The sequence below is a fragment of the Uranotaenia lowii genome, unplaced genomic scaffold, assembly GCF_029784155.1.
Source record: "Uranotaenia lowii strain MFRU-FL unplaced genomic scaffold, ASM2978415v1 HiC_scaffold_158, whole genome shotgun sequence".
In the NCBI taxonomy this organism is placed as follows: Eukaryota; Metazoa; Arthropoda; class Insecta; order Diptera; family Culicidae; genus Uranotaenia; species Uranotaenia lowii.
The window spans coordinates 5,758-75,000 of record NW_026597610.1 but is presented as its reverse complement, the minus strand read 5'-3'; the positions used below and the strand labels follow the sequence as shown (position 1 = coordinate 75,000).

Sequence of the window (69,243 nt, the reverse complement as noted above, 5' to 3'; positions counted from 1 at the left end):
TCCATGGCAACCGTTCTCCAATTTCTCGTGCATCCCACGTTCGCCAGATCACGCTCCACTTGGTCTAACCATCTCGTTCGTTGCGCCCCCTCTCGTCTTGTTCCTACCGGATTCGTGACGAACACCTGTTTTGCAGGACAGTCGTCCGGCATTCTCGCAACATGTCCCGCCCAGCGTATCCGGCCAGCCTTCTCCACCTTCTGGATACTGGGTTCGCCGTAGAGTCGCGCGAGCTCGTGGTTCATCCTTCGCCTCCACACTCCGTTCTCCTGTACGCCGCCAAAGATGGTTCTTAACACTCGTCGCTCAAATACTCCGAGTGTACGCAGGTCCTCCTCGAGCAATATCCATGTCTCGTGGCCGTAGAGAACAACCGGTCTAATGAGCGTCGTATACAGGTTACACTTCGTGCTAGGGCTAAGTCTTCTCGACCGCAGTTGCTTGTGGAGTCCATAGTAGGCACGACTTCCGCTGATAGCTCGCCTCCGGATCTCACGGCTGGTGTCATTGTCTGCGGTCACCAGTGAGCCGAGATAGATTAGATAGATTTGGCATGAATATCACCACTTTAATGTTGACCTAAGACGTAGTCTTTTAAAATGGATGTCCGTGTTCCGGAAGTCCCCGTATAAATCGAAACTTTGATGAGGAATGAAGTTTAAAAAAAGTCATTGATGTACTAATTAATGAATAGATAGCTTGATGATAACGTGTCTTTAATAGAAAAGCTGTTTCGTACCGTGGTATACGATCTGTAATTTAAATTAACATCTATATAGTGTTTTCGTAAAACGTAATTTTTCGTAGAAAATCGGTATTAAATCACAACTATATTCTTCTCGCCGTTCAAATAGGATTCGGATTTATGTTTTTTACCTAAATTTTCTGATGATACATTTATACACATTGATTCATGAATAAAAAAATTGTTCCGAAACTGCCCAGCAAACATATTTGTAGGTATATTTCTCAACAAACTTTGTTATACGTTTCACAAGGTTGTTTTCTCATCGAAATCCCGCGCGGAAGAACAAACTTGCAAACAGGTCGAACTTTTTATTATATCCGACTTATAACGAGTTTAAGCAACCATTTTTGCGATCGTTTACATATGTGGTAGGAATTACGATTCGCATTAACATTGTTAACGATTTGAGCTATAATTTCTAATGCGATTTTATGTTTGCTGGGTGAGATTTCGACTGAATCGCGAATTCCGATTCCGAAACATGATTTCAAACGGAAAATAAATAATTCTTGAAGTGAAGTTTTCACGTTCGTCACGAAAATTGTGACGTATTACAAAAAGAATTGAATCAAATGTTATTATGACGAAGGGAGGGAAAATAACCATGATATTTTTTTTTTCAACTTATAATCAATTTTTGGTGCTAAACTTGGCACCGTAAAATGAGGTAAATAGCAAAAAAAAATTCAATAAATTAATTTTATTTTATTATACATTATTATGAAAAAATATGATACTTCATTGCTTCACTCATCATTTATTTAAAATTTTACTTTAAACCTGCGATAAAACTCAAAAATAAGTTACACATGAATGACATTAGATCTAATTCAACAATTAAGTCGAATTCATGAATTTGAAAATAAATATTGGCACAGTATTGGTCAAAGTCTACACTACACAACACGGAAAATAAATAAAAAGTTAAAATTTACCGAGAAGCACCGAGGTAATTTTTCACCCGTTTTTCGAGGTAAATTTTACCTTTTTTCCATTCACCTAGCAAAATGGTTAATTTTACCTTTTTTTCTTTCTACGAAAAGGGTGAATTGTATCTTTTTTTTATCGCTTCACCTGGAAAAATGTAAATTTTAAGTTTTCGAGATTCATTGAGCAAAAAGGTTGATTGTACCGTTTTTTCTTCAATTAAAAATCAAAAACAAAACGTATTCATAACTTGATAATTATTTAAGATAGACGGGGATTTTTACCTTATTGTTATTGTTTTGGGATCTATGATCATGTCCGAAAAATAGTCTTGTTGGGGCAAGACCAGTGCAACTTTCTAAGGTTGGTGGCAATTCGGCTCGGTGATTTACTTTTTGCTCCTTTAACGGATAAATACTCCTGGATTACTCTCGGTCACCTTCTTCGCATTCTTACACGACACCATGGTCACTGGATCCTCCTGTTTTAGCACACCCATGCCCAACTTGGTCTATATATGTAACATAAACAAGAATCATTAATAGAAGCTAGCAGAACACAATAAAATTTGAAGCTATTGTAATTTTATTTTGACTTTTTTGGTTTTGGATGTAGATAAAACAACGGTAGTTTTTTAAATACCCGACGTTTCGACCAGTTTTGTTGGTCTTTTTCAAGGAAACTAGAAGTTTTATTACAATTTATTGTTGTGAGTGTTGTTAAAACTGGTCGAAACGTCGGGTATTTTTAAAAACCACCATTGTTTGATCTACATCGAAGACCGAAAAAGGCAAAATAAAATTACTATAAATCAATCCCGGTCGAAAACATAAACCTAATTTGAAGCTATATTTACCATTTTGTTCCGATTCTTGCATTAAGCGCATAATTTTAAAACTTGTTCCTGGATGGAAAAAAATTCTTAACTGCCATAAGCAGCTCCAGCAAACAGGTAGAAGATGTTTTTATCTACCCTTTTTCTAGGTGAATCGCACCTTCTTTCAGCTCCATTTAGGCATAATTCACCGCGCTACACAGCAAAAATTAATTAATTTTATATAAAATTTATATAAAATAAAGTAATTTTACGTGATTTTTAATTTTTAGTGTACAACTTTTTTACAGGACATTTGCTGTAATAATAATTGAATCTTCGTTAACTTTTAAGGAAAACAAATTAAAATTACAGATTTTGTTAATTACAAGTTTATTTATTTTAAAGATTGCAGTTTCAGTGACACGTAATAGTCGAAAAAATTTTCTGTGTACGATATAAGCTTTAATCACCTGAAAGAGAAAGAAGTTTTTGGATTTACCTTTTTCTAGGTGAATTGTATCTTTTTATTTTGCTCAATTCAGGTAAACTTCATCTCGCTACGAGGTAAGATTTACCTTTTTCGGATTCACCTTTTTTGTCGGTGAATTGTACCTTTTTCCAGCTCGATTCAGGTAAACTTCACCTCGAAGAGGTAGAAGTTACCTTCTTCGGTTTCACGAGAGTTCACCTTTTTATCTTGGTAAATTTTACCTTTTTATTGTTTTTCGTGTACCTGAATTGTACCTTTTTATTCAGCTCAATTCAGGTAAACTTCACCTCGCTACGAGATAAGATTTACCGTTTTCGGATTCACCTGTTTTGTCTGTGAATTGTATCTTTTTTCCAGCTCGATTCAGGTAAACTTCACCTCGTTTAACGAGCGTTTACCTTTTCATCTCAGTCAATTTTACCTTTTTTATTATTTTTCGTGTATCTTAATCGAATCTTAATTGAACAATTTTTTTTTGAAAAGTCATTCGTAACAGTCAAGATGTACTGACATGTAGGGTAAATGTACCCGAACTTGGCCCCTAAGGCATGGTTGACTAGATTTCCCATGATTGTAGTCTTCCTGTAATGTGTACCTTCAAAAGTCCTTCGACAAATATGATTGCTTACTAGCCTGAAATGTAGTAAAAATATGTCCTTGCTTTAAAGCGGTAGATAATTTGATATAAACCTGATCAAACTATTGATTGAAATGCTCCTTATTGTGGCCCCCGTTCCGAATTGTGGCCCTTTATAAGTTCCTTAAATTGGCCGCCTCTAGAAGAAATTTGCCTCACTAATACAACAACAGCCCCCACGAATTCGTTGATAATATCCTGGAAGGAAGCACAACAATGTTCTGTGTTGTTTTCAAAAAGTCGAAAGTACGAAATGTCAACCAATTTTTAGAATCGATATTTGCGTGTAGAATTATAATCTTACGTAAAAAAGTTTCATTTGTTTGTTTCAGTTTTTGTTGTGTTAAATTTTCTATTATCAGAATGTCAATCTAGAACAAATAGGTTCGAAAATATTGCATTGGTTAACATAAATATGTTTATTAACCGAGCAAACAAATCGTTTGTTCATTTTTTTTAAATGAAATCATGACAGATCTGTTTCCATTGAAGTTAACATACGATAGTGAATGCTCATATTTTTTTAATTCCACTCCCATAAAAGGAGGAGAGACATTTTAAAAACCATTATGACCGAGGCAAGAAGCAAGCTAAAGTTATAACTCAAGTAAGCGAATAATTCTTTGAATCATACCTACATAAATATTTAAAATGTCGCCCTTAGGAATTTTCTAGCAATCGTTTGCGTACACCCGGATAGCAAAACAAGACAAACTATCGCTCACTCCAGCCAGCCTGATAGAAATAGATTGCATCTCACTCGTTCGTTTGGGGACTATAGCCAATGGAAGCGAACAACAAATTTACAAGCTTTGTGAAATTCAAGCTGCATCCCACTCGCACTCATACAAAATCATCATCCAAACTCGGCAGCGCTTCCTTCGCATATTCCTTTCCTACGGAAAACAAACGTCGTCACCTCTGCTGATGCACAGTGATCCATAATATAAAACAAACTTGGTCAAAATATTATTTTTGATTTCACATGAAATTGAAAACAATAAAATTTAGCTCTTAATAACATAATTTTTCAACATTGTAATGCAATTACTTTTTTTTAATAAACATAATATTTAGAATTTAATAATTTTAGCTTTGTAACCATTCCTTTCAAAGCGACACATAAACCGCAAATGTTCATCTCCAGCACAAATAAAATGAAATCAAAATACGTTGGACCTTATTTCCATTTGTAGATTTCTTTTTTGGGTATGGATAAAGTTACTTCAACGTTGTGATCCAAGATATCGATTCGGATCCGAATCCTGTTGATTTCGTGCTCAGAAGTTGAGAGGAAAAGTTCTAGAAATTTACCAAAAAAAAGGCAGCTAAACTTTTAGTATTATAATTCCAACTAAGATGCCAAATACGCTTGAGAGATAAATAAATTGATTATAGTCCAAAATACATTTATGGTATTTTCAAGTTATTTTAATTCAATCATTCTTTTTACTTTCGACCGGTTTTAAATTTCCAGACCACTGTGCACTAACGGCCGACGATTCGGCTGCCGGCTGCCGGCTACCGTGTGCCTGCTAATTTCGTTCTCACACATACATACAAACCTCAATTAGTGGAATTTCATGCCAAGATTAGGCGAAAAAAATGTTTATATTTTCTTCAATTTTAGATCAAATTTCGTACGTTGTTTGGAGTAGGTTATAATTTTATATTTTTTGCCACGTTTTGCTGTAACCAACGGTATTTTTTAGTGATTTTTTCATAAGCAAGTGTGTTTTTTAAATCGATCCGAAGGTGGCAGATGCACTAGCAAGGTAGGTTCATTTCAAATTTTTTCCAAAAATCGTAATTTTACTTCCAGTTCGTCATGTGAAAAAAAATTATCACGCAGTTATTTGGATTCAATTGCGGAAAACTGCTATGCAGAATGTAGACAAATGCGATTTTCTTTTATGTTTGATTTATTTTATGTTTTTAGGCATATGTTTGACATACAAATTACCAAAATGCATTTTGGCATGCCAAGATAAGGAGCATGCCAAGTTAAGGCTCACTTACCCTATACAGATTTAATTTTTTTTTTCATACACATGTAGCGAATTTATTTATTGATTTAAACAAATATCAACTACACTGGAAATAATTTTCACTTAAAATGTAAGTGACATCTGGAGTGAATTTGACTCATACGTAAATTCTTGTGCATGTGGGGTGATTGGAAATTCGTAGTGTATTGAACGAAACCAAAAGGTAATAGAAATTCGGATGAATCTTCCAAAAAACTAAATTCAAAATTCTTAAGTGGAAATGTGTATTTATTATTTCACTAGATCTTATCTTACTAGATTTGTTAGATCTACTGGAAATGATCGGTTCCCAAGATTGATCCAGCTAAATGGTTCCAGGATCGATCCACCTAAAAAATCTAAGCAAAAGGATCGATCTCGACCAGATCAATCTATTTTTTTGTGAAGTGTACTGCCTCAGGGCTGCTTTTAAGCTGAAGTAAAAAGTGAAAACGACAGGAACATTCGAATATCAAATGTATGAGCAATGAAAAATATACTTTCAAGTTCAAAATATAAGCGCGTTAGTTAGATATTAGTCTGAATATTGTGACTTAACTGAATAAAAGAATTCAACCATTTTATGTTAGCTTACTGGGAGAAATGCTAATTTTAAAAGGCTACAGCCAGGATTTTTATTCACGCTGGTATTTTTGTTACCAACAATTCAGCCATAGGTCAGGCATTCCCGATTGCCCGGTTTTAGTTCAGTTTAGGATTTTCAGAGAAAGGCCCAGCCATCTAGGTTGTTCGGATATTGAGGAAAATAGCTCGAATTTTGTCCGAATTTATCCACATTATTAGAGAAATCCAGACCAAAAACTGAAATTTTGCTACAAAATTCATGATTTTTGCGATCAATACCAATATTGTTTGTACTTAATTGATCTGGAATGTAAAATTCAAATGTAGATATAAAATTAACGCTTTATTTTTCTAGAAATTCTTCTATTGTGGTTTAATTTAAAAACTAAACAGCTTTCTACCGAGCTTGGACTATGAAACTTGAAATTCCCTTAAAATTTCCTTACGTTTACTCTCGCTACTTATGACTCAGACATTATGTAAGCGACTTGAAGGAGTTACTTCTAAAAAAGCATTTTTCATCTATTATTTTTGACTCGAAATGATAGTTCAAAACCTTAATCAGTATATCCCGTTACATGATTCTGCAACTTTTAGATGTTGCTAAATATGAATGTGGTTAACTGACGTCAAAGTTGGTTGAACGTTTTGATATTATTATGAACTGTTCCGTCTTGCAGAACATAGAACGATTTTTCCCGCTACTTACGACTCAGACATAGTATAAGCAATCCAAAGTTAAAATGATTCTCAGACTTCGGACATTTGTAGGTGTCGATTGATTACATCCAAACACATTTGAGTATGGTTAACTAAACTCAAAGTTGACCGAATAAGTTGAAAATTCGCATTGTGTCGTCTGGGAGTAAAAATTCGTCACTCAAATTCAAATTCATTCTAAAATTGTCAGTTTAATCTTCACGTAATGGGAACAATTCAAACAAATATTTATCGAGTGTTAGGAATGGGTTCTCAAGAAATTATTATTGCTTTCGAACTAAACTTTCATCTTACAATCCCACTGGGGCAAAAATGAGTGGGCACTGGAATTGTTGCGCTGTAATTCTGTTCTGAAATATTCCACCCTTGCTGCTCGTGAGTTCCCATGCATGTATATTATTTGGATAGTAGAAGCACTTCTGAGGCTGTGGGCACGCTGCTCGTATTTTCCAATGGAAAACAAGACACAAAGCTTCAGCAGCACTAAACCGCATGGCAGAGTTGGTGTTTTAATTTATGACCGATTGGTAGAGTTGTCCTAAGGTAGAAGAATCATCGGAAACTTTTTTAAGTTTAGTTTAGTAAAAAGTTGTATTTTTCAAGTATTTGCAAATTTAGGAAATAACAGGACTTATTCTGTGAGTCGAGTGACGTGACTCGTGATTTTTTTTCTCATCATTTTTACTCCAGGATTTTTTTTCGGAAAGAAAAGAAAGATCAGATAATTTCCGAAGGCCGATCGCAGCTCATCCCAGCATAGTCCCATTAATTCGATGTAATTCAAGTTTCCAATAGTATGTTATTTCAAGATTTAAATAAAAAAAAAACTATCCACATCCTCATGAAGAACGTTTACCCTAGCGCTCAACAGTTCTACTAGGAAGGTGTGAAATAAATCGATGCCGGGTTCTCGTAAGACGCCCCCTCCCGGACAGTACTAGAAGTAGGTGGCATAACTTAAGTCTTTGCGGATAGCTAGTGGTGGGAAATTGCGATTTGTCGTTCCCATCAGGCTGACCACCATGATGGTTTGTGGCTGCTAGTGGGTTTGCCATTATTTAGTAGTCCACATTTCTACGGTACTTTGCCCGGGCAAAAAGGTGTGATTTAGGGGTAGGTCCACAAAATTTCGTTGGTTGGGACGACCGCACCTTGCTCACACAATGAATGAAACCATAGCTCTAATTTGGCCAATTAACTGCTCGAAATTTGATGCCGCCCGGTCTATTCAGCTCTACAGCTGAAGCTTGCAGTTGTTGATATAAAATAACGTTTTGTGAGATGATACTTCGGAGTTGATTAACCCGTAACCCGAGATACTTGGGCTATGCGACTAATCGTTTTGATGAGCATTAAATTTATTTACAATTGGATCGTAAAGCTAGATGATACTTTCTAGCCGGCCGGCAGCAGCAGCATTCATCTGCAGTAATCTTGAAAATTGCTTACCATGCTCATCTTAAAGTGTTATCTTCTTTTTGTGGCATGGTGAATATGTTTATCAGTTCATTCAGATTCATCCCTCAATTCTGTGTGAGTGTTATAAATTCGTTGATTGATATTCCTTTAACAAGCATTCTCAAAATTAACCATCCCAGTCAGTCAGTGGGATGGTGGTTTTAGCATTTGTGATATTCTCGAAAGATGTACGTTTAATAATCGGAAACTCTTCGAGGAGACATAAAGTTTCATTGAGGTCAAGTTTGTGTTTGTGTTCGTTTTCGTTTATAAAAAAAACTATTTTATGATATCTTAAGCCAATACAAGGTTTTTCTAGTTTTTTATTTAAAATGTAATATTATTCTGAAAACCAAATGTTAATTTTGTCATATTGATGGTTTTTAGGATATCGTTTATTTTCAAGGACTCAGTTCGGCTGGTTATTAATGCTGACTATGACTGAGCAAATAGAGGTCCTAGAAGTTTTGGTGAGCACTCCGAAGTCAAACAAGATCCCAGAATTGTCTTATGATCAATCCATTATTTATACATGAACGGGAAACCTTCGGGACAGGAGTTTATTTTTATTTATTTAACAATCTTTGCATATGCCTCAAATTACCTAGCAAACATGAAATTGTATCAGAAATGATAACTTAAGTCGTATAAAATGTCGTCTGAAGTCAGTTTAGATCGGATATTATAGAAAGTCCGCCATGTTTGTAACTTCTGTATTGATTCTGCTCCTGCGCGGATTTCAAGTGAGAAAATCATCGTCATGTTCTCTCTGACCCTAGCAGTGCTGCCAGATGGCTAAAAATCAGATGGGAATCGAGTAATATTGACCCATGAGAGAACTGGAAAATATTGTCGCTGGCAACGATTTGAAGGCTATGAGAGCAAAATCTTGCGCTCTCTTGCATTCTTCTAATAGGTACGAATAAGGTGTCGGATAGCGCCTGATTAGTGTAGTTTTCATCGCTTTAGAAAGAAATGAAATTAATGTCTGTATGTTGCCTCCACTTTGGTAGGTAAATACTGTTTTTTTTTTCAACTTTCATACGATCATTCTATAAGGAGGCAGGAGTGGTAGCAGTTCGGGACATTCCACGTTATTCTGCATGATGTCAAAAATGATGAGCCGTTGTAGGAAAACGCGCCTTAATGCGGGAGCTCAAATCCGTTGTTCCATGGTAGCTGATATATAAATAATACGTATCTGACGAAGCATCATCGTTGTACTTTCTCGATTTTCTTTGGTTGTACCGCCTGATATCGTGCCCAAATTTGCACTCCAAATTCCAGAATTCTGCACACAAGAGCACAATACAACGATTTAAGACGTTAGAAGTCACTGAAATACTGGGTGTTCAGTCGTATGAAGCCAAGAACCGAAAAACCTTTGGCTACTGTCATGGAAATATGCTGAAAAAAACTGAGCTTGCTGTCCAAAGTAATACCAAGGTCATTGACGACCGATGTACGGTTCAGGATCGTCGTCGACATGTTGTACTCGAAACTAATAGGCCTTCATTGTTGAGGGAACGTTTTTGGTAGTACATTTGGTAATTTTGGGAGCCATACCGTTCTGATAACACCATGTGAGAAGACAGTTAATGTCCTTTTGGAGATCGTAGCAATCGACTAATGAAGAGCTTGTTCGGAAAATGTTGAGATCATCGGCGTACAGCAGTTTTTTCGACTCAAGAATAGCATTCAAATCATTGATGAAACGTAGAAATATCAGAGGTCCCAGATGACTTCCCTGAGGCACTCCCGAGGTAATCTGAGTTAACAGAGCCCAGTCGTACGAAAGCAGGTCGCCCTACGAGGTACAAGTGTATACAGTTGCAGAGCTAGTCCGGAAAGTCCAATCGCCGCATTTCATGTACAGCTGTTCATCTAGCCTGCCAACTATTTCATTGCAGTACTAGATCACACATGTTGAACAAAGTTCGGCGACAACAATTGCAACTTATTCGTTGATATTCATATAGGTTATCTCAGTCCTTAAAATTTGCGTTCCATCTTTCTGTATTTCGCTACCTACTTTCTCCCGAAGGATATAAACGCGCTACTCTAAAATGAAATGTTGGCGGATAGAGAACTGGCTATTCCTGAAACAGCCTTTTGGCTAAACATTCAACCTTTGATCGTTTGGACAAAGAATCCGCTAGAAAGATTTTCGCTAACCTTACAAACCGTGTATTGACAAAACCTGATTTTTCTCATTAACCTTTTTGAGGGGTTTTGGACGACCTTAAGTTCCCAAAAAAAAATCATTTCGATCAGTAGCGGGATTAGTTTCATTTCTATCTTGTCGTTAGCGACTTCCACTTCTTTTAGACCAAGACCGCTACATGTTTTTTTTTTATTTAGTTGGTAACCACAGGTAGTAAATCTCGATTTACGGAGTGTATTCCAAGTCACGGCGAGCCACCGCGCCCCCCCCCAGTTGTCCATTCTGGGTCCATGGGTACAATGGGAAAATTCATTATATACTCGGGGTATTCCGCCTACTTCCTGAACGCCACCTGGGGGAAAATATTTGATTCTCACCTCAAATTGTTTAACACACTATGCTTCAATAGTGGGAGGTCTATTCGCGCTAGTGCGCTTCAAGGAAATACTCATAGATGAGACCACTTTCAGCAATACCTCTCATCATTAAGACTCGAAGTCTGAACTCGTTAGAGAAAAGTTGACTTGAGAACCGACATTCCCTCGTAATGGCTCGAGATACCACATAATCCTCATATCTTCGCGACTCGAGGCCTGATCTCTCCTCTAGCGACTCGAGATCTGATCTCTCTTCGTAATTACTCGAGGTAACCACAGATACCCCTGCTCTTGTTGATTAAAGGCCTGATCTCCCTTCTTGCGACTCGAGATCCGACCTCTTATCGTAAAGAATTAGGGTTGACCACACGAACCTCTCCTCCTGAAGACTCGAGGCCTGGCCTCTCCTCTAACGAATCGAAGCCCGATTTCTTATCTCCATGATTCGGAGTTTGCCACCTTTATGCCCATCGTGTGCCGATCAAGAGCAGCTTATCCCAGGCTCGCGTCTGTCACACATAGCATACGCGCGGGACTTAACGTAACTACTCGGATGATTCCCGACGAAGACGTCATCCTACTCAGACTCGAATGGCTCATCCGGCGTCGAAAGCCACTCTACGCGTGGGTATTCTCCGATCGTGTAGTAATCCTTTTCCAACGATTTCCACTGCGAAGAAGGTCAAGTCTTATCCCCGCAGCTTTGGTCATTGCAAACCGCACTACTCGGATACTCCCCGAGGCTGGAGCATCCTACGCACGAAGGCAATTTCAAGTTATCGGACTTATCATCGTGAGTTGTGAAGTTCGATCATACCTTGATTTTGGGAACACCAACTAAGGGTGATGGAAAGTTTTTTCTGCTGCTCAGTTTCCGTAGAATTTGAAAACTTGTATTGACCTGCTCCGGATTGTCTCAAACTCATCTCGATTATAACGACTTTGATCCTTACGTTTCTACGAGAAGTATAAACGTGATACTCTGAAATAAATTGCTGACTGGTAGTAATACAGCTATTCTGTTCACTAACTATATCAATTAGTTCGAGATCAGGGCTACATTGGCTTACTTATGAAGATGTGCAATTTTTGTTAGGTTATGTTCAGTGAGCTCATAAGTGTTTCAGCAGTTTTGATGAAAAAGACCACAGATAATGGGTAATCTTTTTTTTTATTTGTCTGCGTTTACATGACTTTGCCTAGGGCAATGAATAATCTTACAAATCAATGGTTGCTTACTCTCAACATCTTAGAGCTCAAAGCGCGCTCAGACGGTTTGCTGATCTAGTACTTCATTTTTTTTTCTATTTGTTTATGTTCGGGTTCCAGAACTCTAAAAACTGCGTTTGTGTATAAGTTTTTGTTAGTAAAACTGTTTAATTAATGTAGCACGGAAGAGATAAAATTACTCAACGATTCGGATTCCCGATTATTATCACTTGTTATCATTGAGTATGATATTAATACATAACTCCAAATTCCTGTTAGAATGATTTAGGGAAGAATGACTGTTAAACTCCCTTGAAAAAAAAAACTGTTAGAATGACCTAACAATATATTTCCAATGAAAAATAATTACTTTAACCAATTGATCATTGTTGTTTGTTTGAAAAACTGACCTACACTTTGAATGACCATCACTCCACCGTACGTGCATTTACTGATGATCAATTCCCATTTCTGTTCCCACAACATCCGCTATTTCAGAGGAACTGCAAAAGGAGCGGGAGGAGCGAATAAAACAGATGAAAGAGCGACAGAATGAGGAACGGCAGCGGAAGCTGGAGGAACTGAAGGCACAAGCCCTGGCGGCGCAGAAATTCCGGGAACAGAAGGAAGAGGAACGGCGCCGGCGGATGGAGGACCTGCGGAAGCGGGAAAACGACCGACGTTCGCAGGTCGAGGAGCGACGCCGCGCGATACAGGAAGCCGACAACGAACGGCGCCAGTACATCCTGCAGAAGAACCAGGAACGGGACCAGCGGATGGAAGCGAAACGGCGCAACGAACGCAGCTCGATTGTGTTCGCCTTCGGCTCCTCGACACCGCGGATGCTCGAAACCGCAGACAGTGGCATGTGTAGCTCGTTCTGGGCTAACCGAAGGTATGATAAATAGTGTAATCTAGTACTACAAAATTTAACAAATTTCTCTATTTTCCAGAGCAACATCAATCACAAACGTGGCATACACGGGGGCACCGCTGACGCGTCGCAGTTCCGAGCGGGAACTGACCGACGGAAGCTCCAAGAAACGTGCCACCTCCGCCAGCGGTCTGGACAGATCGACGGACGGTAAGCGATACCCGGGGGCCAATTTCGATTGTTTTATCTTGTTCGCGGTGATTCTTCGTATTGTGCGAGCTTCGGTCGCTCGCTTCGTGTGTTTTACCTCCTGTTTTGATTCGTTTATTCTAGGTTTTACTAGGATTCCGTTGATGTGTATTTCATTTTTATGCGCAATTTTTAGTTTAATTATAATTTTTGAATTTTTTATGCGTACTCTAGGCACACATAGTGAGAATATTCAATTAGAATCCACGCCATTTGTCCATAGTTGTCGTCGTTTAATCGATTTACACTAGTACTTCCACCGTTTTTTTTAGTTGTTATTTAAAGCTTTTGTTGAGTTTAAGTTTTTTTTACGTATAATTATTGCAAAAGTCCCGTATAATTGTAGTGCAGTCCTGTTCAAGAGTGTGCTATATATATTTTAGTTCGGACGATTCTAGTTTATTGTATTTTAGCCTAGCTTGACCAAAATGTTATCAAAATAAGTTATAGAATGTTCCGATCCGAAGTTGTTGACAGTACTAGATAAGAATCTATTGATCGTTTTAGCTACGAATCCTAGGTTAGGTTACGAATCTGCCAACTACCGTATGAGTTTGAACTCTGCATTCGTGTTCTAATCGTTCATGGTAGACTGATTTGCGTCTATAACCCAATGCCGTCAAGGTTTTTCCCACTTTCCAAACAAAACAAACATTTATCTATTGTTATTCGTTTGCATCAACTCCTAACTTTCCCCCTGAATGCATCATTATCAAAAAAACTATTTTCTCATAAATTGGCTCTCTCTCTCTTCTTTTTCTCTTTCGCATATACGAATCTGCGTCTGTATGTGTGCTAATATTGTCGAAAATCAACCAAAAAACCTTGAATTTATAACCACCATCAATCTACTACCACATTTTTTACCTAAACACCAAACCATGTGGTTGTGGTTCGACTATTTTCGCGCACACACACACCGTCGTTAATTTCTGTGTGTGTTCTACCCTAACTTACGCACACACACACACAAACCTACACACTACCGCCACCTTGTGTCCCACAACAACAACAAAAAAGACATGAGACGCATGTCCAGTTCCATGTACGAGGTCTTCAACTGGGCCAGCACTAGCGAGTGCTCGAACAAGAAGTTTACCCTTTCACTGGCCGGTTCCAGCATCAACATCGACGAACCGCCCTCTAAAGCGGAACAGCGGGCCGCAGCCGCCGCCGCCGCTCGCATGGGTAATCTAGTACTGCTGCCAACCAAACTAAGCACGAGATTTTTCCGTTTTGTTTTTTCGTTTGTTTGTGTTTGCTCTCTGGTGACAAACAGAGGATACAAGTTCTTCGCTTCTTCGACGGATTGTCCTGTTCTTCAACATTGCTCTAATCTACTACCACATTGAAAAAAAAACTTGTCTATTGTGTTTTGTTTGAACTTCATATCAACATCCTGTTTATATTTGTTGTTACTTCCGTTGATGTGATCGTTGCCGTTGTAGGTTTTTGGATCCATTTTTGATTGTTGTTCTGTAATTTTGTTCATTCGAAATCTGCTCCCTATTGTGTATACAGTAGCATGTCCATACTTTTCACTCAACGAAGGATTGTCATGGAACGGTCTGGTTTTTGCTCTTGCTCTCTCTTTCTCTCGTTTTTTTTGCCGTGATTGAATCTGGCTACGCGAGCTCATTTGAATGGTTGCCAATTGTATTGATTTGTAATGCTTTTGAGTTGCTTGTTGTTTTTATTCTCTCTCTTTTCTATGAATGCTTTATCTTTCTTCTCTTTCCTGCTGCGCTTCTATTCTATACTGTAGAATTGGTACATACCTTTTTTGTTTTCAGTTTTGTTTTTCAAAATTTCCTTACTTTCCCATAATCTACATATTTTAAATTTTTAAACAAAACAATGATACTTTTGTAAATTTTGATAATTATTTTTAATTTAAACGGAGCACTAGAATTTTCAAAAATCTTAAAAATGGCAAAAACTGAAATTGAAGAAAACAGATTCAAGAATAATAAATTTCAGTTTCAGAAATAAGATTCAAAATTTTGATCTCGACTTCTCAACTACTCGAGTTCTTTACATTTTTGACATTTTTGACTTCTTGATTTTCGACTTTTTGAGTTCTCGTCTTTTCGACTTGAAGCCTTTCGACATTTTGACCTCCGACTTTCTAACTTTCGACCTTCTAACTTCTCCTGTTCTAGCCTTTTTGTCTTTTTAACTCCCCGATTGCTCGCTTTTCAACTTTCCGACATCCAACTTCTTAAATTTCTGAATGCTGGACTTCTCCACATTCAATTTTTCAACTACTCGATTTCCCAACTTTTAAACTTCTAGACTTTCCGAATTCTCGGCTGTTGGTCTTTTCGACTTTCCGACTGCTCAATTTCTCGACTTTTGAACTCCACAACTTCTGGATTTCTCAACTTCTTGATTTCTCAACTGTTCGACTTCTCGGCTTTTCAAAGTTTTGATTTCGACCTCTTAACTACTCGACTTTTCGACATCTCGACTCGTCAACTTATCGACTTTCTACTTTTAGACTTGTCGTCTTTTCGACTTCTAGCCTTTCGAATTTTTGACCTCCGACTTCTTGACTTTCGACCTTCTAACTTTTCCACTTTTGGGCTTTTTGTCATTTTGAGTTCCCGACTTCTCGCCATTCAATTTTCCGACTTTTTATTTTCTGACTGCTCGAATTCTCCACTTTCAATTTTTCAACTTCTCGAATTCACAACTTTTAGACTTTTAGACTTCCCGAACTCTCGGTTGTTTGTCTTTTCGACTTCCCGACTTCTAGTCTCAACTTTCCGACTGCTCAACTTCTCGACTTTTGGACTCCACGACTTATGGCTTTCTCAACTTCTCGATTTCTCAACTGTTCGACTTCTCGGCTTTTCAATTGTTCGACTTTCGATTTCTCTACTTAATGACTTTTTCACTTCTCGACTTTTCCACTTTTTGTTTTCATATGTTCGACTTTCGATTTCTTTTCTTCTAGACTTTTTCACTTCTGGATTTTTAGACTTTTCCGCTTTTTGTCTTATTTACTTGCTGATTTCACTTTCTGACTGCACGACTTCTTACCTTCCCATATTTTTTCCCTTCACAACTTTTAAAGCTCTCGACTTTTCAACATCGTGGGCTTTTTCCTTTTCAATTGGCCGTCTTCCCGCCTTTCGACTTTTAGACCACATCTTAACTTACCGACTGCTCGATTTATCGACTTTTCAGAATTTTCGACTTCACGAATTTTAGATTTCGCGACTTTTTTACTTTTCAACTTCGTGACTTAACTACTCCACTCCACTTTACAACTTCTTACAACTTCTTTACAACTTTCGATTCTTAAACTTCTCGATTACTCGACTTCTTGACTTTAAGAGTTCTCAACGTTTTTACTTCTCGGGTTTATGTCTTTTCGAATTCCCGACCTTGACTTTCGACTTCTTGACTTATCGACTGATCAACTTCTCGACTTCTTAACTTTTCGACCTCTTGGATTTTAACCTATTAACTTGCCGATTTCTCGCCTTTCGACTCCTTAAATTTCCAACTTTGCGACTTCATAACTTTTAAAATTCTCGTCTTCTTTACTTCTCGACGTCCTTACTTCTCGACTTTTCGGCTACTCTACTTCTCGGTTTTTCAACTGTTCGACTTCTTGACTTTCCAACTGGTCGACTTCTTAACTTCTCGACTTTACTGACTTTTTTATTCTCGACTTTTTCAACTTTTCGACTACTCTACTTTTCGTTTCTAAACTGTTTGACTTTATCGATTTCTCGTCTTCTGGACTTTTTCACTTCTCGTCTTCTTGACTCTCAGCTTCTTGGCCTCTCGATTTATCGACGTCCGTACTTATCGACTATCCGATTTCTCGATTTTTCGACTAGATTTCCCGACCTTTAGAATTTTTTACTTTTCAATCTCTCGACTTTTCGACTTTCTACTTTTGCCTTTGACTTCGAATTTTGACATTTGATTTTTGATTTATGATTTCAGAGTTTTGATTTTTCAAGATATTTTTCTATTTTTTTAATTCGAAAAAAGTTTTTTTTTCTAATTTTCTGTTATTTTCCACAGTTTTTTTAAATATTATTTTTGATTCATTCGACTTTTTGGCATTCTAGTGCTTTGTTTTGTAGATTTTTCTTATAATTTTACTTATTTATCTTCGAAGCGATTTAACTTTTCGCATGTTTTTCAACATGTTTTCTGTAAATTTCAACAATGGATTTGAACAACCCGACCTTTTTGGGTTAACAATATTATGATTTTTACCATCATTACGCCATTTTGTTATTCTTTGAGTGCAGTATGTATTGGTTTTTTTTTATTTCTAGACTCTCAGCATTTGAGTCTTAAGAAAAAAAATGCTCCGCGTCGCCTTTGACCATATTTTATATTTAGTCCGTTTTTTTCTCCTAACCACTACCATCAGTTTTGTTTTTGTTGGGAGTTTCAGTAAAAAAAATACTTGCTTTTGTCTTTGTTTGACTTCATTAATTTCTTCGCGTCCAAATCAATCCGATCGAATCTCTGTTTGTTTGTTGCTGGCTCTTCGTAAAATTAAGACAAAAATAATTACCATTCAAAAACTCTTCAAACCAGGCTTTGGATTCATTCAAATAAATACAACTTTCTTTCTTTTTTCTCTTTTTTCCAAAACAAAAACAAATCATTCTTTTGATCACAAAAACAAAATCATTGTGTAATCATTCGGCTCAAATTTTGGTTCCGGCGATTTGCTGTAAATTTCGGGTTTGGCGTACCAAAAAAACAACTGCGGAAAATCAAAACAAAAAAAAACCATTGGTCTCGAAAACTCACAAACACAACTATAAATGTTCGGCTGTTTTCGCCTCTCCCGGCGGCTGTTCGTGCAATCTCGCTCTCTGTCCGAAACCCTACTTGGAACAATTCTCTCACCATCGTGTGCGTATGTGTTCGGCTGTGGCGCGCAGATGATTCGGGCGATATGAGCTACCAGCGTACCGTCAATCGACGGAAAACCGATCTTATGCCTACCATTCCTAGTCCTCGCGATAGCTCTAGATCATCTCTCGGCACTCACACCCCCAGAACACCAGGTAGTATTTCTTTTGATTTGTTTCTTTTATGCATTTATTTTTCATTGTTCAGTCCTCTTAACACCAAAAATTTTTTTTATAAAAAATCCAATCTCGCCTAACCTTAACACAATAAAATTTAACATAAACTAGTCGTAAAAAAATCGGTTTAAACAATCACGTATAACAATAACCTGAATCATATTATCATTCACCGAATCGTCCGTTCAGTGTTTTTTTTTGGTTTTGAACTCATTCAGTAGATGATCAATTTAGCAGATCGTGAAAGTGATCGTTTTTATACCTACTACTTCATTCTCTAAGCTTTCATGTTTGTCTCTTGCGTTACATGCGATCGTTTAGTTCTATTGTTCATTTGAAACCTTTTTGGCAGTCGTTGTTATTGTTAGTGTTGTTGTCGACGTCGTTAAAGTTCGTTCGATTCAATGTAATGAAAAAAATGTCGGAAGTGAAACAAACGTTTTATTTACTAAGTTCAAAAATTTAGAGTAGCTTGACAGTGCATGATCATTCGGTCTTTTCATAGGTTAATAAACTTCTTTCTAGGTTAAGTAGAGAAATTTTGATGACAAACTGTGTGTGATCCTGTTTTTTGAGTCTATTTTTGGAACTTGCGATTTTAAAAGTGGAAATAGAAATTTTAAACATGGAACTTGGAGTTTAAAACTCGTCACTTGGATCTTGGAGCTAGGAACTTCAGGCTTAAAACTCGTATCCTACACTTGGATCTTGGAACTGGGACTTTGAATTGAAAATATGGAACTGGATGGAATTTGGATCTAGGAACTTGGAACGTGCAACATGAAACTTGGAACTAGGAACTAGGAACCTAGAACTTGGAACTTTGAACTTGGAACTTTGAACTTGGAACTTTGAACTTGGAACTTTGAACTTGGAAATTGGAACTTATAACTTGGAACAAGGAACTTTTAATAAGGAACTAGGTACTAGGAACTTGGATCTAGAAACTTAAATTTAGGAACTTGAAACTAGAAATTTGGAACTTTAAACTTAGAATTAGGAACCATGAACTTGGAACTTGGTTCTCGGATCTTTGAACTTGGAACTGGGCACTATAAACTTGGAACTGAAAACTGGGCCCTAAGAACTTGTACATTGAAACTAGGCATTTGGCATTTCGAACTAGGAACTTGCAATATATTTTTAGGAACATGAATCCAGGAATTTGCAACTTGAAACTTGGATCTTGGAACTTAGAATAAGGAATTTAAAGCTTGGAACTAAGAACTTGGAATTGAGAATTTAGAACTTGCTATTGAGAACTTAAAACTAAGCTACTAAGAACTTGGAAATATTAAGTTGAAACTAGGGACTTTGACCTTGGAATTGCTATCTTGAAGTTTAGAACTTGGAATTTTGAATTTTGCACTTGGAGACATTCAGAATTCGGAAAAACTGTTTTGGAATTTTTGATTTGAGGGAAGAACTATTTTAACTAACAATCAGACATTATTTTATTTATTTACATAGTATTCCGTCTCACGACATAACTTGACGTACATAATTCCTAAAATTCACTCGGTCCATGGCAACCGTTCTCAACAATCAGACATTTAACCTGTAAATATTCAAATGAAATTCGATTTAAATTTTATTTTTAAATCTACGTTGTTGAATTTTAATTAGTGTTTAACAAAAAAGAGAAAGTTAAAACTTAAATCCTTCATGAAATATGGAATTATTGATCAAAAAATAGAAACCAGGACTAAGAATTTTGACCACAAATTTCGTATTCTGAACCAGAAAATCAGTAGGTAATTGATAATCCACTACTTTAATTCATACTCAAAATCTCATAACTGTGAATTCTGAACCCAGAAATCATAAGCAGAATTCAAAACTCGGATTTCAAAACTGTTAACTTACTCAATAATCCTGCGTCGATTCCGGAGCCAGCGTCTTCGTTTGGTCCCAGTCTGAACTCTTGATCCTGAGCTCCAAATGTTAACTTACAGTCAGATTCAAATGCTCAGAAATCTAAACCCTGAGTTTTGACCATTGGACACTGAAGTCTAATGTCTGAGCTGTTGATTCTTTCCTCTGAGCTCTGAAAACTTAACTCTGAACGCTGAATTATGAACTCTGAACTGTACTCTGAACCCTTAACTCTCAACGCTGAATTTTGAACTATGAATTCTGAAATTTGAGCTCTGAACTCTTATCTTTGTTGCTAACTTTGTACTTTAACTTCTGAACTCAGAACTCTGAATCCTGGGCTTCGAACTCTGAACTGTGAACTTTAAGGTCTGGAGCCAGGAATCTGATGCTTTAGATTTTGAGCTTTGAACTTCGATCTCTAAGCCTTGATTCCTAAATTTTGAACTCTAAACTTCTAGCTCTGTATGTTGAACTCTGAACTCTGAACCCCTTCAATATAAAATGTGAGCTCTGAACTCTGAACTTTGAGCTTTGAATGCTTCGATCTGAACTATGAATTTAGCTCTGAATTCTGAACTTAGAACTTAGCTCTGAATTCGGAACTCTGAACCTTGAACTCTGATCGCTTAACTTTTAATTTAGAACTCGAATATCTGAACTCGAAACTCTAAGCTCATGACGCTGAATTCGTAACTCTGAACTCTGCTCTGACCCTGAACTGAGAAATCTGAAATTTGAACACCGATTTTTGAACTCTGAAATACGCCCGAACTCTGAACTTTAAGCTATGAACTCTAAACTCTGAATTCTTTGAACTTTGAATTTTGAACTGTGATGTTGAGGTCCGAAAGCTGAAATCTCAAATCTGCTCTGAATTCTGAACTCTGGACTATAGATTCTGAATTCTAAACATTCATCTCTGTGCTCTGAAATCTGAACTTTGAGCACTGTATTCGGAGCTATGCTGAACGCTGCATTCAAGATTGAAGACTATGATTCCTGAACCCTGAGCTGTGAACGCTACGCTGTGAACTTTAAACTTTGAACTTCGATCTCTGCACGCTGTGCTTTGAACTCTAATCTCTGAGCTATCAACTCCGAACTTTTTACTTTTATCTCTGATCACCTAACTCTGTACTTTAAACTCGAAACTCTGAGCTCATGACGCTGAATTCGTAACTCTGAGCTCTGCTCTAACCCTGAGCTATGGAATCTGAAATTTGAACGGCGAATGCTGAACTCTGAACTACGTCAAAACTCTGAACTTTAAGCTTTGAACTCTAAACTCTGAATTCTTGACTTTGAACTCTTGAATGTGACGATGAGGTCTGAAGTCTGAAGTCTCTTCTCTGCTCTGAACTCTGAGCTCTAGATTCTGAGCTATGAACATTGATCTCTGAGCTCAGTATGCTGAACTTTGAGCTCTGTACTCTGTGCTCAGTATGCTGAACTCTGAAGTCTGGAGTCTCATCACTGCTCTGAACTCTGAACTTCGAACTATAGATTCTGAACTATGAAAATTAACTCTGAACTCTCTGATCGCTTAACTCTGTGCTTTGAACTCGAATATTTGAACACGAAACTCTGAGCTCTGGGCGCTGAATTCGTAACTCTGAACTCTGCTCTGACCCTTGAGCTCTTAACGCTGATCTTTGAACTATGAAATCTGAAATTTGAACGCCGAATTCTGAACTATGAACATTGATCTCTGAGCTCTTAATTCTGAACTTTGAGCTCTGTACTCTGAGCTCAGTATGCTGAACTTTGAGCTCTGTACTCTGAGCTCAGTACGCTGAACTCTGAAGTCTGGAGTTCCACTACTGCTCTGAACTCTGAAATTCGAACTCTAGATTCTTAATTATGAACTTTGATCTCTGAGCTCTTAATTCTGAACTTTGAGCTCAGTATGCTAAGCTCTGAAGTCTGGAACCTCACCACTGCTCTGAACTCTGAACTTTGGACTCTAGAATCTGAACTATGAACATTGATCTCTGAGCTCTTAATTCTGAAGCTCAGTATGCTAGATTCGAGACTCAGATCTCTGAATCTTGAGTTGTGAACGCTACGTTGTGAACTGTAAACTTTGAACTTTGAGCTCTGAACGCTGAAATTTGAACTCTGAACCCTGAGCTGTCAACTTCGAACTTTGAAGTCTTATCTCTGATCACCTAACTCTGTACTTTACACTCGAGTATCTGAACTCTAAACTCTAAGCTCGTGACGCTGAATTCGTAACTCTAAACTCTGCTCTGCTCCTGAACTATGAAATTTGAAATTTGAAAGCTGAATTTTGAACTCTGAACTCTGCTCCGAAATCTGAACTTTAAGCTATGAACTCTAAACTCTGAACTCTTGACTTCTAAACCTGAACTGTGACGTTGAGGTCTGAAATCTGGAGACTCATCTCTGCTCAGAACTCTGAACGTTGGACTCTAGATTCTGATGTTCTGAACATTGATCTCTGAGCTCTAAATTCTGAACTTTGAGCTCTGTACTCTGAGCTCAGTATGCTGAACTTTGAGCTCTGTACTCTGAGCTCAGTATGCTGAACTCTGTATCCTTGATTTGAGACTCTGAGCTCTGAACGCTAAGTTGTGAACACTACGCTGTGAACTCTAAACTTTGAACTTAAGCTCTGAACGCTGTTTTTTTAACTCTGAATTCTGAACTTTGAGCTCTGAACTCTGAGCTCTTAATTCTGAATTTTGAGCTCTGTACTCTGAGCTCAGTACGCTGAACTCTGAAGTCTGGAGTTCCACCACTGCTCTGAGCTCTGAAATTCAAACTCAAGATTCTGAATTATGAACTTTGATCTCTGAGCTCTTAATTCTGAACTTTGAGTTCTGTACTCTGAGCTCAGTTTGCTGAACTCTGAAGTCTAGAGTCTCATCTCTGCTCTGAACTCTTGGACTCAAGATTCTGAGCTGTGAACATTGATCTTCGAGCTCTGAGTTCTGAACTTTGAGCTCTGTATGCTGAACTCTGTATGCTAGATTTGAGACTTTGATCTCTGAACCTTGAGCTGTGAACGCTACGTTGTGCACTGTAACCTTTGAACTTTGAGCTCTAAACGCTGTGCTTTGAACTCTGAACTCTGAGCTATCAACTCCGAACTTTGAAATCATATCTCTGATCACCTCACTCTGTACTTTAAACTCTGATCTCGAAACTCTGAACTCTGCTCTGACCCTTGAGCTCTAAACGCAGATCTTTGAACAATGAAATCCGAAATTTGAACGCCGAACTCTGAACTCTGTACTCTGCTCCGAACTTTGAGCTATGAACTCTAAACTCTGAATTTTTGACTTCTAACTCTTAACTGTGACGATGAGGTTTGAAATCTAGAGTCATCTCTGCTCAGAACTCTGAACGTTAAATTCTAGACTCTGAACTTTGATCTCTAAGCTCAAAATTTTGAACTTTGGGCTCAGCACTCTGAGCTCAGTATGCTGAACTCTGTATCCTAGATTGAATACTCTGAGCTCTGAACACTGATCTCTGAACCCTGAGCTGTGAAAGCTACACTGTCAACTCTAAACTTTGAACTTTGAACTCTGATCTCTGAGCTTTGAGCTCTAGACTGTGAGCTTTGAACGCTTAACTCTGAACTCTGAGCTATTAATTCCGAACGTTGAACTCAAACCTCTGATCGCTTAACTCTGAATTTTAAACTTGAATATCTGAACTCGAAACTCTGAGCTCTGGACGCATTCTGAACTCTGAGCTGGAAACTCAAAATTCATATTTTAGGACGCAGAGTTGATGGTATTAGCAATTACACACGCTAAACGTTGTACTCGTAATAAGATGAATTTATCTTTGTTTTAAAATAATGTTTATGCATTTTTAAGCCATACACAGTTTGTCATCGAATTCCTCCCTATCGGATAAGCCTGATTGCATGCTCCAATGCGTTGTTATAGACTGTTCTTTAATTCCTTAAATTTTTAATTTTCTTTGCATCGTGACTTCCATTTCGTACCAATTTACAAATGTCCCTCCAACAACACACTTGCCCACGCGCGCTATAATAACCACCCACGCCGCAATGAAAAATTTAAATCACCACCAACAAACCTACCCGTTTAACGTGAAATTCGCAAAACAAAAAAATGAACCGACAAGGTCGAGCCTTCTCGATGACTCGGCTAGATCAGCTGGCTCAGCCGCTGCGCCGCAATGGCGAACACATCAGCGCAATCGTGGAACGCGAACGTCGCCAGGCGTTGGATCCGGACAATACCCAGCTGTCGCTGTCCTCGTCCCGTTCGTCACCGACGGCCGATTCCAGCAGCAAGCGAATGTCCCGCAGTATGTCCCAGTTGGCATCGGCCGGAACTTCTTCGTCCACGAGTACTCGCCGGCACATCCGGAACACTTCGCAGGATTCGCAGCAGGGTCGGGGCGTCCGGAAATCATCGTTCAATGCGTCCGGGTCAGGCAGCGATTCGCCGATGGGTCGTGCCGACACCTCCAAGAGTATGTCCCAGCTCAATACGGCCGGACGTTCCGGTGCCAGTCGGGTGACCCGAACGGAACGACTTCGTCAGCAGCTGAACGGTTCCTTCGGAGGCCAGCAGCAGCATAATGGTGGCTTTTCTCCGAACGCAACAGGTGCGCGATTCACTCAAAAAAAAAACCAAAGTGGCTAACATCCAGTACTACTGATTCTCGTCACACATCGGTTGGTTTCCGGTGTCTGTAATTTGTAGGATTTGTTTTGGCTCCGTTTAGTCATAATCTTTCGCTCGTATCAATTTTTTTTTCAAAAATTAATTTGAGTAACAACAGTTCGGTGGTATCTCAACAAAAAACATCTACAGTAACTGCTAACACTCCTGGGAAGCTACACATCTACTACTACCTTATTAATCTAGTTCCTGTTGTTGTTATTGTTGGTCATCATCCCTTGAATATACATCCCCTCGAAAGTATTGTTTTAGTTTGTAAGCCAGAAGGATACGGGTTTCGATACGGTTGAACACCGGTCGATCCTCTCACCTGAGTATTTCCAGTAACAATCCACTCACACATTCTGGGTATCTGGTTCGGTTGGGGAGGTTAAGCTGAGCACAAGAAAAAAAGGGTCAAACACCTCTAACTTCTACCAATTGGTTAACCATATCACCCTAAGTACGGTATTACTTTCAAAAGTTGATCAACTCAGAGGTTCCCTAACTTTCCACGAAACGGAAAAGGAAACTTCAATCAAACAACCGAAAACTGCTCACATTTAAACCATTTGATGTAAAACGATTCAATTTAACAACATACATTTTACAACTTCGGGAAGTTTCATGTCTTTGGTCATCACCTGGACGTTGTTGGCGTCAAACCACTTCATAGATTTTTTGTCATCACTATCAGGCAAATCTAGCCCAAAAAAAGAACGAAGCAATTGTGATGTTGCTTGAGAAAGGCTTTGACTCTTGAAGAATATATTTGTTCCTCACGAGCTTCCAGAACTTGGAACGATCATAACAATAAAAATGGATGTATAAGTCACTGATAATCAATTTTTTTAATTTTGAAAGCCATGCTGAATTGTGAAAAAAGTGACTAGAATGATAGCTGTTTTACGCTCCAAATACTCGATAAGCAATTTTTTGTTGTATCATAGGTTTTTTTTATTCTGCTAAATTCAGGTAAACTTCACCTTGCTACGAAATAAGGTTTACCTTTTTTGGATTTACCTTTTTTTCTAGGTGAATCCTACCTTTTTTGTCAGCTCAATTCAGGTAAAGTTTACCTCGTTGTGAGGTGTGTTTCACCTCGACGAGGTAAAAGTTACCTTTTGGGATTTCACGAGCATTCACCTTTTTATCTCGGTAAATTTTACCTTTTTATTGTTTTCCGTGTCTGATTCCTACACTCAGACACCGAAACGTTAAATTCACCTGGATTTTCACCAATCTACGCGAAGAACTTAGAAGTTTTTATATAATTGCATGAAAATTCGGCTTTTTAATCCATTTCCTGTTCACCGTTTCCATTCGGTTTTGAAAAGAAGCCTGATTTATTCCAACAAAAAAAGGTCCTCAGCTTCATATTTCATAATTGCCTTATTTATCTTGATTCTCATTATGAAATTTGCCTGAATCAAAGCAATCGACAGATTTCCTTCAATTCAACCACGGTATAAGAAAAGTTCAGATACCGGTATTTCGATAGCAACGTACTATCTTCTTCAGTGGGCGTTTTCGATTGAAGAAGCTCACTGAAGAAGATAGTAAGTTGCTATCGAAATACCGTTATCGGTATCTGAATTTTTCTTATACCGTGGTTAAATTGAAGGGAAATTTTCCATTGCTTTGATTCAGTAGAATTATTCAACCAAGTAGGCTCAAATCACAACACATATTAGAGTAAATTTTTCTGAATTTGGGAGAAATTTGTCGGTAATTTTGATCACAAGCATGTCAACCTTCCAGATCTTGTTCGGACCTTCCGACTTTTCTGCCTTTAGTCAGAATTTTTCAAAATATCATGATTTTCAGATAAAAAAAAGAATACGTTAAAAGGTTCCTGTAGGGGTGAGATGAAAATTATGCAGAAATTAAATCTAATTTAATAAAAAATAAAATAAAATAATAGTTGTATTCGGCAACACTGAAGATAAAAAAAAAATTAAATAAATGTCTATGGCAATGTTTGTTATTTTGGCAACACTAGGCAAAACAAACAAAACAAAGTTAGTCATTGATCGTGGTTGGTAGAATAAGCACGAATAACGTAGATATTTAAGACTGCTGCTGCTGATTGTTTTAATTTGGCCTTCCGGTGGAATAAGACAGAATTGCTTTGGCCTTCCGGTGGAATAAGACGAAATTGGCTTAGGAAGCGCAGATTTTTAAGGCTGCCGCTGCTACTTGTTTTGATTTGGCCTTCCGGTGGAATAAGACGAATTGGCTTTAGAAGCGCAGATTTTTAAGGCTGCCTCTGCTGATTGTTTTGGTTTGGCCTTCCGGTGTTGCTGCTGATTGTTTTGATTGGGCCTTCCGGTGGAATAAGACGGAATTGGCTTTACAAGCGCCGATATTTAAGGCTGCCTCTGCTGATTGTTTTGGTTTGGCCTTTTGGTCGCATTCCAATTGACCTGTTCAAAATTTCAGCTCAATCGTACTTGATTTAGGGGTGTCTCAAAGCGGGTGCCTCAGTTTCGGTTTTTTTTACCTTAAAAAATCATCAAGGTGGGAGGAAAAGAAATTTGGAAAATCGAAATTTTAATTTTGATGCCAAATGACTTAGAAATGCATGAAACGTCAAGATATGGTGTTATCTTGAAAACAATATAGCTAAAATTCATTTTTCTGGGACTTCTGGGTTTCCGAAAAAAAAAACGGCTACGTCCCAGAAAGTTCGACAAAAACTTGTTCTCTGTATTACACCAGATCTCGACTTATGCATTTCTTAGTCATTTGGCATCAAAATTAAAAGTTCGTTTTTTAAATTTCCTTTGGTGTCCCTCTTTTGGTGATTTTTTGAGGGTAAAAAACGAAACTTTGAGCGCTTTGAGGCTGCCCTAAATCAAGTCCGAAATGTGAAAGGATTACCAATTTCGTTAAAGGGTGTCTTTTTTGTATTTTCAAGTATTGTTCATAGATTGGTTAAATTATTTTAAAAATTTTTTTGAAGTGTGTTGACCATAATCTCTAGACTAACTAGTTTCTGCCTTTCGAAGAAAACCTCCAGCTAGTTTTCTAAATATCCTGTGGTACTAGAGTTGAACGAGTTTTTTGTTTTTTCTCTACTACGATTGAAGTTTTGAGCAAACTTTGATTTTTTATGATTTTTAGATTTTGGACCACCGTTAAAGGTTTGCGTCGTATTAAGGCGTCAGCACTAAATTTTACTTCGAATGTCCGGATTTCCGGACTTCCGAAAGACTTCCGCCAAAGAAAAGTGAAGTACTAGATTGTCGGAAGTCCAAACAAAATTAACTAAAAAACCCCTTTTTATTAAAAAAAGGCTTTGAGGTATAATACCATTTAAAAAAAAGCTAGATTGTGAAATGGAACCCCGATCTCAGTCCCTCAATTTGATGATTTTATACTCAAACGTTAGATATAATTTGACATTGATTGAGTTAATACACAACCATGATTTAAAGTTTCAACTTTTCAATACATATTATCTTCTCTCTAGTTTTGTCTCTGATTCTCAGATTTTCTTTTCTTTCTTTCTGCTTTTATCTTACGAAATCGTCGTCTTTCATAATTTTGAACTTTTCTTCTTTTCTTTTTGCATCAAATGGTGACGGTGCTTAACTACCGATTAATCAATGATTTCAGATGCTTTTCAGTTCAACCAGTTTGGCAGAAATTGTAAATAATTTATTGAGATTTAGGGGGTGATAATAGTCAATAGATTAAGATGTGAGGATCACCTCTAGTAATGGAAGAATCATTTAGTAAGTTGCTCTGGCTTCAAATATGGTATCAACTCATTTCAGTCGGGACGGTATTTGGTGGAACAATCATTGGTCTGGATCTGCTTCCGCTTGCTTCAACTAACATCAATCCCTTGGGAAAACTAATCATATACTTATACCTTAAATAGATATTTATAGTGGTGTAGAACTAAGGCAAGCTAGTACTGTAAATTGTATATCATCACGGCTGGCTGTAAATTGAAAGGGAATGCGCTTTGAGTAACGATTGATGTAGTAGATTATATTATCTTTTAAGTAGAACTATCCTCATAACTGCTGCTTATGGTAAAATATGAAATAACTCCACAACATTTCCTCCACAAGAACCACTCCCAAAGTTCCTCTCCTGAAGTCCGATTCGTTGGTCTCCCTTGTTTTCCTTCTTCCCTGCCCGCAAATCCTGTAGTTCCCTGATACTGCGAAGTCTTCGATTCGTACTGCTATCCCTGATCATCTCTATTAAAATGGCTCATAAACTTACATCCATAATCATAGACATAAACAAAGTATCTATTGGATATTAACCATCCCACCTGCTCATCCGCACACCACCACCATTAAAAGCTACCTTGTTGTACATCATTCGAATTCCACCCCTCGCTCGTTCTCCGCAGGATTGCGTTCCGGTGAAATCACCCCCAACAATGGCTTGTCCGGATCAAGGCCGGGCAGTGCCATGTCCACCTCGACGACCGCTTCCGGAGTCGTGTATCGCCGCTCGTTGCCATCGTCCGCCGGAAGCCACCAGCGCAAACCACGGCCGATCTCGATCGCCGTCACCGGAGTATCGATGGGTCCCAAAGAAGGTTTGTTTGTAGTAGTTTCACATAATCATTCTAGTACCACCACCACCATCACATAATGCACACAAATCGCAAATCAATCATCATTTGTCATTTGATTCACACATTTGTCACCATCACAAGTCACCATACTTGGTAGCTTACACAACAACTCGTGGTTCGTTTGTTGCTGCCTTGATCTTGAGAATTTACCCTCCTCCACTACCCTCTAAATCCTCACCTCCTTTACCGAAGTGTCCTGAATGAAACCCTTCGTCTGCCTGATTGGGTACCCTGTTGCCAGAAATCGTCAAAAACACTACACACACCTATGCAACAAGTACTAGATCACATCCCTACTATTCAAAGTGGCAGTTGCGATAGCAGCACGTCTTGAAGTCAATTTTTTACGTCTTTCTTAATCCTCTTTCAATCTCTAAAAGCCTACATTTTTTCGATTTTTGTCATGTAAAAAAGTTACCCTGGAAAGAGCATTTGGAATGCATAATCCCCTGTATTTAGTGGAAAGCACCTATACAGAGTAAATACACCCGTTTGGAAAGGCTATCAAATTGACCAGGAGTAATTTTGAGTCTTTACTGTTTTTACGTTCAACCGTGTGTTGATGTTTGTTTTGTCCATAGTTTTCTGTAAGTTTTATATTTTTGTTTTAAAAATCGATTGGTTTCGGAAAGGTCCCCAATTTGAGGTTATTATTTTCGTTTCTTCTTTTGCTATTGAGTTGGTAAAATTTATTGTTTTAAGTATTTTACACCCTGTGCACAACTGTGTCCATAGACAGCACCAGGTGTTGCTAGTTTTAAGGTTTTCGAGCAATGATTTCAAAGTGCAACGGTGAGTAATTGAATGATGTAGTACTAGATTTAGGAATTCAAGTTACCTATGTGGTTTTACTGACCATAGAATTCTTTATGTTCTTCAAATACTTTTCGACATATTACCTCTCCAAAAAATCTAGTACTACACATTGGGAAAAAGTCACTCCAATGCATTTCGTCAATTACCAAAGTCATCACCTGTTTGTAACATCCGTCAACCATAAAATGCGATATTATAACACTTTTTCTTATCACTGTCTGCGGTACAGAGAAACCCCCACTCCCGAAACCATCCTCGGCTGGTTCCAACAACAGCAGCTCCACCGGTTTGGAGCGCAAACGTTCCCAGCAAAGCGGTACCAGCACGCCAGCTAAGCCACCATCCGGATCGGCTTCCACCGTGGAAGGTGGCCATCACAAGAAACCATCGTCGGAGCGTATCCAGCGGGTTCCAAGCATCGGCAACCGCAGCAGCCACAGCACCCCAAAGGCATCGTCCACACCGCTTCAATCACCCGGTCCCGATAAGGCCAATCGAACGCTGCAGGACTCGCTACAACAACAACACAAAGAGAAGGTTAAGAAACAGCTACCGGTCGACGATCAGCCCAAGCAACCGCTCTCCAAACAAGGCTCTTCGGTCAGTGCCAAGAGCACCGAAGAGAAACCCGTTGAAATCAACGAACCAACAAAAGTGCAACAGCAGCCGCCACAGCTGCCGGAACCGCTTTCCGTGCAATCTGAAACAGTTACCCCAGTTGCTGTCGAAACGGCGATTGAGCTACAGAATCAACAGCCATCGCAACCTGAACAGCAGCAGCAAATCATTGTAACCGAAACCAAAACTGAAGAAGTTCACACCGAACTACTCTCGGAGGAGAAACCACAGATCCTTGAACAGAGCCATCACGAGGAGAAGCGCGATGAAACCAAGGAAGATACCACAGTTACCAGCGGTAACCTGGAACTCTCGGTACAGGACGGTTCCACCGGTGATCTGATGACGGCTTCGATGATCGCCAAGAAAATCACTACGGAAGAGGAAGCCAAGGCAGCCCTAGCCGAACGTCGTCGTCTGGCGCGAGAGGAAGCCGAACGTCAAGCCGAGCTCGAGAGGCAACGAATCGCTGCCGAGGAAGCGGCCGAGCAGCAGCGTCAGTTCGAGGAGGAGGAACGACTCCGCAAGCTGGAAGAGGAATCCATCCGCCTAGCGGAAGAGCAACGCCGCCTCGAAGAGGAACGCCTGGAGCAAGCTATCCAGGAGGCCCAGAAGCGCGACGAAGAGGAGAAGCAACGTCGCGAGGAGGAAGCCCGCCAGAAGGTCGAACGGGAGGAGCAGGAACGCAAGGCTCGCGAGGAAGCCGAACGGCAGCGAGTCGAGATGGCCGAACGACTTAAGAAGGAGGAAAAGGAACGGGAGGAGCGACGAAAGCGCGTCGAAGCCATCATGTCCCGCACCCGGACCAAGGGCAGCGCCAACAATACGCCGACCAAGGTGAGTGGTAGATTTGTTATGATTGTTTTTCAACGAAGTAAACCTGTTTTGCTAGGTGATTTCAATTGATTTGGTAACTAGAGGTGGTGAATCCCGGTTTACGTCCCCAGTTCGCTACTCTGGGTCCATGGGTTTTATGGGAAGACTTTTTTTTTATTAGTCGTTAACCCAGGTGGTAAATCCATTTTACGGATTGCATTCCAAGGCACGGCGAGCCACCGCGTCCCCCCAGTTTGCTACTCTGGGTCCATGGGTGCAATTGGATGATTCATGATACAATGCTAAGGAACACTGTACCCCCTACGCCATAAAGTCCACCTGAGGCCACTGACCTTTGTTCCCACCTCGAACTGTTTGACACACTATGCTTCAATAGTGGGAGGTCAATTCGCGCTAGTGCGCTCCAAGGCAATACTCGTTTCCGAATCCCTCCTCTGACGAGTTAGGACCCGACATCTCATCGTGTGAGTGAGGTCCCCATGTAACGCAACTACTAACTTTGTGGATCTAGTCCAGGAAGTCCACAAAGCGATTGTCGACGACGCTTTCTCTGTTCGAACACGCGGGTCAGGGGGGGAAAGCCTCCTAAGCCACGTGTAGGACTCAGACTCCTCCGAACTCACAAGTAGTGTTGACTTAAGTCACCACTTAGCGCAACTTCAAGTCGGGTGCGCAGATCGAGCTGTAGACTGCCCTCATCAGGTCAAACTCGCGGTTCAGGCGCAACACTTCTTGAAACGCGTGTTGAACCCTGACACCTCCGGCATACTGTGCCTCTCTGACACTGACGTGTAAAACACGTCCCTAAGTGATCGGCCCACCATTGGCCACCACTTTGCGCATCTACTCGTTTTGCGAGTCGTGTCTATACCCACCGAAATGAAAACGAGTTGGCGATCGCTCTCTCTCCGGTCACGTCCGCATTTCAGGGCCATGACACCCGAGTACTGGAACCTAAGTACCCGGGTGCACCACTTCTTCCGCGCGGGTTTGGCAGACCCGTCGACGGCCTCTAGTGGGTTTAGTGATAGTTCTCTTGGCCGTACATCTGCAATACGCCGGACTTGCTGACACGTTTCCGCCCTGGACCACGAGAAGGTGGAACTACCAGCCCAGAGCAAACTATGGGAAGACTCGTGATATACTTCGTGTATACCTCCGCCTCCCTAAAGTCCACTCCCTAAAGTTCCACTATCCTTCAATAGTGAGAGGTCTATTCGCGCTAGTGCGCTCCAAGGTAATACTCATAGACGAGACCACTTTCAGCAATACCTCTCATAATTACGACTAGAAGTCTGAACTCTTCTCTATTGACTTGAGAACCGACTGGGCTGCTTCGCTCGTATGCTTTCTGTTGACGGATGAGAGAGGGAGGGCGAGTTCGGGTCGACTCGCGGAAGCTGTCATAAACGAAGAAACCGTTCAACGGCAACCTGACAGTAGATGATTCTGACCGAGGGGTACGACACTAACAATCATCTGCTACACATCTCCCCTTTACACTAATGAAAGAAACAAAGAGACTGACTGTTGATCCCAAAGCCGAATTCTTAGGTCTGCGAACGGCGCATGTTTATTATCATGCCGTTCAGCTAAATTGACAGACTCTTGGTCCCAAAATCGATCATCATCCTCATCCCAATGCAAATTTCGTGGTTTCTGCTTCTCGACTGAAACGTATTCACTTAGATAATCCGGTGTCTTTCGTTCTCTCGTAGCACGTAAGTTTTCCTGAACATTTGTTTCCAGTTCATCCGAGCTTCTTGTTAATGTCTCTGTAGCATTGTCTCCCCGATAAGGTTGACGCCAATGTTCCACTCTCTTGACCTGTGAAACGTGTCGTGATATATTATTACCAAGGTCGTCTGTTAGTATGAGTTTGCTTTTCTCTTCACTAACAACCGTATATCTAGTCGTTGAAAATTTTGCGTCCCTTTTCTTTCTGACCTGTGGTTGCGTAATAACAACATCGCCATCTTTAATGCGGCATTCTCTCGTAGATCGCTTGCAATCCTCTAGACACTTTCCTCTCAGTTTCGCAGCCGTATCGCGTTTATCAATTGCTTCGTTTGGCTTGTGATATAGCTCAGTTGGCAAGTCTGTTGTCTCCTGAGCCGATGTCCGCGAGCTCGAGCCCAAGAGTAAACATCGAACACAGTTGTACCGGATAAGTTTTTCAATAACGATCCGCCACCTGCAACATTGATAAAGTCGCGAATGCCATAAAGATGGTAAAACGACTATAATCGAAAAAAAAATGCTCATGGTTGACCTTGGCGTATTGCAATATAAGGGAAGACCTCTACGTATTGTATGCCCTGACATCAACTCTTCGGGAGGGACTGCGGTGATTGAGTGTGCTGCTGAATTGTGAGCCTTAACTGCCAACTAGAGCTCCTCCAAATAAGATGACTGATTTGAAGCCGCGACAATCATCGCTTTATTGATAAGAAGCTTCATGCAGCTTTCAACCAGACCGTTCTACTGAGGAAAAAGCGGAGTAGAAAATATGTTCCGAATACCTCTTTGGGAGCGATATTTTTTAAATTCTTTACTACTAAACGGAGGACCGTTATCTGACTTGATCGACCGAGGAAAACCTTCTCTCTTGAATATTTGATTCAGCACCCCTTTTACAGAATCACAATTCGTCGATTTTACTGGTTTAGCTATCACATAATGGGACCTGTAGTCTACATACGGCCCGTTAAAGTCAATCGCGATGGTTTCTCAAACGGCTTTCGGGATTAAGAATCTGGTCATCGGGGTAATTCTTTCCGGTAATCCTATAAGAAAAAAAAACTGTTTTATTCGTATCAATTAGAAATGGTTCAATACTACCGTTTACGCTACACGCTTGGCAGAATTTGACCCTGCATTCTGCGTCTGTGGACATCCCCGGCCACCATACTCGCTCCCTAAAAATGATTTTCAGCTTTGCAACGTGTGGATGTTTTTGATGAGCTACTTCTAATGTTTTCGCCTGCTGCGACAACCGCACAACGATCTTTTTTAAGGAAACCGTTTTTCGAATTCTAAATTTTCTGCAACCGATTTGAAACGTCTCAGTTCTTTCGGTCAAGAGTCGCTCTCTAGCGTCTCGATTACTTTAGTTAGTATTTCATCTTTCGCAATTTCTCTAGAGATTTCTTCTTCCATCAAAAACTTAATAGCATTTGCTTCTATGTTAGCGATCTCCCAAGGGTTATGATCATCATTCGGTAATGCTAGTCTTTATTTTCTCGAAGGCTTCCGATTGTTTTGGACCCCAAGTCTTGGTCCCTACTATGGCCCGAGGCGGTTCTTCGAGAACCCTACACATTTCTCTCTGGAATATTTCGGGTGCACAATTTACGCCGAACATTAGCCTAGTAAACCTGAACATCCCTTTTTCAGCCATGAAGTTTGTAAGCTCTCTAGAATCCTTGGATTGTGGGGAATCTAAAGTACTCTCTTTAAATTGCTTTGTTGGGTCCCTCATATTTACAACAAGCCGAAAGTCATTCTTGTTCTTTGCTACCGCTGTTTCGCTCTCATAACTATTGACGTCCAACTTTGAGCAAGTTTAAAGCGCTGACCGTTGTCCTACCAAGTATCGATCGGCGCCCACGCCTCCCTTTACCATAAGTATTGATCTGGGGTTTTGCTGATTCCGAGGATCTTCAAGGGATGCCATTCCTCTCGTTTCTACCTCTGCCTGCGTTTCCGGATCTACCTCTACTTGTGACGCTTGCCCTATTGCTAGTCCCTGCTGAAGCCGTTTCAGGATTTCTTCTACCATATTCCTGACGTTTTCCAAACTCCCTTGCTTAACTCACCGCCAAAACTTGGGGATTTGCGGATAGATCGATTCCAGTAGCAACTATCTTGTTGCGTGTTGCGGCTTGTACAATTTCAGGCGTTGAACCTGCGAGCTGACTTAGCGACCTCTTAATCTCCGAGGCCTTTAATCAGTTCGGAATGGATGAAACGATCTGCATCTTTTTCGCTATACCCGCAGAATCTCGAGCGCTCGGTCAGACGAGCATGATAGGTTACACCCAACAGGTCGACCCGACAAAAATTGGATTCATCTTTGCTGCTCGAACGATGTTCTGCATCTTGTCGCCTAGTGACAGATATAGAATCTTTGACAGTTGTTCGGGGTTCGACACACTATAGAGAGAAGTCGTGCTTTCAAAATTTTCTTTATACTTCTTCCATTCTTTCCGCAATCGATTAGTAGGCACGTCCTTTGGAAACGGTTGCCAAGGAGTCAACTTTCCCGTGTAGGCCGCGTTAGCTTGAGAATTTGCTATTTTCTTCGGACTTCGGATCCGAAGATAGCAGGTTCGAGTCCTGCCAAGGTCGCCAATTATGAAGGTTATCCTGGTTCGGTATGGCTGACCGAGAAGACGCCCACTTACCTAGGCCGTCGTTGCTGAAGAACTGGGCGCTGTTTCGCTCTGTCATGTCTGTCATAAACGAAGAAACCGTTTAACGGCAACCTGGCAGTAGATGATTTTGACCGAGTGGTACGACACTAACAATCATCTGCTACATAGCTATAACTCGAGGTCCCCACAAAACCCTGTCCTCTTCGCGACTCGAGGCCTGTTCTCTACTCTCACGACTCAAGATCAGACCCCTCCTCTCATCGACTTGAGGTTGACGTAAACTTACCTCTCCTCTGCATGATTCAAGGCCCGATCGCTCCTCTAGCGAGTCGAGATCTGACCTCTCCTCGTAAGTCATCAACACCTATACCCTCGAGGTAAACACTTATACCCCTCCTCTTGTTGCTTAAAGGCATGATCTCTCCTCTTGCGACTCGAAACCACACAAACCTCTCCTCCTGAAGACTCGAGGCCTGACATCTCCTCCCTTCTCGAGGGAATGGGTATGAGTACCGCTACATGCATATTAGCAATGTCTCCGACGAGACGTTGCTATACCTAAGGATAATCTCCAGCTTTACAGAGCACTACTCCGAATTGATTATACCAAACTCAATAGCATCTTTCGATTTCTGCTTTGGATCTCCTAGTCTTTACTCTCTTAATTGCGGCTGTTGTCGTTGAATTGATCCCGCAAATGATTTGACTGAAGTCCCAAAAATTTGTCAGGAAGCTACCGCTTCTATTCCATATGATGCACGGAACTGGACGATTTCTGTATCATTTGTTACTAGAAGAACAATATCTTCGTGAAACGGATTAACTTTACTTCTTCTCGGAGGCTCAATGATAAAATATCGTTAGATATGAAATTACACAGAACTGGGTTCAGTATTGACCCCTGTAGTACTTCAGCTGTGACCTTTATTACATCGAGTCTTTAATTTGATCCTTGGCGTTAGGTCCGATTTCTGCCATTTCCATGCCATTCTTTGAAGAATTTGCAGTGACGATCGAATATTTCTGAAAATTTCATGATCGCGATCGTTATTACTTCATTAGGAATACCATTTAGATCCGAAACCTTAACTACAGCAAAGGAAAATTTCCTTTCCTGTAATTTTAACAGTAAATTGTCCATCTTCCACGGATTTCAGTGTATATCAGCTTTAGAAAAAACCGTTCTTTTATCAAACTAATTATTTCATGCCATTTTTCCAGCAAACCGAGGAAGCCTCCAAGGAAAGTGCAATGAGCAAAAGTGTGATCGTCAGCTCCAGCAATCCATCGGTGGCCGATTCTTCGCTACTGATGACCAACTCGGTGATGCTCGGAACCGGTTCGTTGGACCAGGTCGCCGCTGAAACTGGTGCCCCAAGCGAAAAGCCCTCGTCGCCATCCCTGGAACAGGCCGTCCAATCGCTTTCGCTCAACTCGGTGGAAGAGCACGATGATGCCGCAAGCAATAGCATCAACAACAACAATGACAGCACCAGTGTGAACAACAATCACAGCAACAACAACGATCGCATGAACTACGAACAGTCGGTGACGGAGAAGGAGAACCTGCTATTGGGTAGCTTCAACAACAACAGCAGTAACGCGGGAGGTGCCGATAACAGTTCCAGCAGCAGCAACAGCAGTAGCCTGCAGCCATCATCACTGGAATCGTCCGGTTCGGTGCTTCCGGCCGTGGCCACCACCAATGGCAAATCGACGCCCGGTGCGACATCGATCGCCGAAACGACCGAACTGATCATCGAGGACGCCATCATGGCCGGCCAAACGAACGGTCACAAGAACGGCAGTATTGATAACGTGTTGTAAGTATTGAAGTTTTGTTTGTATTTCAAAAATTGGTCGTACGTACAATTTGGGCGCTTGAAGTACTAGAAGCGATGTCTGCTTTGGGTTGAAATGTTGTATTGGTCTGAACCTCCCCGGAAAACTGACCGAAAACTAGGCAGTTAACACCAATCCCCAATGCAAGGGTTGGAGCTAATGTTAATCCTAAACTTTCTTATTGTGATCTCTCGATTACTTTTAGATTGCGCGTATCGGATATCTAGATAACCTATAGAGCGCTATTACCCCTTAACGATCTGAACATAGAAACAAAATAAAAACGAAACTAACAGAGGCGCATTATAACAACATTCAATCTTCCTTTGGAGACAAACAAAAAAATACAAAAGAAAAGGTACTGAAGGACATGTACCACCAAATGTAGTAGCTAACTCGTTCTTGTTTGTCTCAAGTGTCCAGTGTTCAGAGTCGTGTGTTGTTTGATGTTGGGTGTTTGCAAAGTTTTGTTCTATTCAATCACCTTTCAAACTCTTGAACCTACATGTAACCATAAATAAAGTGCCTCCACAATGTGTCCGGTATTGGCACTTTTGGCTAAATTGAACATGTGATTGATAAAAACATTATCGAATTGGCTACAACCACCTGCAATACACTCACACACCATTAGGTTTTTACCCATGTCAAGTTGTTGTTCATACTCCTAAAGCATTCATTATATTCTTGCGTGTGTTATAAAAACATTCAGCCATTTGTGGGTAGTGTAGTACTAGTTCATTAAAAAAGCAACTTGGGAAACCTATTATAATAATAAGATCGTTTTTTGTCTTTCCTAACTTCTAAAGTAATACTGAATCCCAGGTCGAACGAAATTAGAAAAGTTTATTAGGCTTTGATTTAAAAACAAATCTGCTACTTATTCCAGTTCAGAAATCATGAATACATTGGTTATAATCTAGTACTACACTACCGTTAAAAAGCGCCTGCATCTTCCCTTTTTTGGTGTCCAATTAGAAATCATCAATATTTTTATTGATTTAAAAACCCCCGCAGCCTTAACCCTAATCTGCGTCCTTAGCAAACTTCATCATTCCTGCTGGCAAAATCGCTAGATGGTGTGTTAGAAACTAGCATAACTTTTGTTAAGGCTGTTTTAGTGGAAAATATGTCTCAACTTGTGTACTGAATCAAACTCAACAACCCTTAAGTTCAGTTTCCATTAATTTTCTCAAATTTCCTTCGTTTCTTCCCATTGTAAATTTGCGACCAAAATTTTTTTGAAAAAAAAACCAACAATCAAAAACCCATTTGACCAAAACCCAAAAATTACAACTTAATCAGTGCACAAAGCGAACCGATTGTCGCCGATAGCAGCAACAACAACAACACTGGTGCCGCCAAATTCCTGGCGCAATTCGAAACACCAGTAACAGCACCATCATTCTTCGAACAAGAAGCCCTCGAACAGCAACACAATCAACAACCGGAATCGATGGTGTTTGCTGAACGCATCACAACTGGCAGCGCCAATCAGCTGATCGATTTCGCTAGTTTACAATCGGAGGAAGGATCAAAACCCACAGCTCCGATTTTCAACGACGGAAATCCCTTCGCTATTAGTAGTAACATTAACAACAACAACAACAATCACATCGATCTTTTCGACACCGGAAGCAGTGGTGATACAACAACGAATCCCTTCGCTACTGACCTAATAGATACTACCGCAACCGTCACCAGCAGCAACAGCAGTAGCAGTAATATCAACGATATCACCAACCTAATCAGTAATAGCAATTTCCTAAACAATAACACTAATAACAGTTCCAACAACACCACCAACTCTACGAGGCTAGTCGCAGCCGCTACGTCGGACAGTCAAGACAATCGAGGTAAACAACGATCGAGAAAGCGTGATCCTTTTTGTATCTAACTACTACTACCACTACAAATCAAGTGTCTCATTGTGGTTTGCGATTTATGTTCCCCCTTTTTGTAGATTGGCTCTTCTTATTTTTGTATCAATTTTTTATCTGTTTACATTGGTAGAAGTTTGGAGTTTGGAATTGGTTTTTAAAGGGTTCAAGTTTCTTAAAGATAAATTTGGGGATCAATACGCTTAAAAGCTATGCCAAACATGTGCGTTTATCAGTATTCTTAGGACAAATTGTGTCAAAATCCCATAGATGCATTGTTGAGCAGTCCACTAGAATTGGTCAAATGAACTCAAAATTAGCTTGGGATCTTTTTACCACTTCTTATCAAGGATCCACTCCAAGATGTGACTCATGAACATAAACAATTTCAGCTACAAAGTTTTGATTCCGAAATATCCATCTTTGGAGCATCTCAGTGCATGAGTATTAGCGTGTGTATCTTGAAGTCTGGACTAGATTATTTATAGGTTAGCATTTTCTTGGACTGGAAATCTTTGCTTTTTCGTGCTCAACGGCAGACCTCTTCATCCGGCGCTGATTTACCCATCGTAACGAACTCTGATCGACACGGCTACTTTTTAAAACTTTCAATCTATCACCACCTCGCTCGGTGCGGCCCTGCTCGTCTTGTTCCTACCGGGTTCGTAGCGAACACCTGTTTTGCAGGACAGTGCCCAGCGTATCCGGCCAGCCTTAACCACCTTCTGGCTTCGCCGTAGAGTCGTTCTCCGTTCTCCTGCACGCCGCCAAAGATGGTTCTTAACACTCGACGCTCGAATACTCCGAGTGTACGCAGGTCCTCCTCGAGCAATATCCATGTCTCGTACCTGTAGAGAACAACCGGTCTAATGAGCGTCATGTACAAGTTACACTTCCTGCGAGGGATAAGTCTTCTCGACCGCAGTCGCTTGTGGAGTTCATAGTAGGCACGAGTCACCAGTGAGCCGAGATAAAAAACAAAGTCTTCGACTATCTCCAGCTCGTCGCCGTCGATCGTGACCTTGTTATTACTGGACTCTTCGGTTCCTTCCTCAACCGCCGCAGATAATCTGCCGACTTTATCAATGTCATCGGCCAAGCAGATAAGTTGACTGGATCTGTTGGAAAATCGTGCCCCGCATTTCGCCTACCGCTCGTCGAATAACACCTTCTAGAGCCACGTTGAACATCATGCAGGATAGACCATAGCCTTGTCGAAGTCCCCTGCGCGATTCGAATGAACTCGACAAATCACCTGAAATCCGCACACAGCACTGCGTTCCATCTATCGTCGCCTTGATGAGTCTGGTCAGCTTCCCAGAAAAGCCGTTCTCGTCCATGATATTCCATAGTTGTTACGGTCGATCGTGTCATATACGGCTTTGAAGTCGACAAAAAGATGGTGCGTAGGAACTCGGTGTTCACGGCATTTTTAGAGGATTTTCTGTAATGTGAAGATTTGGTCCGTCGTAGAGCCAGCCTGATGACTTCCCACGAATCTGTTTGCTTGCGGCGTTGAATTCAATACATGTTCCAGTGTTTTGTCAACTTTTATCGTTATATCTGCTAAATATAGAGTTGTATAGAGATGTTTTTGACATTTCTCACGCACACTTGCTGAGCGTATAGAGATGAGACGGGCCAATTAACCTAAAAAAACTCTCGGTACAAAAAACGGGCAGTTGTTTTAAGCTTTTATATAAAAAAGCATTCAAAAATTTTGAATATCTGCTTCAGATATTGTCGCTGAATACCCAAACCGGAGTTTTCGTTAACATCAGCGACAGCGACAACTCTGACGACATTTCATGTTGATCAGACATCTACACAGTAAACGAAAATTACCGAGTTCTGTAGTTTTTTTTACCGAAATCCTAACATGTGTAAATAGTTAAACTGTTCGGTAATTTTTTCGTTAAAAAATTAACGAACATCGGTAAATCGATTCTTCATTTACCGATGTTCGTTTATTTTTAACCGAAAAAAAATACCGAACAGTTAAACGATTTACAGATGTTAGGATTTCGGTAAAAAAAACTACCGAACTCGGTAATTTTCGTTTACTGTGTATCAAACATCTTCCAAGTGTCGGAACCAAACAAAAGAAAGGTTTTCCGATTGCCAAAGTGATAAATTTTTCGTCGTCGCTGGTTGGCAAGGTTGCCAATCACCAGCGCGAAATCTTCGGATTGCAACTGCATTGACAACACTCCGGACCCCCTTTTCTGACCGTTCTAACATAATGCTGAACCATTTTGGCGATAAAACCCTGGAAAGGGGATTTCACATGGCTAAAAGGTATGTTTGCACTTACCCCGGTAGTGTCGTTTGCAGTTACCCTACAGCAGGTCCTAAAGATCGGCTTCCACGAAATTTTGGCGACGCAACACTAGCGCCAACTAAGAGATTACGGGATGGGGTTGAACCTCTAGTTTAAACATATTTCACGCACACTCGTGCACAAGTGCAATTCACATTACCGTAAACAAAATAAACACCATCATTGTGTGAGTGAAGTGAAGTTAGATTTTCTTTGTTTAGTGCGATGATGTGCTTTTACTTGAAGCTCGAATGGAAAGCTGCAATGCTTGAGAAGAAAGCTACAAAGCTTAGATCCCATCTCACAGAGCAGCAGCACCATAAACATTCTGTTGGCGTCGCCAACGATTCGTTCAAGAGAAAATCAGCCCGACTATCTTGATACTAAACGGTCTTCGCCTACAGTGTTTATTGACAAGAGTTCCCCACTTTCATCTGCTTTCACTTGAATATGAGTACCGAACACTGATCTTTCGAAGAAAAAAAAACGGATTAAAAATCCTTTTATGCAAAACAAAAACACACTTTTCATGTCCAGTACGTACACTGCCGCCCAAAGGTTAGGGATTGCCAAACACATGAACATTTTGATCGGCCATATCTCAGCCAGCTTATGGAATATTGAAATTCCTTCTTTGTATTTTTTTGACAAAAAGTGTAAGTTAAGGTTATCTTTCTTCTAATATATAAAGATGAGTTGGGCTATATATGTTTGTATATATATGCACCTTATACAAATCCACACCGCTTAACCGATCAGCTTTAAATTTGGTACAGTGATGTAAATGGACATGAGAAAGGTCAAGGTAATAGTTTTGAGCCCCTCCCACCTAAGAAAAGGGACCCTCCCATACAACTTACGTTTTTATTCCCACGAACCAAAAGTCATGGCACCCATTTTGTCAACCGATATTCGTTTCTTTTGGCTGGATTGTTTTCACCATCACCATGGGCCGGGTATTAGAAACGACCATGGAAAGTTCACGTACACTGGAAAGCAAATCAAAGCTTGCTGAGCAAAATAAAATTGAAAAAAGAAATTTTGGCGGGTATTTTTTCCTTCTAATGTTCAAAGCACGTGGTATCGGTGCGAGGCATTTGATTGCAATCATGAGCCTTCATTTAGGAAAAAAAAAACTACTCGCCTGTTAGAAATATATTGATTAGAACAGTGGTTGAGAATCTACTGGAATATGCAGTGTGTAAAGTATGGATACATTAATTCATGTTTATTATAAATAGACTTCTTCAGTTGAATAACTATTTGGACTGAAAACTAATGTTCCAGCTTTTAGGAACCAACCATTTTCATATTTTTGGATTTTCATATTAAGTACAAAATAAAACTTAAATGGGTTTTCCATTCTACGGGAGATCTTGAAAAGAGGTCGTAAACATTTGTTTACAAGCTTAATACATGGGATAAGATAACCCATGGAAAAGATAAAAAAATGGTATCATTTGATAAAAAAAATTAATTCGATTCAAGCTTCCCAAAAAAATTTGGGTGTAAGCCAGATTTGCCATATCGGGACCGGACAAATCCAGCCAATTTTAACCTGCCCAAATCCAGCATTTGATTTCAAAATATTCAAACCGATATCCTGGCAATATTCGGGCAAACTTAGTCAAAACCGCGGAATTATTCAGTAAAAATAACGAAAAATATACTTGTAATATTTTTTTTCAACAGACCACATAAGACGATTTTAAATTGTCTATCAAGCTTCCAAACACGGGTCATGATTTTTCTAAAACTTGCCATTTAAAACTTCTTTTTGAACGTTAAAATGAAAAATTATAATAATGATAAAATCTCAGTTTATGTTACGTTTTAAAAATGATGTGAATAAATACGGGCAAAATCCGGTCTTTTTGCAACAACATCCGGGAAACCGGGCCAGACCGGACTTACCTCAAATTTCAATTCAACCTGGCGACCTAAGATTGAAATGTTTTTCGTGAAAGAATGAATAAGCATTAAAGGGAAATTTTTTTAAATTTCTATTAGCAAACCTAAAAACTATTAGTTATTTAATAATATGAAAACGACAAACTTTGCTAATAATCCCAAATAAAACTTTAATTAGTCTTCTTAAACTTACAAAGCTCACATGGCCAAACATGGTCCAATTTGTTATAATGATGAACAAAAAGCTTTCAAAAAGTCAAACAACTCATTTCGATTTATATTTTATGTGAACCCGAGCAAGGCCGGGTAAAATCAGCTAGTATTACCTAAATTTAGCTTAAATTTGCGACTTTTTCCAAAAAAAAACTGCACTTAAAGTTCAAACCCGATCATCTCAGGGTGGGGTGGACTAAATTTCAATATTATATTCTTTTTTCATGCTTATCAAAACTCATTTGTTTAATTTTTTGCAGATATTTTGCAATGTACTTAAAATAAATAAAATAGCTACTTAAGTTTTCGTCCAAAATTTTAGGATCACCCCGCAGTATGGTGTAACAGCCAAAAGTTTGGGATCAATCTTCTGAAACATGCATTTTTATTTCACGCGTATCTCTGTTACCAAACAACGTATTGTCTATCTGGTAAGCTGATTTGAAGCTAATGAGTTGAACTTGCTTCATCGATATTAGGCTGAAATATTTTTGAAGACTATCTTCATTTTCTGATAATTTTCATCAAATAGTCCTGTGCAGGTTCTGTTTGTAGCCAGTCTGCCGAACGGGGGAAAAAATATACTCAATCCTGTCTCCGAGACGATTTAACGAGGACTGATGGGAAACACATCTCATCTGAGTGTGTGTGTGTGAAGTGAGGTGCAATGCGAGAGCGAGATGTGATCGATTAGGCAATACCAAACTGCCGAGAGAGTCACCGATATTTATTCCAAGAGACGATATTGGCAATCATCGGCTACACATCTCCCCCCTACATAAAAGTTTAAAAAAATAGATACATAACTGTTCGTTTTTGAAAATTAAATCTGAAGATATTTAGCTTTTAAACGAGTTGGTCACAAAAAATTGTGTTGTTCTACAATTTTTTTTAGGATTTATCTAGGACTCCATGCCCTTCCACATTATCCCTTTTAATAACTCAACTTTTAGTGTTGAAGGTTGAATCAGGTTTCTAATAACTTGTCATCGCTTCATTCTGTAACCCAAGATTTTTATATCCATAACGCCAGTTTGGCTGAAATCAAAGCCAAATTGGTACAATGTTGAGTGGATTCAAACATAACAAACAACCATATAGACCACACCATACAAAGTTGATTAAGTTTTCATACTTATTTCTAAAGACATAAAAACAAAATGGTGGATTTTTCTTCTTTCTTGTATTGGAACCAATTCTGTTCTGAATTGATTCTCAACCTTGGATTGTAACTCTCAGAATCAATATGCAACCCTACTGAAAGCTCATGATAACTGATGTCTGATCATTGGAACTTCAATCGAAATCAATCTTCAGACATCCCGTCAATAGTACAATATCTTAATGTTACATGACTGTTTGTCTCATCAATCAATATTCACTTGGACCTCGTCCCAAAGCTTACCCTTCGTTTAAACTTTACTTTCTATGTTTATCGTTTTCTTTATGACGACTTTCAAAACTTCATTCGATTTTTTTCACTCTACCTCACCTTTCTCCTGAGACTTCAGTAGTGACGCTAATTCGACTGGTTGTCAAAACACGTTTAAGGTGACCTTCAGAACACTCTTCATGTTGGTACTCCCGATCCAAAGTGAATTCGTAAAGTGAATCTTCAGAATACTTTTCGTGTTGGTACTCTCGATCCAATGTAATTTCATAAAGTGAATTTTCAGAATACTCTTCATGTTGGTCCTCCCGATTCAACGTAATTTCATAAAGTGAACTATCAGAACACTCTTCATGTTGATCCTCCTGATCCAACGTGAATTCGTAAAGTGAATCTTCAGAATACTCTTCATATTGGTCCTCTCGATTCAACGTAATTTCATAAAATAATCCTTCAGAACACTCTTCATGTTGGTCCTCCCGATCCAACGCAATTTCACAATGTGAATTTTCAGAACACTTTTCGTGTTGGTCCTCCCGATCCAACATGAATTCGTAAAGTGAATCTTCGGAATACTCTTCATGTTAGTCCTCCCGATCCAATGTAATTTCATAAAGTGAATCTTCAGAACACTCTTCATGTTGGTCCTCCCAGTTCAACGTAATTTCGTAAAGTGAGCTTTCAGAACACTCTTCATGTTGGTCTTCCCGATTCAACATGAATTCGTAAAGTGAATCTTCAGAACACTCTTCATGTTAGTCCTCCCGATCCAACGTAATTTCATAAAGTTAATCTTCAGAACATTCTTCATGTTGGTCCTTCCGATTCAACGTAATTTCCTAAAGTGAACTTTCAGAACACTCTTCATGTTGGTCCTCCCGATCCAATGTAATTTCATAAAGTGAATCTTCAGAACACTCTTTATGTTGGTCCTCCCGATCCAACGCAATTTCATAAAGTGAGTTTTCAGTATACTTTTCGTGTTGGTCCTCCCGATCCAATGTAATTTCATAAAGTGAATCTTCAGAACACTCTTCATGTTGGTCCTCCCAGTTCAACGCAATTTCGTAAAGTGAGCTTTCAGAACCCTTCATGTAGGTCCTCCCGATTCAACGTAATTTTAGGAGACGACATTAGCAAGCATCGGCTACACAAGTCCGATCGTTAAAACAAAACATGCAAATTTGTTTGGACCATATCTTAGGTCTTGTCTAGGTTGTCTAATAAGTTATGGCAGATCGAATTGGCTGTACTTTGCTTTTGTGAGTTAAGTATTTAAGGACGTTTTTAAACCAAAATGGAACCAACTGGTCCGAGTCTATAAGCGAAACAGCGTGGTTTTCGGAATTCCGTATTTTATGGGCGCTGTCTTCACCGGGGATCCAGTTTTTAAAGTTTTTATGGCCAGTTTGACATGCTGAGTGCTTTTCGATTGACAGTTGCTCTTGCCAAGGTATTTTGAAGACCGGTCTTAGCAACTTTTATTTAATCAACGTTTGTCGCTCAAGCCCTACTCCCAAAATTCGGTGATTTTCCTCCAGATTGTTGAACAGAAGCCTAATAAATACTCCACCTTTGAAAATGGTTGAAATTCTCGTAAATTTTGCGTGCTATGAACTATTTTCTGAGGTGAGAAAATAACATCAATTAATGGATCCTCAAAGTTTTTGTTTGTTTTGTTTACTATTATGAGACCTTGTTTGCTGGGTCTCGAAAGTATTTATACAATTAGGCGAACATTATCCCATCATAAGATTTGTACCAAACATTTTAATTTTCGAAATATTGAAAGTGTACGTTTTACCCGACTTTCCCCTACTAGTACCACAGTCTTTTCTAAATTCTCAAAAACTAATTCCAACTCCAACCGAAATTAGAAACTGTCATGTATTGTAAATGTCATGTGATTTTTTTTTGTAAATTATTTTTCCTAAATTTGATTCTAGCGTTTGTTGATCATATTATTGTAGTGTGAAAGTAGTTAGTCTGCGATTATTTTTCAACGTAGGTGGATTTACTACGATGTTGAGATTTCAAAATTATCTCCTTTCTTTTTATAGTCAATGTATGCTTCGACACGTCAAATCACGCAAAAACACCCACACAACACCTTCGTTTTTTACCTCAAATTTACACCAAACACCCCAAAGCACATTTTCACAACCATCACCAATACACAAACGGTTGAAAATTGGTGAAACTCTACCTATTGTAAAACCAAAGGTTTCGGGTTCTGCAAGCAACTGTTGCATTTATTTATGGTTACGTTTAAGAAAAGGGAACAATAGGGTGTACCCTATTTTTTTTCAAGGTAGTAGATGAGCTGAAGAATCCAGTTCAGCACGAGTCTCTCCCAGTTAATCAGATAAATGTGGTCGCCCTTAAAGGTTGACTTAAGAAATTGTATTTTCTCAATTCTTTCCACATTGTGCAACAATCTTCCACTACCTATTTATATGTATCATACACAAAAGGTTCACTTTCCAATTCCTATTTCAGGGGCTGAAAGGTAAAATTTAAAACCACCCAAAAACAGTACAAGCACGTGTCTTCCTTATCAAATTTTTTCTTCTAAATCTTAATTTTAAATTACGTAAAAAATTAAATAATTTTTTTTTATATTTTTCTAATCGTGATCTGTATCAATTTCAGACTTGTCGCTCTTGTGAACGAGTAAATCGTAGCGAGTGAATAGGATCGCGCGGTGGTTGTTGCAGTAGATGCGGCGAAATTGGTCTGCCTAAGATGAGCCACCCCAAATCAGAATCCTCAGGACCAGCAGACTGGCAGAACAATCCAAAATAGAACCAGGATTATTGGAAATGGTGGCGAATTGTGAAATCTCTGGCAGTCGAAAGTAACCGCATGGATTAGGATAAAGTTATAGAAAGTGGCGCCGAGCAGCAGCAGCGGATAACTAAAAACAAACAAAAAATAAACTGACTTAAACTTTAAGGGAAAAAACCATTCAACAAGAAGAGAGCTTTAGGCGACCGAGACGATCGGGATTTGGAGTGAAAGAGAGTATTTTGTTATAACGTTAGAAACAAAAAGAAGGAAAATGATAAGTAATTAGGTATGGCTTCAACAAAAAGTAATCAGTGTTTGAGCGATTGATTATTGTTAGCCTAGTAGTGAGTTCTGAGAAGTTAGTTAGGTGAGTTGAGGAACGCAATTGAAAAAGCATGTATGAAAGGAATACGGAACGGATCTAAATAATTTGCTAAAAAGTGTATATTAGCGATACCGATAGCTACCTACCTATTATTAACTGATAATACGATTGAAATCAAAAGAAGTTCTACTATTACTATTAACACATTAACTAAAAACGCTAATGCCGCAAAAAAAAACAACTAAAACACACACAGAACATTTCCGCGCATGCCAGGAAGCTGCTAGTAGAGGATGAAAATTATATTTCTGCGTAGCTAGAGAGCTAGAGTTTTTTTGTTTCCTGTTTTCACGTTATTTAATTTTTCAAATAACCAATCGTGCGAAAAACAGCAGTTGAACAAAAAAGGCAAAGTCTACACAGAGAGATAAAATCAAATTAGCAAATGTGATGGTGGCAGTTTGTCGTGCAAAAAAAAAAAAAAAAATCGGAAAAGCTAGAATGGATTGGAAAAGCAAGAGGAAAAGTTACTGTTTTCCGAATTGATGGATCAATGTTCTTCAGTGGTTTTCTTTTTTACAAATTTTTTTTTGATAGGTCTCCCTATAGAAAGGAGAAACCGCCTTATAGGGATCGATATTGAGAGGATTGTTAACTTTAGAAGGAAACATGTTTATTGTTTTTAAGTGTCTATTTCTACGACAAATTTTGTTAGAATAGAACCATGATCGGAATGTTCTTGGCTGTCGAGTGAGAACTTCGAAAGGCATCTCAGATTATATTTTAATACTTACACAGATGAAAAAAAATGTATCAATTGTAGAAACCAGTACGGTATAGATTGTTTATTTTTGAACATAATAATAGTGAACATAAATTGTACCTATTTTTCACTTTTCGCTATAAATTTTTTTGTCAAATATACAGATTGTGTACTTCAACAGAAATAAACCGAAATATCTAATATTCATTTGAAAATATATAGGAATTTTGTATCAAAAATTCAATTGGAAATCAAATTTCTTTATCAGTTTATTTTCAAAACTTGGATGAGGATTTAGAAAAAAATAATTCTTCCTTTCCTTACATTTTATTTAATGTAATTAAACGAACTATCAATTCGAAAAACAGCTTTTGCCAACGCTGGTGCTAATCGTTGTAAAATAAAACTAAAAAAAAGTGTATATCGGCTCCCTCTTAAAAGCTTAAAGTTGTGCAACTGTACGAGTTAAAACTCAAATTTTGCTAAAAAACATACTGCTGAGAAAAATAAATACATTTTATCGATATTTGAAGTTTTAAGAGAACAATAAGAAAAAAAAAACAAACCAATAACACAAACTCAATCATTATAAGCACTGTAAAAAAAAGTATCTAGAACAATTACTATTGATTGAACAACAGCAAACACCATACCGAAAACTTGAATAGGGAAAAACAAACATTTGCAAGAGAAATTTATACTGATTACCAATTGCATACATATTTGAAATCAAACACATATATTTTTGGATAACGGATAAGAAAAAGTTTTGCAATCGCGTTTCTACGAGTAACAATGTATCAATGTTTGCCCCGAAAATTTGAATAATCAGCTTAAAGTAAAAAAAAGAAAGAAAAAATGCAATAGCATCAGACATAAGCCTTTCAAGCTTTCGATAACGGTTTGATTCTTAACTAAAAATTGTGGACTACACTCAAAACGATTGATGAAAAGAAAACAAAAATCAAAAAAACCTTGAATTGAATTCAGCTTGTTTCTAAGTTTTTAAGTTTAACATTTTATGTTTTGTTAACTCAAAGAAATATTCAAATATATTCAAAACAACAAATCAAATCAATTTAAGCAGAAAAAAATCACTAAAATTAGATTAGAAGATGGAGGAAAAAACCAATATATCATTTCAAGAAATGGGTGATGAATAGTATAGGATAAAATTGTCCCACAAAACTAGGTACTCCCACTTGAAATCAGCTAGAAAAAAAAAATAAATACAATAGAAACACCTCAGTGCATGCTCGGTCGCTGAGACTTTAAAACGGTAATTGATTAGTGAAGAAAGAAAGAGGAAGAAAAAACTATAGGTAACATGTGGACTAGAGAATTGATTAATTATAAAATAATGAAGGAACTCTGTTTAACAAAAAAAAAAAAAAAACTGATTATAATAACTCTTAGTATTCTAATCTGTTAACTTATGTATAGACAAAAAAAAACACACGCGCACTAGGAGATGATGAAAAGAAAGAAGCAAAGCAACTGATCTGCATACCCAAAAACACACACACAATATTCAAATGTGTAATTATTAAAAAAAAACGTTAAGGAAAACATTTAAAAATTCTATAACATACATACACATATGCTATAAGTGGGACATTTTTTTTCGAAGAAATTATCAAAACGCAGGAAAATGGTATCAAGTGCAGTATAGGTGCATTAGGTAAAAACGGACCGAAAGGGTATCCAATTTGTTGGTTGGTGGTCAGAAAGGAAGCGAATCCGTTAAGTCATTACTAAAGTGAAGAAGGGAAGGGAACAGAGTTACGTTGTTGAGTGTAAGAAAAAAGAAACCGGAAACTAATCCGAGAGTAAACGATCGAAAATATGTAGTAGCGACAATGAAAATAAAAAAGTAAAACGAGAATGCGCGCGAGATAATTTGAAGCGAAAAAGAAGCATAACTTGAGGTGAAAAAAAAACTAAACATCAATCCCGAACGGCGATTGATGAATGATCGAGCGATGATAACGCGAAGTTTAGTAAGCAAATTATATATTAATATAAATTAACTTATGATTTTTTGTACGTTTTCTTTATGTGCAACACATACATACCCTACCCTACACACGTGTGTGCTGTTGTGCGCAAACACACAACACAACACACACACGAAAACCCCATACACACACAACAGACATTGATATGTTTCGATAATAAAGCATAAGACAAATACCATAAATTTTGTTTTTTTTTAAATATGTTTGATGCCGAAATATTGTCCCCATAAAAATAACACATATAAAGTATCTAAGTTTGCTTGGATTTCAAATTTTTCAGAACCATTATACAGTTTCGTTTGGTGTAAAGAACGCAGCCAATTTAAAATCGGGTTTCGTTCGAATACTTTGCATAACTGTAGGCGCATACTATTAGTGTGTCGTCTTCACGTTATCCAATCAATTGTGCCATCAATCTGTTGTGGTCATTTTTTTATTGAGAGTTTTTTATTTGGTAAAACGATTTAGTTGTGAAAGAAATATATTCCACATACCTTCCTCCCTGTATAACTTAATATACAAGTTTCAAACAAATGCAAACATTTTCGGTAATATTGGTATACAGATACTAGAGCGGATACGCCAACTTCGCTGGTTTTTAGAAAACCGTATTTGAAGTATGGCACTGCACTAGCATGAGCATAAATGATATCAAAAGTAATTGAATTAAAAATATAATAAGTTGCAACAACATAAGGCTTGGAAATTCAAGGGGATCTGAAAAATAAAAGTCATTTTATAGATTAGCTTCGGAAAGAAATGTCGGTTTTGAAAAATGTTGTGAAAAAACGATACTGACGATAACGGCTAATTAAATCAATCGATCACGACACACAGCTTAATATATCAAATACAAAATTTTATTCTTAAAAGTGGAACGTATTACTAGTATTCGTATAACTCGATTTTTTTAAACCTTTGTCGCATTTGCCTTTTTCGAAGTTCGATCTAAAGGCTAGCCCACACTAGGAGACGGTCTCAGCGCCTCCCAGTTTATTCGGGAGACACTGAGACTGTTCTTAGGTTTCCTAAAACAACAACAGACAACAAAGTTCGTCTCATACCTAGGGGAAAACTGTACATAACACACCAGCGGGGTATGATGGCCCATGCCATTATTTTTCAAAAATACTTATGGCCACGAAAGATGTTTTTCTTTATTTTTGTTGCGGTTAACAAGATTCTCTATCATTTCTTAGATGAAATTTTCATAAAAATGACTTAAATTCTTAGAAACAAAAGAATAAATCGAATCTGCGTGAAACTTGATATTTGTCATGATTAATATTTAAGGTTTTACGCCAAACCAAACGGCGCAGACTAATAAAATTTCAGCCTTTATTTTTTCCAATCGTATGCCCCTTCGGATGACTATATTTTTTTATATTTCATTTGATTTTCACGAATTTTAATTTAAATCAATCATACCAAAATAAGCGCAAAATTCGCGCCAGACCACTTGTTTAACGCTCAAATTTAGAGTGCTGTTAACATTTGAGAAAGACCGAGTTTCAAAGCGAAACGTCATTATTTTTATTTGCTGACTCGCAAATTACGATATCAGCCAAAAATTGAATTTCGTTGCCTACTTGAAGGCGTTTTACATCTAAGGATATCAAAAAATGTATTTCAAAAAGCGAAATTTGATACGTTCAGGAATAACAAATGAGTTTTTGACCAAGTATGGTTAGGGCCCAAGTTTTCTTGAAATGAAGAGTTAATCACCGTAAATTTATTTTATGAAGTATTCAAGTTTCTTTGATGATACAATTTATATAATAATATTTTTTATATAATTTATAACCTAAAAATCATATCAGATAACTGAAACAGTTTTTCAAACATGTTTTCTGAAAGCAAATTTTTCAAAAATGAAAGCACACGATTATCCTGTTTTAATAAGCCACTTATTCATAATAACATGTGAACATTTTAACGACAAATTTATTAGACTATTCGTGAAAGACGTTAAAAATAAATAGCAAATGCTTTATTGCTCACTAAAACCACCTAAAACCCTGTATTTCGTATGTAAAAGTTCAGGCGGCCGAAGAAAATGCCTACACTTATTCTAACCAATTGCCATTGATTGGTTTCCATCAAGAATTGATATTTTAATCGCCATTTGGTAGGCAACGATTCAATTTCAAACAAGAAAATCTGTTTTATACAGCAAAATTAACAAAACTTGGCAATTAGGTTTTCTTTCAAAAATTTTTTTAACTCCCTGTGTGTTTCGAATTTCTGATGAACTCTTTGTGATGCTTGTTGACATATCAAATTCTTTATCACGTGGTTTGCAGAACTTCTTTTATTGACTGAACATTCTATTATTACCAATTATCAATTCATGCTTTCAATGAGAATTGAAATTCGAAATGATGTTCATCATTATAAAATGTTTCGTTTAAGGCTGCTTTTTGGTCTATTATTTATGTGACCAATGCTTATAACAGGTTAACTGTTTTTACTCTCACCAGTTGGTACTCTCATTTGAAGAATTTCTCGAATTTCTCTTCTCACTCAGCAATTTCATATTCCTTCTCATTTTCTCATACCGGCTTCCTTACTTTCCAAAACAAAAGCAAATTCTCCCAAATCCAAGGCCTGCTGTAGCCAAAGTTGCCAATCTAACAGATGCACTTTGGTTTTTCTCAAAACCTCTAGAATGAAGTATTTATAATTTTTCATCCTAAATCTGAGTCTCAATTGAAAGGCTAAATATATATATGAATTTCCAACTGAATTTTTAAATTCAAACTTGACAGACAACAAATTTGAATTCTGAACATGTGTTTTCAGAGTTCTGAATCTAAAAATACTCCTAAATTTGAATCATTTTTCTCAACCGATGCATATTTTGAATTTGAATTCGGGACTCTGAATCTCAACCCAAGTTTTGAGAATTCCATTATTGATTAATTATGATTTCATTTCTGAATTCTGAATTCTGAATATGAATTCTGAATCTGAATTCTGTTGATTTCTGAATTTGAATTCTGAATCTGAATTCTGAAATTTAATTCTGAATCTGAATTCTGAATCTGAGTTCTCAATCTGAATTCTGAATCTGAATTCTGAATCTGAATTCTGAATCAGAATTCTGAATCAGAATTCTGAATCAGAATTCTGAATCTGAATTCTGAATCTGAATTCTGAATCTGAATTCTGAATCTGAATTCTGAATTCTGAATCTGAATTCTGAATCTGAATTCTGTTGATTTCTGAATTTGAATTCTGAATTTGAATTCTGAATCTGAATTCTGAAATTTAATTCTGAATCTGAATTCTGAATCTGAGTTCTCAATCTGAATCTGAATTCTGAATCTGAATTCTGAATTCTGAATCTGAATTCTGAATCTGAATTCTGAATCTGAATTCTGAATCTGAATTCTGAATCTGAATTCTGAATCTGAATTTTGAATCTGAATTCTGAATCTGAATTCTGAATCTGAAATCTGAATCAGAATTCTGAATCAGAATTCTGAATCTGAAATCTGAATCAGAATTCTGAATCAGAATTCTGAATCTGAATTCTGAATCTGAATTCTGAATCTGAATTCTGAATCTGAATTCTGTTGATTTCTGAATTTGAATTCTGAATTTGAATTCTGAATCTGAATTCTGAAATTTAATTCTGAATCTGAATTCTGAATCTGAGTTCTGAATCTGAATCTGAATTCTGAATCTGAGTTCTGAATTCTGAATCTGAATTCTGAATCTGAATTCTGAATCTGAATTCTGAATCTGAATTTTGAATCTGAATTCTGAATCTGAATTCTGAATCTGAAATCTGAATCAGAATTCTGAATCAGAATTCTGAATCTGAAATCTGAATCAGAATTCTGAATCAGAATTCTGAATCTGAATTCTGAATCTGAATTCTGAATCTGAATTCTGAATCTGAATTCTGAATCTGAATTCTGAATCTGAATTCTGAATCTGAATTCAGATTCAGATTCAGAATTCTGAATCTGAATTCTGAATCTGAATCTGAATTCTGAATCTGAATTCTGAATCTAAATTCTGAATCTGAATTTTTTATTTGAATTCCGAATCTGAATTCTTAATCTGAAATCTGAATATGAATTCTGAATATGCATTTGGAATATGAATTCTGGATCTAAATGCTGAATCTGAATTCAGAATCTGAACTCTCTGAAATTCATTTTTTGATCTACACAGATTTTAATTTCAAATTAATTACTACACTTACTGATACTGTATTTGTTTATGCCGAGTGTTGCACTAGTGTTGCACTGGTGCACCACTAGGTGCTGTCAAACTGTTTGTTTATTCGGATGGTGTTGCACTGGTTTTGACCTGTCGGAGTTCTGCTTACGGACGGTGGCCCACCGATAATTTTGCCAGTGTTGCGAGAGAGCGTGTGAGTGAGTGAGATAGCAATACACTGGCGACGATTTGTGTTTGTTTTTATCGGGTACGGTGGAACACTTCACGAGTGGAGAAAACAAATACAGTATGAGTTTTGAATAATCTGGCATCTCTGACTGAGAATCAACCTTGAGTGAGCGAACGCGATAGAAAAACAAAATCGTCATTTACGCCTCAACTCAATTCAACAGTGAGCACACGCGTGCCGCTTCTCCAGCGAGCGACAGCAAGTCAGTTCGATTCAGTTTTCAAAGTGCCGTGGTCGTGTAAAGACGTGAAAAGTGTAGGTACCTGCTAGCTTAACCGGAGCCTCCCAATCCGTTGATATCCTTTGGACACATTTTTTTGTTACTCCCTCTTTGCATTATTTACCGAAAGTGATTGTTGTTAAGTGCTTTTACTTTTTGCAACGAAAAACAGGGATTCACACTGCTGGTGTTTATATTATTTGGAAATTGTAAAGTGACTGGTTAAACTTTTAACGTGACTCTTTTCCAGGCGACAAGCAAAGGGGAGATTTTGGGCAGTAAATTCCATCAATCTTTAGCACTGAATCCGCACCCTTTCCGATTGCTTCCGCGCGCGCTTTGCTTTGCCGAACTTGTTGAAGTACCAGCACTGGATTTAACCCATCCATTCAGCTGTCCCCGACCAGTATAATATATCGGAACGTAAAAACAGGAACAGGCCTGCCCTTATCTTTTCCATTTCTTCATTCTGTTATATGTCGCGGAATTGAAGAAATAAAAAGTCGAGTCAAGGAACAGTGAACCAAATTGCCTTTTTTCGCGCGGGTTCTTTTTTAAATTACCGTTTTGCAAAATTTTCTGAAGTACTAACTGGGTTATTTTGTGGATATTATTTCTTTTTCATAAATTCTATCAGATAAGTTATAGGAATTTTTGAAAACTGAGTAACTCCACAAATTTCCAATCCTTCCCTGTGCTTGTTACAATTGTGTGATTGTTTGTTTGTCGTAGCTGCCTCCGAAGTTTTTGTCTTCTGATTCGAAGAAATTCACTACAACTCCAGCAACATGTCGGTCAACCGTGCTCCAAAATCCGGATTCGCTGCCGAGGCCCAGAGAAAGGTGAGTCACTCTTGCTCGAAAATGTAGGCTTTTGAATTCCTGAGAGATTATTGCGGTTAGTACTAAATAGTGGTGCTCAACCCTGGTACAGACGGTATAGGAAAGAATGCCATGTAGTGGTAAATTCCTGGAAAAAAACTGATACAGACCACGGTTTTTGAAAAAAAAAAAAAAACAACATTCTATTTTACGCTTTTTAAGGATCATTTGAACTTAGGCAAGCACCATAAATATGTTCTACGTTCTTGAATTTTGAAATATCATTTTTCACATTTAGAATAAACTAAAAAATTATTTAACATGAGAAAAATTACAAATGTGACATAAAAAACAAACATTAAAAACGAAATTTAAAACAAAATGTGTCTTACACAAAATTAAAAATAACTAGCGTAAATAATCAATTGGAATCCATTTTAAGATCGAATAAAGATCCAGTAGATCTCCTTCATAGATCTGGTATGTACAAAATCAGTTGTTCCGACTGGAATAAGGTCGGACAAACCCAAAGGAAACTAATAGATAAATGGCTAATAGCTAGATCTGACTCAAAGAAGAAAATCCTTGCTTCACCGAGTCATAGATCTGCAGTAGCATTACACATGTGTGAATATGATCACTCTATTGATCGAGGAAATTTTCGCTGATTCGGTCTTTGAATAGCAATTCGTTTAAAGAATTGTTCGGTTAAAATTGATGTCTCCAACTCGTCAATACTTTGGCCATCCCAAACAGTATAATACTGGTCACTCGGAAGCGTTTTATAATCATACTTGCAATAGATTTCGTCATCGATGAAAACGCACACCGATTTTTCACACAGGAGCTGATAATAAATTTTACAAGCTCTTGGTTTGACGGAAGCAGCTGTTTTATTCCGCTTCGTCTTCTTCTGCTTCTTTTATGCCTTTAGATCGACCATACCATGGCACGATGGACGGTGCTTAGAGAGGATTCCACTTTTCTACAACATCCCAAACTAAGGCAGTCTTCTTACTGGCGTAAACACGCATGACTTCCCGGTCCAAAGTTTTGTCCACCGGTTTTTGCCCAATTTTTTTTGTGCACAAACCTGCTTTCCTTTCCATACTCCCGAATTGCATTTTCTATTGCTCGTAGCACGTTCATATTCTGTAGTTGCATGAGCTGGCAGTAAATAAGTTATCTCAAATAATCGAAACCTTAAACATTTCCACCCATTCTTATGCTTAGCTGAAGCTAGTTCTTCCTTTTAACACTTTTTCTTATTGCCCGGGGTAAAAAAACTTTGTTTGTGGTTCAAAACTCATTCATGTTTTTTCGTAGAACTTTGAAGTAACGTTGATAAAAGTAAATTTGACTCTTGTGGAAGGTAGAACATGGATCATCTTAAATCTGAACGCATTAAAACGGGTCTCTCTAGGAGCTACGTAAACGAAATAATGTTTTGTACTCAAAATTTAGAAGAGGCAGGTAAGACGGACACCCTAAGGTAGAATCGCAATAGAAAATCATTAATTGCCTTTTTCATCGCAGTCTTCGGTCAGATGAGTAGTTTAGCATTTGGCATTAGAAAATTTCCTCCATTAAGACTGTTTTTATAGCAATCTAAGACATGCTTGCACAGTTTTTTAAAATGGTTGAGCAAAACGAACACTGCGTAGAAAAGGTAGATATTGCCAAAAAAAAGTGTAGCACTAGTACATATGTGTGTGAAATATGTGAAATAGGCATTTGAGAAAATTTTTAAACCAAAATGGAACCAACTGGTCCGGATCCAGTTGCTGAACAGTGTGGTTTTCGTTATTCCGTTTATAATAGGGCTATTTGCACCAGGGATCAACTTTTATCAGTTTGTATGGCCTGTTTGAGATACTGAACACTTTTGGACAGACAATTGCACTTGCAATGGTCTTCTGAAAGCATATGGAGGATCAAACCGATAAAAAACTTAAAAGATTTGGAGAAACTTATGTGTCCGTTTTACCCGACCCTGAAGTGTCCTTCTTACCCGACCTAGCATTTTTTTTTTCAAAACGTTTTTTGCTCAAGCCTTTCGACCAAAACTCAATGGTTTTCCTCCAGATGGTCAATCAAAAGTCTAATAAGTATTCCACCGTTGTAAACGCTTGAAATTTACGATAATGTGGCGAGTTATGACCTATTTTCTGAGTACAGAAATTTACATCGAATGGTGCAGCCTGAAATTTTTGTTTGTTTTGTTTATGAACATCACGAATTATGAATATGAATTAACACTGCCTTCTTCTAATTTTAATTTGTTCTCTGGCCATATTAAGTTTAATATTATCAACGTTTGCATTATAAAGTGTCATGATTCGGTACATAGGCTCATTCCTAGCATAATTTTGAATCCGATTAGCTAACTGGAATGGTCTTACGCTACGCAAAATACTGCGACCTTAGTTATAACATATTTGAGATGTTAAATACGGTGAATAATATCTGCCACTGGTCAGATTTTTTAAAAACAGTGCGTCAATCGATTTTCTGCGGGTTTCCAGGGAGTCCAATCCTACCAGCATGCACAACACTTGATACTCCTGCATTTCTGCTTGGCATCCAAGGTTTCTCAAGGCGTATCTCAGGAACTTCTTTTGAAATCTCTCTAGTCTGTTGATATGAATGTTATAGTATGGACGCCAAACGATATTGGCGTACTCCATTGCGGTCCGAACCAATCCGACTCTGGATCACTCAACTCTAGACTAATTCTGCTAACCATTCCGAACATTGAATTAGCCTTTGTTACAACTTTTTCTATGTGCTTTGAAAAGTTTAGCTCTGAGTCCAACTCAACTCCCAAATCTTTTATTGAAGCTTGCCGTGCAACAATCAAATCATTTCCCAGGCGGTATTCGTACATGATGTTGCTCATTTTCCGAGAAAAAGTAATCACATTGCATTTAGAGTCGTTGACTTTTAATCAAAATCTGCTGCAGCATTCCGTAAACCTGTGTAAAGCATTTTGGAGAGTCGTGCAATCTTTTGGGTGATGAATTGGCAGAAACATCTTTAAATCATCGGCATACACAAGAACGAACACATCAGACAGCACACCAGGAAACTCGTTCATAACAGTGGTGAAAAATAGGGGTCCCAAGTGACTCCCTTGTGGTACACCACTGTTTACCGAGTAAGTTTTAGATCTCACGTTCTCCAGCTTAACGTAATGCGTTCTTTCGATTAAGTATGAGCGAAGCCATTGTAGGCAAGTGCCGCTTATTCCATTTTTGCACAGCGCCGACAGAAGAGCGTCTATGTTGATCACATCGAAGACTTTGGACATGTTGGTGTACAGAGCATCGACTTGTAGACCTTTCATCATCCATTGTGAGACTCTTGAGACAAACTCCGTTAAATTCGTCACGGTTACCCGTCTTTTAAGGAAGCCATGTTGAAAATCTGAAATTTTTGTTTCTATCCACGGGTACATCTGGTCATAGACAATGCTTTCGAAAAGCTTGGGTATAGCTGAAAGGATTGCTACACCACGATAGTTTTCGACAGAGATCCTAGAACCGCTCTTGTGTATGGGCACTATATGTGAAATCTTCTAGAACTTAGGAAAAAGTCCTTCATGAATCGAGACAATAAAAAGAAACAGTAAGGGCTCTTCGAGCGCATTCACGCATTTTTTAAGGATTGAGTTCGGGATTCCATCTGGGCCGCATCCTTTGGATTCGTCGATCATTGAAATTTTACGTCGAATATCTGTCATTGAAATTGTAAGATCAGGAAAAGTTTCGGCTGGCAGAAGAGATTCCTGACTTGTTCTTAAGGAATCCGAAATATACACACTGCGGAAGAATTCAGCAAAAAAATCAGAGGCATCTTCCAACGATAAGGCTATTTTCGAATTGTATGAAACATTTTTCGGAATCAAGTTCGACTTTCGCTTGGAGTTCACATATTTACAGAAACACTTTGGTTCCGTTTGGATATTTTTCTGAAGATTATTTAAATACGTACATCGCTGAGCTCAATGTAACCTCTTGAACAAGTTAGCAGCCATTCGGTATGCTGATTTGTCCTGATCAGACTTGCTTCTGCGGTATCTGTCATGTTTTTTCCTTTTGTCTTTAAGCAGTCGGATAGTGTCAGCGTCAAATCATTCTAGATATTTAGACCGAGACGATTTTACTCTGAGCTTTCTACACTGGTCAAGTAATACGCTATAAACGACGGTGTAGAACGACAAGACGTTAAAGTCTAAAGCGCAGTCTACTGAGCGGTCGATTTCGCAAATGTTGTCGAATACTCCGAACCTGCCCAAGAACTATAACACGATTGATTTGACCATTTTTAACGATTTAAAAAAAAACCAATCGTAATGAAATTTTCAGCACTGGTAGAGGAAACATTCCAAAACAAAGTACTGTCAAAACATTCCAGATCCGAAAACTAGAAGCGCTATGGTATAATAAACTGTGCTCTCAGATTAAGGATGATCCATGCTTCACTTTAAAATTCTGCTAAAAATCACGCATGAGTTTAAATCCAAAACAAAGCATTTTAGACCCTGAGAAATTTAAAAATGACTTCAAATCGACTCATTGATTTGAAACTAAAAAATTAGTAATAACCAAATTCCAACTCCCTAAACACTCGGCTGGTACTTTTTCGTCCAAAAAAGGAGCAACAATTCTTGAAACCGGAAAACTCCAAAACCGAAACACAGAACGCATCGAGCAAAGCCATAAATGGCCACCTTTATCTCAATCTCTGCCCGGTTTGGGAAGGTTATGTGTTAGATGTTGAAGGTACCTACTTTTGTGACTCTCAAACCAAAGTTGAAAGGTGAACCTGTGCCGGTTTCGTGGTGCCATGTTAAGTCAAGAGGGCCTCAAAAAGAAGTCTAATTTCGCTAGTACAATCGAAAACCTTCCGTCTTGTTGCGCTTTTTGACAGATAATGAAAGGGTTCCGGCATTCAGTTGAACATTGCACAGATCAACAACAACAACAAGTAGGTACAAAAAAGCACCCCACAGCTTGCATCAATTAGTGGGCAAATGCTGCACGAATGCGTCCGGCCCGAAATTAACGAGAGCAAACCCCGGATGGTTGGAATGCGATAAATTTAAGGGCAGTAATTAGTTTATATTTTTAGAAATTTAAGTTTTTAATTTAAATTTAAAATTATTGAAACATGATCTTCAAATGATTGCCGATTCAAGAAAATGTCACGTTCAATTTAAGTCGTAGAGACGAACTTGAAACAAGACAGCGATGAGACTGTCCCACTTTTCTCAACTCTACGGCTTCAAGTTGTTTACTCTTGGCTGATATAACATATAACTATATAAGCTCATCGCAAAATACACGTTCTCGGCCTGCATGAGTCGTTAAGCTTCATGTATGAGTGAAATGCGGGGGATAATTCCGCTTATCAATTGGGCGACGATAAGTAAACTCAATAGCAATTGTTGATTCAACGGATGAAGAAAAGCTAAAATGGAACCGAATTCTATCCAGTAAGAGAATTATTGATAAATTTCGTTGAACTAGAGAAGTGAGGAATTTTAAGGTTATGTTTATGACTGGATACATCCGTTCGTGCTCGTCTGATAATATTGATTCGCCAGAAAGCAAAACGTTGTTTTAACGTAACCGTCTGATAACAACGATACGAGGAAAGGTCTAATCAGCCGGAATGAATTCAAGTGGATGGGATGATGATGATGATTATGAACAGGCAGTTCGATTAGACAACTTTTTTTTAGTGGTGATTTTTTTTCTCATGATCAAGTAGTTTATTCTTGTATTTTAGGTATTAAAGGTATTGAGTTACACAAAATCACTATTTGTATTGCAACATTGAAAAAAATTATCAAAATTTCGTTTAAAAGGAACAACTGCATGGCGACCGTCAAAAGCTTTTTGACTCTTGTGAAAAGTTATATACATTGACAGTTTTGACGCAAGCGTGCTGGTAGTTGTAGATATACACTCACGTTTGGGTTCTGAACCAAATAGTGAAATATATTTTCATAAGTCAAGAATGAACTTGATTATTTCTTGATTCATGAATTCAGTAAATCTAACTTCAATTATACAATTTCATTACTTTTTCATGGCTTCACATTTTCAAGGTTAAATAACATAACGAGCGTCTACAAATGACGACCCGTTTGAGGAATTCAAATTTTACACAACCCACAAGATCGATTTAACATTCACCACATGTCCTGCAAGTGGAAGGTGCTCAAAGCTATGCTGGAAATGGCGTTTAAATAAACCAAAATCAAACCCCAACTTGTTGACATTGTGCAGCCGAAAGCGAAACTCAAAAATAAAATAAAATAAATAAATTCTGGTCAACACTAACAGGAAGCAGTCGTAAAATCAGAAGGTACATGACGTCATCCCAGTTAGGGATGTGCAACGGTCGGAACATTTTATCAATGATTGATGATCCTAACTTTGCCTAATTATGCTTTTCTTGAATAAGACATAATAAAATCACAATTTATTTTAAAATAAACCGTTATAATTTTGAACCTTTCATCAAAAGTTATCCTAACCGTAGAGGTAATGATTCAAAAATTCAATATTTACCGACGGATGACTACATTCGTCGAAATTCATTCAAATCCTTCGGAATCTTGTTCTTGGTTCAGTCCCAAGCGAGAGGCAACATCTTCATACTTATATCGACTCCGATTAGACCCATCAATCATCCCATGTTTTACGCTTGATTTCATTCGAGTGGTGTGGTTTTTTTTGTTCTGCTCCTCGGCTCAAAAGCTTTTTATTTAACTCATATAAACTCCTCCAAAGGCGAATAAGTACATTATTTTGCGGATTCCTTCAGCCCGCGATGACATCATTCCGGTTGGATGCCTGTTGGGCTGGCTGATCGAAATTTTTTGCTGTCTACCCGTGGCGGGCGGCACCTTCCACCAGTAACGAACATTCGTAATCGTTCATCAGGGAATATTTTTTCAAAACTAGGGATGTGACTGTTTATTTGAATCTTTCAAATTGAAAAAAATCTTATTAGTGTGTTTTAATTTGGATTATTTCAAGTTACATTTCAAGTCTTAAGAAAAAACGAGCTTGAATTTGAGCAGTTAACTCAAAAAAGATTGATTTGAAAGCTATTTAAACATTGTTTTCAATACCTTTGTGGGGATGAGATGAAGTATGTACGAAAATAAATCAAATTTAATTAAAAATAAAATAAAATAATAGTTGTATTCGGCAACACTGAAGATACATAAAATAAAATAAATGTCTATGGGAACGTTTGGCAAAACTAGGCAAAACAAACAAAACTAAGTCAGTCATTAATCCATTCTTGTGAGCGAAAGACGCGTCTGAGTGAATCTCTGAATTGAGATTCATAAGAATCGTAAAATCACGACGATGCACAGTGGTCAAAAATGCGAAAAACGTGATCTTTGCTTATAACTTTTTTAGTTCACATTTTAATTATTGATGTCTTCGGAGAAGTTTTTCAATAAAATCAGCTCTATAATAAAGTTTTTTTTTCTACTGATTAATCCCCCTACAAGTGAGATAAAATTTTTAACTTCTCTATTCTGATGTTTGGTGCTATTTGATGTCTTCGACAAAATTGTTTAAAATCAAATTTTCTATAACTTTGTCTTCGATGTCAAGTTTCTAAAATAATTAATCTCTGAGCTATAGGCTAAATATAAATTCTCGATTTCTCGCGTGAGCTTTCATTACGTCATATGAAACATCATTCGAATTTACAGAAAACTGCTGCAAAAGTCAAAACAACTTAAAAGTTTGTGTTCCACATACAGAATATGTTGTCCAGGCTACAAATATTCTAAATGGAAAGAAATTGCGACTGGTTTATGACAGTTTTTGTATTTTTTCGTTATAAAACAGAGTAAAATTTTCAGATCTTGAAAAACAAATCTAGATATCAATTTTAAGAAAACATATTAAAACATATTTGAACTGTAGTTAGAAACTTCAGGTGCTGCTCTTTTTTAAAACAGTGGTTTCAAAATTATGTTGAAATTTGGTTTAAAACGCTGTCTAGATAATAAAACTTAATTTCAAATATTTTAACAAATTTTATTAAATTTTGGAAGGTGGAGCAAAGCACTCCGCTATATGTAGTTTCATAGAAATCGTTGTTTTTTAATGCATGGAAAGTAAAATTGATGAATCTCGCTTGAATACAAGTGGATGCAGACGATTACTCCTGCCTCTTGTAGACGAAATCTTTGACTTTAATTTGCATCTAAAGCGGGCTGCCCGATGTTGCCCGGTATTTGTAAAATTAGGCTTGAAAAAGCACTATTTTCGGTAACCTTTTTAACATAGCTCTGCAGTATCACATTTTACAAACTTGAAATGTTGAACAAAGTGGTGTATTTCAATAAAATAAACAACTTTTCGGAACATATTGTTAAGCTTAAAATTAACTGAAAAAAGTTATTATTAAAAACTGATTTTTAGAGGTTTAGTTTCTTATTTAGCCTATAGCTCAGAGAGAAATTATTTTAGAAACTTGACATCTGAGACAAAGTTATAGAAAATTTTATTTTAAACAATTTTGTCGAAGACATCAAATAGCTAAAACCTATAATAGAGAAGTTAGAAATTTTATCTCACTTGTAGAGGGTTGATCAGAAAAAAAAACTTTTTTTTATAGAGCTGATTTTTATGAAAAACTTCTCCGAAGACACCAATAACTTAAAATGTAAAACAATGAAGTTATAAGCAACGATCACGTTTTTCACATTTTTGACTACTGTGCAATGACGTGGTTGGTAGAATAAGGACAGAGAGCGCAGATTGTCAAGGCTGCTGCTACGAAAAATTTATTTCTGATTCGGCCTCCAGTGTGAAAACGGATTGGCACAGGGAGCACAGATTTTAAAGGCTGCTGCTACGAACAGAATTGTTGTTGATTCGGTAACTGGAAAAAGGCGGAAGCGAAAATTTTTAAGGCTGCTGCTTCTGATTGTTTGTTTTGGTTGGCTTTCCGATGTAAAAATAAGGAAATGGCTAAAGAAGCGCAGATTTCTAAGGCTGCTGCTGTTAATTGTTTATTATGATTTGGCTTTCCAGTGGATAAAGACGGAATGGCTTCGGAAGCGCAGATCTTTAGGACTGTTGCGGCAATGATTTGGCCATCCAGTGGAAAAAAGACGGAATTGGCTTAAAAAGTGCAGATTTTTAAAGCTGCTGCTGCTGCTGATTGTTTTGATTTGGCCTTCTTGTGGAAAAAGACGGATTGGATTCGGAAGCGCAGATTTTCAGGCAGCTTCTACTGATTGTTTACTTTGATTTGGCCTTCAGGTGGAAAAAGACGGAATTGGCTTAGAAAGTGCAGATTTTTAAGGCTGCTTTTGATGATTGTTTACTTTGATTTGGCCTTGCAGTGGAAAAAGATGGAATTGGCTTTGGAAGCGCAGATTGTTAAGGCTGCTGTTGCTGATTGTCTGCTTCGATTTGGCCTTCCGGTGAAAAAGAAAAAAAAACTGAATTGGCTAAGGAAGTACTGATTTTAAGGCTACTGTTGTTGATTGTTTGTTTTGAATCGGCCTTCTGGTGGTAAAAGACAGGATTGACTTATGAAGCGCAGATTTTTAAGGCTGCTGCTTCTGATTTTTTTTAATTTGAATTGGATTTTTAAGAGCATCTATATCTGTGGTCCAATCAGCCGGGTTATACCCAAATTCTCACCTAAGCAACTACATCCGTGTTCCATTATACCAGTTTCATCTCAACATTTTTAGAACCGGTATAAGGATTGGTCCAAAACTGATGAGATTTGGATCCAATTTGACGCAGTTCTAAACCGAAGACAAAGTCTTCGACTATCTCCAGCTCGTCGCCGTCGATCGTGACCTTGTTATTACTGGACAAGCGGGCTCGGTCGGTCTCGGATCCGCAGGCCAGCGTATACTTCGTCTTGGATGTATTAGCTCTCCAATCCTTCCTACTTCGCGTTTCAGTTTGCGGTAGATCTTCTCCCTTCGCGATTCGAATCTGGAGAATTTACCATAGTGTAAAGATCTGGTCCGTCGTAGGCCGTCCAACTCGTACAACTTTTTGTAGGTGACATTGAGGACACTGATCACTCGGTAGTCCCATCGTCTTGGTTTTTTTCATAAGTTGATCACCCAGTAGTAAGTAAATCCTTTTTACTACGTGCTCTGGTGTCTCTACTGTGTCACCGCAGGTTGGGCAGAATGGCGAATGGCAAATCCAACCGTTGGTGGTACTGCATGGAGCATTAGGGTGTCCCAAAATTGCATAACTTCTGGGAATCTGGGGGCTCACCCTCAAAATGGTAGATTATGTGATTGGATGTGCAGAACAAACTTTTGTATGGGGCCGACTGAAAAAAATATGTTTAGAGGTTCCGCAAGCGCGATCTTTGAAAAAAGTCCACTTTCAAAAGATTTGATTTTAAATAAAGTCTTTTTTTGCAAGTATTTTGATTTTAAAGTAGGTATTTATTATGACAATTTGATAAATTAAATTAAAAAATATCCTAAATTGTGATTTATATTAAGCATTAAACTGTGAGTAGCTCTTCACACGATGATACAAACAACATGCTTTGTTTAGCAAAGTTTAAATGCACAAAAATCCGCATCTTTTGATGGCATTGGTATCAAAAATATTTTACACTTGGTACACATTTTGGTCAGTTGAATTCAAAATTTTTGGACCGAACAAAAAATTTTTCCTGGAAATAGCTTGCTTGTTTTACATTTTGATACAAATTTGGTTCATTTTTCATTTTTCACGTGTAGTATTTAACTCGAAAAAAAATTTAAAAAATATAAAATATATTAATTTTATGAAAATTTTTGAACCCAGAATTTATTTCAAATCAAATCTTTTGTAAGTGGACTTTTTTCAAAGATCGCGCTTGCGGAACCTCCAAACATAATTTTTTTCAGTCGGCCCCATACAAAAGTTTGTTCTGCACATCCTAATCTACCATTTTGAGGGTGAGCCCCAGATTCCCAGAAGTTATGCAATTTTGGGACACCCTAATGGAGCATCTGTGACCAGTCAAGAACTGCGTCATGCAGAAATCCTTCTCTCCATGTCTACGATCCACCTAAAATCCGACGTTAGGAATCATCCGATGGGTCTACGGGCCTCGATCCGAGCTGTCCCACTGGTGCTACCAGTTGGACATCGAGGCCGCTCTGGCATGTTTCCGCATATCGGGCATGTGCCTGTGCCAAGGCTGCCGAAAAAAAAATTCTGACTTTCTGTGATTCTACCCAAAAACTCTGTGACGATTTTCTGTGATGCTTTTTCCATTAATTTCGTTCAAAAGTCTTGTCAAATTGAGCTTAAGAAGAATCAGTTAACATTACTAATTTTACCATATTTTACCAATTCAAAGATATTTACCAAAAATTTATATTGACATAAAATATTGAATTCTGAAAAAACGTACAAAATTTACAAATTCTGTGAAATTTGTGAATATTTCTAAAATTCTGTGTTCTGTGACACAGATTCTTTGATGAAAATCGGCTCAAAACCCTGAGAAATTATAGATTTTTCTGTGATTTTGGAAACCTTGGTCTAGTAGAAGATATCTTTCTCTAGCTACTAGCAAGACCGAGATGGCAAGAGGGAAGAATGACCCTATTGATGTTAAAATTCCAATGATCAAATAAATAAAAAAAATAAATAAAGAGATGAGCATGACCCCCGCCGCAACATCAGCAGCTACCGAGGACACTGTTCGGTATGCGCTGAAAACTCGCAGATTACACTGCCTGCTCAGGGCTGCCTTCCAGACTGCTGCTCCGTACCACAAAATGGACGAAGTCACGCTCGCCAGGAACCTCATTCTGCTGCAGCGGATCGCTGAGTTGTTCAACATGACCCGCGAAAGGGCTGTTGTCGCCATTGTCCCTCTTTTGCAGGCATAGTGACGTGGGCCGTAAAACTCAGCCGGTTGTCGACCATCACCCTCAAATACTTGATCGCACGCTTGGATTCGATTACGCACGGTCCAGCTACAATCGTTTCTGATTGTGCTGAAATCAGGTTTGTGATCAGCACCATCTTGTGGTCTTGTGGTAAGCCAGACGCAAGCTCTTGGAGCGCATCCCACTTCTCGATCGCTATTGTGGCGAGTAGCTGGACCTCTTCGGTTGATGGGCCCGATGCCAGGAGAA

At 38.3% G+C, this 69,243-nt stretch overlaps 1 protein-coding gene across 4 annotated transcripts; it reads left to right on the top strand.

The window, feature by feature from the left end:
• The first annotated feature begins 12,637 nt into the window (after positions 1–12,637).
• On the top strand, positions 12,638–51,789 carry LOC129759456 (uncharacterized). 4 transcript variants are annotated; one of them, XM_055756917.1, is made up of 10 exons: positions 12,638–13,054; positions 13,113–13,243; positions 14,303–14,470; positions 18,208–18,333; positions 24,358–24,846; positions 29,278–29,469; positions 30,554–31,779; positions 37,377–37,978; positions 39,303–39,853; positions 48,364–51,789. In XM_055756917.1, the coding sequence occupies exons 1-10, from the start codon at positions 12,696–12,698 to the stop codon at positions 48,378–48,380; spliced, it is 3,861 nt and encodes a 1,286-aa protein (XP_055612892.1). In that variant the 5' UTR covers positions 12,638–12,695; the 3' UTR covers positions 48,381–51,789. The 4 variants fall into 4 exon arrangements, with proteins under 4 accessions (XP_055612892.1, XP_055612893.1, XP_055612894.1 ...); XM_055756918.1 differs by lacking the exon at positions 14,303–14,470; XM_055756919.1 differs by lacking the exons at positions 14,303–14,470; positions 18,208–18,333.
• Positions 51,790–69,243: the final 17,454 nt, after the last annotated feature.

Bases quoted from the DNA above. Each gene is read 5' to 3' on its own strand.
- LOC129759456 (XM_055756917.1), top strand. From the start codon at position 12,696: ATGAAAGAGCGACAGAATGAGGAACGGCAGCGGAAGCTGGAGGAACTG. The intron at 14,471-18,207 runs GTAATCTAGTAC...TGTGGCGCGCAG, and splicing joins CGCCGCCGCCGCTCGCATGG to ATGATTCGGGCGATATGAGC. The intron at 29,470-30,553 runs GTTTGTTTGTAG...TCTGCGGTACAG, and splicing joins ATCGATGGGTCCCAAAGAAG to AGAAACCCCCACTCCCGAAA.